The sequence below is a fragment of the Peromyscus californicus genome, unplaced genomic scaffold, assembly GCF_007827085.1.
Source record: "Peromyscus californicus insignis strain IS unplaced genomic scaffold, ASM782708v3 Scaffold_7__1_contigs__length_154581171, whole genome shotgun sequence".
Taxonomy (NCBI): Eukaryota; Metazoa; Chordata; class Mammalia; order Rodentia; family Cricetidae; genus Peromyscus; species Peromyscus californicus.
Window position 1 is genome coordinate 35115760 of NW_026294595.1, and position 72089 is coordinate 35187848.

Sequence of the window (72089 nt, forward strand, 5' to 3'; positions counted from 1 at the left end):
CCTCCTTTTTTCTGCCATCTTAAAAACTTGAACACACTATGGCCAAATATTGCCACATGTTATGATATTCAAAACTCCATAGTGCAGCAATGTGGAGTCCCCGTTTCTTGGTAGAAAGAGCCTTATGATAGCTCTATACAGTATGGACTCAGAGATACAGTTCTGAGAAAGCAAACAGTATTGACTGAGAACTTGGAAGTCAGATGCTGGTTTTATTCCTTCTCCAGATGACAGGCAGATGATGATTCTTCCTTCTTCCCTGGAGTTTCCTCACCCATGAAATAAATAACAGCTTTTCTCTAATAAATGGTTAAGATCCCTTCCAGCCCTCATAGCCATTGGCTTTATGAAAAGTTTATAAAATGAGGCAGAAGGTGGAGAGAAGGTTAAAAACTCCACTATTTTGAGGATTAGCTACATCTGAATAGAAAACAAAGGTCACAAGCAGCTCAATCCAGGCACTGTCCTCAGCATCCCGGGTAGACTGGACAGGTGGTGGCAGTTACTATGGAAGTTACTAGGCTTTCTGTTTCTAAAACTATTTGTTTGTGCTTGACGCTAAGAACAGTGAAATGTTTTCTCTCACTCAACATAAGGTGCAGCTTTTCATTTCACAGGGCTAGCCTAAGAATTACTCACAACTCCCAGGAGTCCACTATTCTGCACAGAGGTGGGGATACAGACCAAGTAAAGATGTCCTCTCTATATTTTCCATATCTAGAATTACTTAAATTTTGAAAATTATTAGGTCCTTTAAAGAGAGATTGTCTTTCTATAAATCCAGGGCCTTCTTATTTTTTCCATAACAAAATTTTATATTGCACATTTGGTAATAAGCTGCAATTGTATTTGTCAAGAGTCTCCCAGGGAGCAAATCTATACTGGTTGAAATACAAAACTAAGTTTCTCTGTTGAAACGGTATGAATCTTGAAGAGTTTATTCTTCTTCTAAGTTTTCAGTTGTGGAAAAATCTATGTAAAACAGAAGTTAACAGATGAATCAGGAAACAATGAGAAAATTGTTTGTACAGAGGCATTCTTAGTAAGTTCCTCGTAAGAGTTCTCCCACCTGAGGAAGACTGCATCTGGAGGGGGCCTAGAAACAGTCCTGTGCCGATTATTTTGCAGGAATTCAGTGACAGAATCCAAAAATTATTTTTTTTGGTTTCTCATCCTTTAATTCAGAGGACTAACACCACTGTGAATTGAAAGCAGCCTTGTTTGTTTTATTGGTTGACCTTCCTTGCTTTGCTCCAGGGAGAAGAATATTCTGATATCTGGAAGATGAGGCTGTCTGTCTTCAGTATACCTGGCAGAGGGCAGGCGAATGGGATGAACTGACTTCACGTGGCCTTCTGTGGTTGGTTATTATGTTGATTACCATTATTACTGGCCTCCTAGTCAAATACAAGAGGCTACAAACAAACAGTGCATACACATTCAACGTGTGTTGCTATTGTTTATATGTTGAGAAGGACTATCTGTTCACTATTCTGTGGTCACTTGGTATAAGTTTCATGTGTTTCATGCTGAGTTTAAAGGAGTTTTTTTTTCTTCCTGATAACTTGACTTTACCAATGTTTTTAGCTGCAAACATTATGTAAATAACACCCATATCTAGTCACTACAGTTTTAGACAATGACTTTTAAAGCATTCTCAGACCTGTGCCTGTGGCCACCCAGACCCTGAAATGGAAGAGAATTGTTCCTGACTGTCTACCATTCTCTGGCCTCCAAAAGTGCTCTTTCTGTCTTAGGAAGTATAATTCAATGTCAAAGGGGCTTATGTAATATTTAGAATGGTATTACATGAAATTAATCTTAACATGAAAAATCTTTTGATTACAGAGTGTGCCTTGTCAGTGATTGATTGACTAACTCATTTATTCATGCAATAATGCTGCCATTTACTTCCATTTATATTCTTGGGTTTTAACAGAAAGTTTCTATTTGTGCCGTGCTAATAGGTGGATTGCATGGTTATCAAAGCTTTTCTACCTATTTTACCAGACTCTCTGCAAACAACAGCTTATTTTTTTCTAAATGGTTCTCTCTCAAAATCACTTTCTTCACAAAGCCAAAATTTGAGGATAACAAAACAATGGTAGACCATCTATAGGGAATTCTACTCTTCCCCCATTCTCTACCTCAGCTCTTTTCTTATTGGCATGTAAAATGAAAGAGATAGTTTGATAGAAGGAGACATTATTTAAAAAAGAAAGGCCGGGCGGTGGTGGCGCACGCCTTTAATCCCAGCACTCGGGAGGCAGAGCCAGGCGGATCTCTGTGAGTTCGAGGCCAGCCTGGACTACCAAGTGAGTTCCAGGAAAGGCGCAAAGCTACACAGAGAAACCCTGTCTCGAAAAACCAAAAAAAAACAAAACAAAAAAAATTTAAAAAAAAAAATAAATAAAAAAATAAAAAAGAAAGAAAGAAAGAACTTCCTCCCTTTCTTAAGCCTTCTTCATGAAAATTTTGGAAGAGAAGGGGCACAAGTGACCTTGACCACACAGATTTGCTCATGACTATCCTTGCCCATCCTCTTACTTGTTGGGAAGGTGGGACAATGCATGGCTTTGTGGCTTTCTACACCGACTATTTCATGGAGAAGGATCCAATTGATCTTACAAACTCACATTTCTTCCCCCTTATACTTACTTAATTGTTTTTCGTTTTATTCTCTCTACATGTATGAAGTGAATTGAGGAAAATAATGACGATCTTTGTGGTTGTTTGAATGACAAATATCCCCCATAGCTCTAGACCTTTGAGTACTTGGTCCCTAATTGATGGCACTATTTGGGTCGGTTTAGGCAGTATGACCTTGCCAGAGAGAGTATGTCATTGAGGGCAGGTTTTGAGAGTTCGGAGACTCAGGCCATCTCCAGTTTGCTCTCTGCTTACTGATTGTGATTCAAGATATTGGCCCTCAGCTATTCTCCCATGCCTGCCTGCTACTGTTTCTCCACTGTGGTGATGGACTCTGATCCTTCTGGAACCCTAAGCCTCAAATAAATCCTTTTTTTCTATAAGCTGCCTTGATCATGATATTTTATCACAGTAATAGAAAAGTAACTAATATGCTCTTATAATCTGTTTTATTTCCTACATTAACAGGATTTCCAACCAATTTGAGGTAAGTTCATAAAATTTTGTATTGATTTTTTTGTTGATAATCAAATCCATAGTAGATCAATAGCTGACAAGTTCATTAATGAGACTGACATTTAACCTTAATTTATTGTCTACTATTACTCTGACTGCATGAATAAAATAAGGATGAAAATGGGTCACAGATCAATTGTATATAGTTAAGTAAAACCAAGAGTAATATGTAAGAGGCAAGTCTGGAATGAAACTGTCGAATTCATCCTACCGATAATCCAAGAACATTGTTTACTTCAATGCAGTGAGATTTAAAGAAATGATTGAGATCAATAAAGGCAGGAGGAAGCAAGAAAAGACTCAGAGAGGTGGCACCTTAGCTTCATTTTGATTAGCAAATGATATTGGCTGAGAGCCCTAGAAAGTAGATGATATTCCAAGGAAGAGAACTTGGGTGCAAGCTGAAAAAGCATAGCAAAAGCCAATATTGATAGACTATATCCAGCAATGTGAGCAAAGGAGAACCTTAAATGGAAAATTGGAAAGTAAGCCATTGCTCCCCATGAAGTTCACCATTTTGAACATGATGTTCAACAGAGGAACTGGCTCCTTCATTCATCTCCTTCATACTAATTTGACAAGAGTTATTAGGGCTCAATGCTGCCTTCTGACTCTTGGAACTTCACAGAATCCAAGCGGATGGCTACTTCTCTTCCTCCTCCTATTTTACCTTTGTTTTTTACCCTCCTCCTTCTTCTCTTTTTCCTCCTCCTCATCCTCTTTTCCTTCTTGTTTCCTTGTCTCATTTACTTTTCTTTCTGTTTTTGTTTATATGTTCACATCTGAATAGTGCTGGGGCAATCAACTCATAGGAAATGTCTGATAATGTTTCTACAGGGCTCTTCTTGCTAATGTGATTAAGGAACAGGTGGGCAATAAGGAAAGAGAAACAACGAGATGGACCTGGAAGGAGAGCTTTCCAGAGATGCATTCTGGGTATTTAGCATTTCTTTACATGTTGGTTTGTGCTCTCTTTGGTTTCACCTGAGTGGAACAAAACATGACTTCAAAAGACCCAATAGCACACAGTATCTAAGTTATTTTCAATATCCACTTACACTTTCCCTATCCCTTTTCTGTAGTTAGCATAATCACTCATCACTAATATGTGAAATTAAGTCACTTTAGGGATGAATGAGGGAACCAGGAATCCCAAAGAGAAATACTGTAAATGTTGAGCAGGTTTTTAATCTTGCTCGTCCTATGTGTGACCCACCAGTTCAATCCTTGATGCTTTATCAACAGATATTTTGTTGTTATTGGTTGAGATTTGGAAAAAAAAAAAGAATTTAAAGCTCCTACTACAAATACAACATTCAGATACTAAAATATGTGTCAGACACATGTGAAGTATAGGATAAGGACGTGCCCAGAAGCCAAGGATATGCAGATTACTGTAGGTTGTCTATTAATGTCATCACTTGTCAGCATGTCACCAAAACAGTGGCTGTCTGAGAACATCAATCTCTCTAATGAGTAAATTGGAGGCTCATGAGATTAGAAGAATGCATAGTGTTAATAGGAACAGTCATAGCCAACTTATAAAAAAATTATAATAACATGATGGAGTCCCTGTCTCCTGCTTCAAGAAAAATAGCAAAGGAGACCCACTGAAAGTATGGCTGAGGTTCAAGTCACGGTTTCCATTGGAAAGCACTCCATGTAAAGCTAAAACTTTAAAGAAGACACATTTATCTTTTCTAACACATTTTGTATCCACCAGGCCTGAAAAATGAGAGCAAAGACTGGGTGAAGCTTATCCGAAGAGCAGAAGCCATAGCATTTAGTTTTTTTTTTTCCTCTTTGGTAAGCTTTTGCTTAATTTTGGACATTTTTATCCTCATCACATGATGTGCTTGGGCTAAATTATTGCTCATCTGTATAAGCATTTATCACAGACTCTCAGGAGAAAGCCACCAAGTCTAAGAGCTCTGGGCCCATGTAGACAATTGGAGTACATGGCAGCTTAGGTATGTTATGGGTGTAAAAGCATGAAATTGTCTTCCTTTGTTCTAATGAGTCACATGGTAGAAGCCCACGAAGAGTCATCCTTTCTAACAGGCCTTTTACAAGTTTCCTGTCAGTCTTAAGTGAGCATTAGGCTCTCAGAAAGAAAATGGGTGAACATGAATTTAGTAAATAATTTCCAGCTCTAAATTCATTTGAGAGATACCAGTTATTCAAATTTTAAGATTTCTGCTTTCTCAATAAGCAACACTATATCCATTTTTTTTTTTTTTTTTTTTTTTTTTTTTTTTTTTTTTTTTTTTTTTTTTTTTTTTTTTGCTAACTAGCCATTTCTTAGAGGAAGTATTTGGGCCAATGATATGGACCATGGTACCAGTACAAGAAGATCATTCTGGTAAAACTAAAAATTCCTGGGAAAATACTAGTCTCATGTAATCCTATATACTGCAGTGAAAGCCTCTTTCCTTGGTGGATTTCGATATTAGGATTATTCTATATTGTGCAAATGTTAGAAATATATCAACAAAAATAACCCAGAGAAGAGAAGCGATAGAGAAAAAAAATACAGTTATTGTACCAGTGTTAATGATTGGGCCTTGACCTTAGAATTCGTGCATATGAATTCATAGAAGACGCAGATATTACACTTCATGTGCTCTTTAGGTTGTAATTTGAGTAGCTGGGGAAGGGGTTTGTTTTCCATCACCTTCATCCTGTGAGTGCTCAATAAATACCCACCAACAGTAATTTGGGATGCAGTATATTTCTGAGCCTTTACTTGTTCAGCCGCCTAGAATACTACTGTTCTCTAACAGTTTTGCATCCTTTGTTCAATCTTTTTTTCTGTTTCTTTTTTCTTCATCCTTTTATTTGATAGGCAATGTGAAATACTCTAGGCAGCCTAAGAGTTTCATTATAAGGAGTAGTAGATTTAGGTAGGATACACTACATAATAGTATGTATTAAGTTAGCTTTTCACAGTCATTTTGAAAGTCTATCTTTTGTTCAATCCATTTTCACCCAGTTTTATGTAGTGATTGTGTTTTAGGGTATATGAAGAAAGAAAAGTACAGAAGTGCTCTATGACATTACAACCAAGGCTTAAGTGTGTGGCAGGGTACCTGGAAGAACCGGGTCATCAAGTCTGCTTTACTGATCTTGTCCAACATTGTTCCTTCTTCCATGCTTCCCTTCTTTATTTTCATCCTTCCTTCCATCTCTCCTTTCTTCTCCTGTCCCCATTGCCTTCCTCCTTGCCTTCTCACTTCCTCGACCTCCCATGTCTATTTCATTTGAATTCATGCTTCCTTGAACTGTGAGAAATGGATATAAATGTAATATGCATTGATGGATACTGGGGTTGTTCCCACTCTTGGACTGTCAAGAGTAAAACTGCATCAACGTTAGCATAGGAAAGCAACAGGAAATGGAGGGGCACTCCGAGGCTAGGAGTGCTGCTAAACTGCCATGGCTCTCGGGTTTGAAGGATCATCAATAAGATGCCTATCTTCTCCCAAACCATTAAAAGTTATAATAGTAGGATACACTTAAAAAGACAGAGAGAAACCATGAACTTGTATAAATAAGTGCAATCTTAAAGCCACACCTCAGAATGGAGGAAAGAAAAGTGAGGGAGAATGAATTTCCCTTTCCCACTTTTCCAGTTTCTCACTGCTGCCTCCTATTGGTCGAACACAATATGACACAGTAAGGAACTTAACTGAAATATCTAGTGCACACCCACATTCCAAGGTACTCAGCATGACAGTGAAGAAAAGGTCCAGAATGACAATCAGACAAGGCACCCAAGGAATAAAAGGGGGAATTGTTTTAAACACTCTTTGTAGTAATATCGACAAGTAGAAAAACTTGTCAGTCTGGTCACATTTGACCTACTTTCTTAAAATTTCCTTTGATGGAGACAACAGCTAAGCAACAAAGCTCAACTCCACGTGCACTATGAACCAAGCATTGAAAAGTGATAGATGAATTATCTGTCGGGAGCCTCAGGGAGCATACTCCATACCTCTGAAAAGCTGAAGACTGACTGTGCACACTGTTGGGTTTCAGCAGAGCCAGCAAACAAAGGGAGTAACATATTCCAGGAAAAAATGCTTTCAAAGCTCAGAGGAAGATTTTTTTGTTACTACAAATGTGAGTGTGCTGTGAAATAGAGACGAACGTGCTGCTCCATGGTGATATGAAAAGGCCCTGCAAGTCTCTAACCTCATCAGCTGAAGGGTAGAGAGACAGTGAGTTCATGCCACCTGGGAGATGATGGCATCTTCAGTGACATTAGGAGACACTATAAAGGAACTGCCATTCCTGTTCCAAGCTAGAAGCATGCAACCCCTGTTGGTTCTCTCTTTTACACACACACACACACACACACACACACACACACACACACACACACCCATGGTTGTTAGTTTTGGGGGTGCCCATGTTGGCTGCCATATTGGGGTCACCTTCCCAGGCTTCATAGACTCATTAATAAAATAAATGAAGAACAGACTTAGAATGAAGCTCAAGAACAGATTTTATTAGAGTTTAAGAGAAAAATCCCAAGGCAGGCAAACTGCCCATCTCAGTAGCTGTAAACAGGAGGAGAGAAAAGTGTGTCATCATCATCATCATCATCATTTTATTTATTTATTTATTTATTTACTTATTTATTTATTTATTCTCTCATACATTACATCTGAACTTCAGTTTCCCCACCTCCACTCCTCCCAGGACTCCCTACCTCTCCCCCTACCCAGATCCACTCCTCCTCTGTTTCCCTTCAGAAAAAAAGCAGACCTCCCAGGGATATCAGCCAAACATGACCTAACAAGTTGCAATAAGACTATAAAGCCTCATATCCAGACTGGCTAAGGCAACCTAGTAGGAGGAAAAGGGTTCCAAGAGCAGGCGAAAGAGTCAGAGACAGCCCAACTCCCTCTGTCAGGAGTCCTACAAGAACACCAAGCTACACAAGCATAACATTTATGCAGAGGACCTAGCTCAGACTCAGGCTCCATGATTGCCACTTCAATCTCTGTGAGCGCCTATGAGCTCTGCTTCGTTGATTCTGGGGCCTAATGTTTGGCTGTAGGTGTGTCTGCTTCCATCAGTTGCTGGATGAAGCCTCTCTGATGAAGATTGCACTAGGGGCCGATCTATCAGTATAGCAGAATATCATTAGGAATCATTATTGACTTTTTTTTTCTTCTTCAGTTGTGTTTGGGTCTATCCTAGGTCTCTGGGCTATCCAGCCTCTGGTTCTTGGCCATCTAAACAGTGTCAGACATGGGCTTCCCCTTGTGGCATGGGCCTCAAGTTGAAGCGGTCATTGGTTGGCCACTCCCACAAGTTCTGTACCACCATTACCCCAGCACATCTTACAGGCTAGAAAAATTGTAGATGGAAGATTTTGTGGTTGGGTTGGTGTTCCAGTCCCACCACTGGGAGCCTTGCCTGGTTATAGAAGATGGCTGCTTCCGGCTCCATGTCCCTTTATTAGGAGTTTTGGCTAGGATCACTCTCATAGATACCAGGGAGTTTCCGCTGCTCTAGGTTTCCACACCACCTTCCAAATGCCCCACAGCTCCAGTCATTTCTTCCAGTACTCTCTCTCTCTCTCTCTCTCCATTTTCTAAAATAAATATTGAGATTTAGCAAATAGTTACACGCCAAAAGGGAGTTAGCTTCAGAGAAGAGTAAAAAATCTCCAAAGTATTAGAAAAAAACATGCTATGGTTTTGTGGCTCTGGCCAGTATTTGGAAAAAGAGAGAAAGAGAGAAACAGGAGGAGGAAGAGACTGAACATGGTCTATGACAGTCCCTTGTCAACTGTACAGAGGATGGGTTTCTGGGAAAATTCTTCTTCCCATCCATTTAGCATGACTTAAAGTGAAACAGCCTTCATCTCTGCAGGCAATTGACAGGACAAGCTGCTGGCTTAAAATTTAAATTTTGGATAACTCAGAATGTTAGGTCTCTACCAAAGGCCAGAGGTAAATCCTATCCTTTTGACCAGAAGGGAGTAACTTTCCCCAAACTGGTCTCAGTAGAACTTTGATTAAGGTTGCTGTAGCATAGTGATAGCTAATGTACCTGAGTGTAGCTGTAATCTTAAACTTTATATCATCTTTTACACTTGGACTCATTACTAGGTATATTTTCTTATAAAAATATCACCTGAAACAGGACTATTGCTTAACTGCATTTTCAACCAAAATCAGACTATTACTACAAAATCATAGAAATTCCTGAATATGGCAAAAAGAAGCATTATCAGGAAGAGGTAAATATCAGCAGCTTTGTGGGCTATAGGTTAAAGTAAGCATTGTTCTTCACTGAGAAGAACTCATAAGGGCGACTTTAGGAAAGATATTAAGCATTGCTCATATTTCAAGCAAAATTATGGTACATCTTAATTTATTTATCTCTGTACCATAAGGATTTATTCTGCATGGAAATTCCTGTTCAAGTCAGTTGACTAAGACTGAGAAATCTCAGCTATTGAAACCAAAGTTGATAATGCTATAGACTCTATACTATACTATACTATATACTAAACTATACTATACTATACTATACTATAAATTGTATGGTATAGAAAGTTCCTGCTCAACACAAAAAAGCCTTGCTTTGGAGGTGTCCCGTGTCTCCTAGGAAATGTCCTATTACCCAAACCTCATCCCTTCATTTAACAGAAAGATGAAAGATAAATGCAGGCTGCCCGTTGTACTTAAGGCCCTCACCAGTCCAGTAACTGAATGACTGGCATATTGCGGTGTTTGCTTTGGAGGAGAAATGCGGCAAAATACGGAATCATTATAATACAGTTCCAGTCTTACCTAACACATTTCTGAATATGTAGATGTATAACAAGTTTTGTAAGGCTTCCTATGGTTCCATAAAAATAAAAAGCACATTGTTTTCTTTTCACATATAGAGATAATCCTGTTAATCAATACCTTCCACAGGCATGTACACCACTGCTTCATTTTTATGCAAACCCTTTCTGCACCCAGGCTGGTGCACTATCTGCTTTGTATTCATCATCAAGAAATCCAATAACTTGGCTGTGTACCTACATGTGGTTAGGGTTTGACCCAATGTGTACTTGAATGCAGATTTCAAATATGTGCAGGTGTTGAGGCTATCAGAGCTACCAGCATCTGGAATCTCATTCACCCCTGCAAAGGCAACCAGCAATTTGGGGGGAATGGAAGAATTCAGTGTGTGATGCCTACATTCTTCAGTGGGGGGTGTGGAGGTTGGGGCAGGGATTTGCTTACTGATGCCCAGTGAAATGTATTCGGATACAGTTTATGAAAACTGACTTCCCTGGCTCGAAAAACCAAAAAAAAAAAAAAAAAAAAAGAAAACTGACTTAAACAATGAAAAGGTTGAATTAAATTTCAAAATCAAAGAACCACACAGCCTATGTTTGCTGGCCTGTTTTTCACAGTATTTGCCTACAGAAGTGGCTTTCTCAATTGAGCACAGAAGTCAGGAAACAGCCAGACTCTGGGGACAAAACAAGAAGTCATCCATAAAAAATGGCAAGGCAGCGGCTCTGCCTCCACTCGCCACACCCGCCCCCGCCCCTGGCTGCCCTGAGGACAGTGATGCCAGGCTGCAGAGACAGCTCTTAATCAAAGAGCCCCTTTTGGGTCCTCACATGTTGAGAAGATTAGGCCTATTTTTAGTTTTCAGAAAGCAGAACTGCTAACACAGAAGGTCACGGCCAGCCGCTCTACGGCAATGATGGTTTACATTCCCATAAGAGAGAAGCAGAAAAACAAGAAAGGCCAGGGTGGTTTGAAAACTGCCTGCTGCCTCATGGCCATGCAAATAGCAGAAAGCCTGGGAGAAAGGAGGGAAAAAGTATACAACTACTCAGATATTGCTGACCAATTTATGCTTCGGCCTCTGTGTCCTTGGTTCTATTTATTGATTGGTTGACATTGATTGATTGAGTGATTGATTGACGAGTAGGCATTTAGAAGGAAAAAAAGATACTTTGTATAAAGCAAGAGGAAGGGAAGCATAAGGAGAAGAAGGGGCCCTGGTGGCGAGGTGATGAGGCAAAGGTTGGAAAATGATGTCACGATCTCATTCTGAACACTAGGAAGGAGGGGCATAAGTAACAGACAAAGAGAAACGCATCTGACACGTACTTAATAAATGGGAGAGAAGGAATGGAGAGGAAAAGAAGGGGAGGAGGGGGGGAAGGAGGGAAAAGGAAGGGGCGAGAGAAGAAATGTAATTTGTTATTTCACAGGAAATGGGATGTAGGCTCGGTGGGACACCTGTATTTTGTGTTTGGAAGTGAGGTGGAAACCTGCACTGAGGCTGCATAGCACACGATCACCCTGAGGTCAAAGGGATATGCCAGCTCATTCCAGATAACTGAAGAGTTTTCTTATTCAGGCAAAGCTTTCTACGCTAAAACAAAGTCCCACCAAACGAACATTCGACCCAGAGTCATGAATGAGAGTGGAGCGGACTTAGAACGAATCCCAGAGAACGGAAGGGATTTGTTCTCAGTCAGTTCGCTTCATTCCGTGTTTGAATTCAAAAGCTGTGGGAATGTACTCCCGTAAGCCTGGAAATCTACTTGCAAGAGGTCGAGGTTAATTTGATTGCCAAGTAACTACCATAGAAATTTCAAGCCCATGAATACAGCCTAACAGTTAGGCATAAATTCTACCCAGAGAGAAGTCAGTTGTAGACCGAGGCACCGGGACCATGAATCTACAGGTAGGTTTGCTAAATTTTGCATTCTATCCACCGTGGTTTTACTCTGTAATAAAGTTTATTTCTGAAAACAGTTCTCACGGTCCTGAAGGTTCTCAACAACCTCATAGACACAAAATGTGAAGGATGCTTTCCTTGTTGTCTAAATTGAACCTAGAAGGGATGCCGATTGGGTGGAGTAAAAGTCCTTTCAAATTATTGTCCTTATTGCTCTGTGGAGCCTCGAAGACATTATACAAGCCTTTTCGGGGAACCGATTATGTCAACTATTTGCCCAAATGTTGGACTAAAGGGAATGTATGGAATAAAAAGTGATCCCTGTGAACAGCTTGGAACAAGGCAAAGCTAAACAGAGCCCAATCCTAGTTTAATTAACCCATACTGTTTGAATTAAACAAAAACCACTCTGAGCGTTATTTCCTGACTTATCCTAGGGGTGAGCTAAATGTTTACGTGTGTTGTAAAAGATCATATTTCCTTACTAGTTCTTTCTTTCACCTGAGAATTCTCATCAGCATTGAAATTGGAAACATATACGGTGGTTCCTTAAAATTTTCACTGACTTCAGCATGTTAAAAGGAATACCCCAAAGGCAGATTTGTTTTCCTTCAATGCTACGTCCCAACTCTTTCTTCCCCTCCTTCTACATAGGAAAAAAAATCTTATAACTATAAACTGGTCTCCTGCTTGGATTAATTTTCTTTACCAAAACAGTGACCATTGTCAAAAGCCTGCATCTCCATGGAAACTGTTTCCTTGGCCATAGACAAAGGTCTGCCTTTAACACAATGCCATGAGAGTATCTGAGTTTGTAGATCCATGTTTAAAATCACAGTTCAGGGGTATAATGTAGATTTCATATTATTTCTGCCCGTCTGCTGCAGCTGGTAGGCCTTCATTCCAAAATGATATTTTTTCAAATGAAGGAGCAGAAAACAGCTTTACATTTTTGTTATCCCTTCGAGCACAAAATAAAAAATGTGAGTGCTGCCACTACCTGATTCAATCAAGTGGCGTACATTTGATACCCACAGGCTAGCAGTGCCGCACAAGCCGACTGGTATTTTAATTAATAATGTGCTACACTTTCTCAACAGCTAGGCCTTTGGCAATCTGATTTGCTTTGTTCATTATTTGCTGTAAACAATTTTCAAACAACATGTGGGCAACTCTATTTCTGAATATCTCCTGCTAATTCATAACATTAGCAAAAATGTAGAGATTTTTTCCCTTCTTTATACAAAATGAGAACTTAATTAAACTTTAAGCATAGTCAATAGGAATTTGGGGATGTGAATATTTCTTAAGTATAGGGAATAGCAATAAATATAAAATACTATATATAAGTATGTATGTATATATATAATGAGTGTTTATATTTATAGACATTAATTTAGAAAGCTCACTATAGTGCATATACAGGATGTGGCATGGCTATCTCCTGGAAACTTGGTGGCATGCCATGGGAAAACAAGTGGTAGTTACTTGGTGTGGTACCAAATACTGAGTTGTTTCTTCCCCAAAAGTATGTGTTGATTCCTAACCCACAATGAGTCTGAATATGGAAGAATTAACCAAGATAAATGATATTATACAAGTGGAACTCTGCCCCAATAGGATCAGTGTCTCTCCAACAGTCACACAGAGAAAACTCACTTGCTGGCTATGTGCATTGAATTCACAGCAGGGAGGCAGCTGCCTACCAGCCAGGAAGACAGCCCTTATCAGAACCTGGCTACACTTGTACCCTCACCTTGATTCCTCACTCTCCAGAACTGTAAGAAATAAATTTTGCTATGGGGCCCTAAGCTGGAAAATACACAGAGAAGAAACAAAGTGTATTTATATGACATAGTATGTGTAACAAACCACTTTGGAAAACACTATATATACTTTATCCTTACAAAATAAGTAAGAATTGCCACTTCTGTTTTTATAATGAGGATGTTTATAAAGAGGACACAGATTACAAACAGCCACACACTACCTGATAATAAACCATACATGTGATAGACAAAGGTCTAAATCTCATCTTTTGATATAACGAATGTAAAATAAAATAGAAAATGAAAGAGACCAGCTTTGAGGCCTGTTCTCTAAATATGAATGGATTAAAGGGAAAATTCGAGTTTGAAATAACTTTCTCCTTATTCAGACTAAAGTAAATTTTAATGAGTACAAACTTTGCTTCAATTTCATTTAGTGCTGATCATACATAGGTGAAAAAAAGTGACATGACCACCACCTTTTAGGAGCTGATATTTTATAATATTAGTTCTACTAAGTCAATGTCAGTATGTATTGAGGACCTACAAGTTGCAACTGCTGGATATATAAGCAACTAGATACACAAAACAAACATGACCCACCAGCTGCCTATGAAGGAAAAATGCATGACTAAAATATTTTAATGGAATATGATCATAGGACTATGGTCTAAATATAATGGTGGCATAGTCCAGAGATTATAAACTCTTCTATATAAATGTGTACAAGGCAAAATGAAGAATAAGGCCATAGAAGATTCAGTTTCACACATTTCAGCTTCTCTTTGCTGGGGCAGAAGCATGGTGTATTATGGTGAGTGAATAACAACATGGCTGGACAGGGAAGTGGAGACTAAGTCATGAAGAGTTTGCAGAGTCATGCCGGGCAATGGTGGCGCACGCCTTTAATCCCAGCACTCGAGGAGAGGCAGAGCCAGGTGGATCTCTGTGAGTTCAAGGCCAGCCTGGGCTACAGAGTGGGTTCCAGGAAAGGCACAAAGCTACACAGAGAAACCCTTGTCTCGAAAAACAAACAACAACAACAAAAACCCAAAAAACCAAACCAAACAAACAAACAAAAAAAGAGTTTGCAGAGTCACATGAAAGAAATTCATTTTGTCCTGTAAGGAACTTGAATTAACTAAGGAACTGGACACAAATGTGAAATCTACAGGAATGTAGGAGGCACAGTAGACACTGGGAGTTAACGATAATTAGAATAGAGAAGGTGACATAAATAAAGAACCAAATGAAGGCGGTTAAGACGAAAGCCTTCACTGATGTGACCATTCGGAAAGTGCATGCAGATTGACCCTCTGTTTTAAGAACAAGACTTCAAAGTCAGGGAATAAGTGGCCTTCCCAATGGCACACAGAGCTGGGGCTACAGCTTGGATCTCTCCAGACTACTTCCCGCAAGACCAAAATGCCTCACTTTCATCTTTATCCTATTTCACATAATGACAGAATTATAAAGCACCCTGAGTTCCCATAGAATCTCTCTCTGTGTCTTTTTATAGATTCCCACTCAAGCCTGATGACTTGCTGATCATTTAATCAAGTCAAAACAAGTTAGGTGGAGAATCAAAGGATGCCCACGCAGCTGAAAGCTGCTTCTGATTTCCTGGCACTGTGGGTCTTAAAACAACCCTTCAGCTACTGAGCTCAGCTTTGTACAGCTGCCTTGTATGCAGCCAATCGCATGATGTCACATCCTTCTAGCCGTCGCAGTCCAGAAGATCAAGGCCTTGAGGAGGAATGCTTCCTAAGGGCATCAGGAGCATCAGAAGTCTGTTTTCTTATGTGGCAGTTGGTGGAACTCAAACACTTTGGAATCAAGGAGTTAACTAGCAATCTTAGAAAACAACAGTTTGAATAGTTGACGCTGTTGCAGGAGTTGAGTCTTTGTTACTACATACGGAGTTCCTAACAAGGGTCTTAGCAATTTAGCTTTAGACCATCTTCATTTTCATGTGGTCCTCACAGAGATCAGCAGTATGTCAGATACTCCCATATTAGTGACATGAGAGATGAAAACATTGACTTGCCTTGAGCAGAGCGGATCACAGGAATCACACTACACACTAGAGATTCAATTGCTCAGTTTCTCTGCTGGAGTTAAAGGCACCCGTTTACTCCAATTTACAATGAATAAACTAGTATTTACAAATTCTTTTTTTTTTTCAAGACAGGGTTTCTCTGAGTAGTCCTGGCTATCCTGGAACTCACTCCGTAGACCACACTGGCCTCAAACTGGAAGATCTGCCTGCCTCTGCCTCCTGAGTGCTAGGATTAAAGGCATGTGCCACCACTTTTTGACATCCAAATTCTTGATAAACACCAACATTTGACATATAGGAATTAAAAGTTGGTATTCCACCCAAACTGCTGGAATATCATACTCAAAAAATATGGTATTCTCATTTTTTCATGATGCTTTATATCATAGTAGTGTCCATAGTAACAAATGATCTTTGTTTTTCCTTCTGTGACTGAATTATGTTGAGCATTTCAGAACTTTTCACTCTACAAAAAAGAATGACAATATGCAAACGTTTTGTTATGATTTGAAACATATTTGACCACAAGCTAGTTTTCTTTATCTTTCCGTAATAATTTAAACATTCTTCATATTGTTTATTGAATATAAACAATATAATACAAGGAATATAATTTGTTTAATAAAAATCACTAGATTAATCATTTACAAAAAACCTCTAACAAATATATTCAAAGCCTGGAAAACTCCAGTGAATTCTGTGTAGTATTTGAACAAAATATTGTCTCCTTGCAAGTGATTGTTCAGGGTATTCCATATTATATTATGTAGAACCAAATGTAGAAACTGTCAATTTAGGACTTATTCTGCTCCCAAACTTGTTTTTCTTAGAGCATCAATCACAGGATTCATTTTAAGCGTTCCATGCCCAAGAGCTTATCAATATTTATTTTATTGGCAAGAGTGATGAACCAGTAGATCAGTCAGGAGCACCACTGTGGTATATAATAGGGCAAACCTGCTACTAAGCAAAGCTTACTCATTAGAATCTGGACCTCCTCTTCTTTTTGTTCCTGCCTTGTCTCCCTGTCTCCAGGACACATCCCCCTTGTTATGGAGTCCTTCCCGCTTGCATCTTAATCTGAAATTGTCTCAGCAACATTTTATGCTGTTTACTTAGAAATTGTCTCAGCAACATTTTATGTTGTTTACTTAGAAAGCTCTTAAAATTAAAAAATTTTCACTATTTTAAATTTCTGAGCTCCTTTTTTCAGAACGTAGGATAGAAAAAAATATGTAATTCTCCTCCCATGAAAGCCCACAAAATAATAATAATTAAAAAAATAGCCACATGGAAATGGTAGAACCAATCAGCTCTGACCATTCTGAAGATGAACAGACACCTGCCACCCCAGCAGCCAACTCTGGCCTTGTAAAGGCTGGGAATTGACATCCATAGTGGGTTAGGAGCACAGGAATTTCATTCATATAGCAAACTCTTCATATCATGTAAAAATAGTTTTACCTCAAGAATGCCACAGCCACCCAACTAAATAAGAATAAAACAAATAAAATAGTTGTTTGTTATTGTTTATTGTGAAATCAAAGAATAAACAGATATTCATGATGTTTATTTGCTTTGAAGTCTGGGGGGATAAGATGAATTCAACAAGTCACTAAACTGATGGCATTATAACAAATACTAATTTTATTTCTCAACCTCTCAGAAAAATTTCTTAACTTCCTTCAAAACATGAGAGTAAAGAGTAATTGTAGAGGATTTTCATTGCTCTAAATAAAAGAATTTAACCTTCTAAAATGGTATAAGCACAGCATTGCATCTGTTCTCGTAGATTATTTTTAGCACTGTTTCTTTGATTCTTGGGCTTTTCTGGTGGATCTTGCTAGGATGCCGGGGAGACAGACTGAAGACCTAGAGTGAGGCTTGACAGTGTTGTGACATCTGGCTTATGGAGAAATGGGGACAACCCTGTCAGGATCTTTGCTCTCTGATTAATGAGAAAGCATTCATTACAGGCTTAGGAGCAGACAGCACCTCCACATACTGAAAACTTAATTTATTAGTCTGAGGGGCAGGGGTTAAGAAACATCAGAGAGAGCAGGGAGTGAAGAAGAGAAAAGAACGCAAAATCTCAGCTGGGACAACATGGAGATGAGGAGTTGCAAGTCCAACCCGCTTAACAATGCTAATCATGACTGCTGGAAGTCAGCACATCTTAGAAATGGGTATGGAATCCTTCACACAATGAAAGGAATACATATTAATGTTTCAGCATGGCGTGTTATTTTCAATGTACCCCTGCCAGCATCACTTGACCACTGAATATTTTAATTCTCTTAAAAATCAAATAAAAACAGAATTATAAAATAAAAAAAATCTAAAGAAAAGATGTTTGCCATATTTACCACCTCTCACCTGCAGTGATGCTTGTAAATGACGCCTTCATCATTGCGTTATGGAAACATACTTGATTAGGATCTCTTTCTTTCAGGCATGGCTACGGTTGGGTCTGGATATAAACCAGACTCCTCTGGGAAGCAGAGGTTCAACAGAAGGTATCAGTAGAGCAGATTTCTGATCCTGTCACTTCTTTCCATGGTTGTAACAACATTAGAAGCAGGCTGGGACCTTTGCCACAGCCCCTTCCAAAAGTGTATACATTTTGTCAGATAGCTCATGGTGCTATCATTCAAAAATCTCTTATTTTGAAAGAAATGCATGTGTTTCTTCTGGGATTTGCCATGTACGTTATCACCCACCATGGGGTTTGCTATCACTGGAACAAACATCGACACCCATGCCATGTTAAAGAATGAGAACCACACCAGAAAGTGATTCCTTGTTTACAAAATGACGTCTTTTCTGTTACCTTCCCTTCTTTGTACTGGGGCCTGGTTTCTGAGCTACACTCAGCACTGTTGGCTGTAAGTGCTGGACCCTCTGTGGCTTTCTATGAGGTCCTCTGTGCTCCTCCTGTTCCTGCCAGAGGGAGCTCAGCTGTGTTTGTTTGGATGCCAAGCTCAAGAAGGTGAGAACATGAGACCAGTCTGGTTCCTTGAATCATCACTTTCAGCAAAGCTGTCTAAAAACACCGAAACTTGCACTAGAAAACCTACTTGGCATCATGGGATCAAAGTATAAATTCCCAATGTATTGGTGCCATTAGGCACTGGTCATTATGTTATTAGAGTAGCTAATGACCCCTTAATTATTATGATGGTTATTGTCCTGTAAAGCCATTTTTTTTTTTTTTTTTTTTTGGTTTTTTGAGACAAGGTTTCTCTGTGTAGCTTTGCGCCTTTCCTGGATCTTGCTCTGTAGACCAGGCTGACCTCGAACTCACAAAGATCCGCCTGCCTCTGCCTCCCAAGTGCTGGGATTAAAGGCGTGCGCCACCACCGCCCGGCTAAAGCCATATTTTAAGTCAATTGTTCAGAAACCTCAACCTACTCGAAAGGCCAATGTGAATTTTTACTAAAATAAATATGTCACCCGTGTACCTTCAAATTATCGTAACTAACTTTGAGGGCTATGATTGATTATTGCTCATTATTATATTTCCAGGACCTTCTCAGCTTTATTTTCATAATTCTAAGTATCAGATGACTTTTTTTTTTTTACTTTTGACAGTAACTATTGGTAAATAGAAATAGAGGGAAGCCAATTGAAACCATGAATATAATTTTTTTGAGCTTTGTTGTTTTGCTCTGAAGTCAGCTTGGATGCTTCCACATATGTGCAAGGAGCCTAGTGATGTTAGATGTTAACTCAGTACCAGATAAGCATAAGGGAGATACTTGTTTTCCAAAAGAATAAGAGGGGGTGGGGAGTGAATACCTGTCATATGCACACATGGAGACGACGTATTGAAACTCCTGAACTTGCACAATTAATACATGATAATAAATTATTTTAAATTAAAAGAGAAATGAAAACAAAAAAATTTATTTTGAAGTTAAGTAGTTCCCGAGTAGCATGAAGATCTTCAAAATATGAGAAGGTCATTTTAAGTTTTAGCTAGTTTATGAGAAGGACAAACCAGAGTGTGTTGTCACTGCTGCCGATACATACATGGAGAAAGCACTTGTAGAGAGGTCATTCTAAATTACTGAGCCTCATAATATAATGCACTAACCTATATTATTAATTTTTCCATCTCCTTTCTTCATTAAGTGTTTTTGTTTAAAAAGTTAGAGAAATGCAGTGGAAACTGTTTAACCTTCCCAAAAGAATATCAGGAAATGACATATGTTATAATACATTTGCATTCTTAAACAAATAGAAGTCAGATAAACAATTTAAAAATGATTATTTATGCCCTAGGAAGCCGTGTTACCCTGGAGTGCCATCGAAAGGTCAACTTTTGCCTCAAACCCTGCTGCGTACACCCTGACCTGGAAGTACCATTGATAATGACCCCTCAGCCGCAGGACTTGAAGACTTAATCATCTGACATACAAGCAGCCCGGGGCATTCATAGCTGGCATTTTCCTCTGTGAGATGTACACAAACAATATGCATTTTAAACAATTCAGAGCACCAGTGCCTAAAATAGACTTGGCACGGCACATGTCCTCGGGCGCTGCTTCTCACCACCTCAGCTCTCACTCCAAGGCACACGCCAGGAATGCGAGGCTGGCTGCGGCAGCTGGAACCAGAAGCTGCGCTGATTACAGACTTTTCTCCCACCCTGCAAGGCAAGCTCATCCTCTGGATATCAGAAACTTAACTGCAGGACGATTATCACTCCCATTGGGAGGAAATTTGGCTTTGTTCAGTGGAAGCGAACTCTGCTAAGACCTCACTCTTCCATTTTCGAAGTGAAATCGGAGTTGAAGATGCATGCATAAGATACATTTTAACATCATAATTGATATCATCTGCAAGTGCTGGAGATCAAAGGCGGGCTTCGCACATGCTAGGCAACCGCTTTGTACCTTGAGCCATATCCTAAACACCTGCGTAAAATACCTTGTTTGTTATGCTCCTTTGAGGGGTGTCAGTGCACTTTGACGGCTACTCTATCTGTGGTTGAGATCACACAAGACCTCTGGAGAAACTTAACAATGATAGAAGCAAGGCCCAGAAAGATCTAGAATATGCTTTTTTCCTTTCCTCCCCCGTTCCTCCCCTCTTCCTCCTTCCCTTCCTTTCTTTCTGAGACAGGGATTGTTACATAGTGTAGTCTGGCTTGGAACACACTGTGTAAATTAGGCTGGTCTGGAACTTGCAGTGCTCCTCCTGCCTCTGCCTCCTGGATGCTGAGATTTTAGGTAGGAACTACTACACCCAAACACATGCTGTATTTTCAGTGTCAACATGGAAAATAGGGAGAATTGAATGAATAGTCTTTGGAGGAAAAAATCCTAAGAGCCAATAAAAACAAGCCCTAGCTTATCAGTTGAAAGTCGAACTTATTTTTTCTTTCTCAAGCAGGGTTTCTCTGAGTAGCCCTCACTGTCCTGGAACTCACTCTGTAGACAAGACTGGCTTCGAACTCAGAGATCCACTTGCCTCTGCCTCTCAAGTGCTGGGAGTAAAGGCAAGTGCTGGGAGTAAAGGCGTGCACCACTACTGCCAGGCTACTGAATTTTATTTAGGCATTTATCTTGTGTGTTTGTGTGTGCATTCACATATGCCAGAGCATGCAGGTTGAAGTTAGAGGGGAAATTACATTAGTCTGTTCTCTCCTTCCACTGTATGAGTCTGAGGGATCAAACAAAAGGTTCTCAGCATTGGTGGCAAGTGCCTTCACCCACCAGCCATCTCTCCAGCCTCCAAAGCCTATATTTTAAAATAGAGGACACATTTAGCTATAATGTAAAAGGAAACTAAAGTGATCAGACCTCCCAGTGTGCTACACCTCAATTTTGAACAGAATGAATGAGGGAAACTAATTCTTCACATATGATCAGCTGAGTCACATATGACCTATGATGTCACTCTGCCAACTATGAAGTGAAGAGCAGTTTAGTTTTGTATAACCACTGCAGCCCCAAAACTCAGGCTTTGCGATCGAGTTCAAACACAAGGCTATATATACAGATCAACGTCAGCTATACGGCCACTTGGCAGAGTCATTATCGATAGGCAATAATTCAACCATTTATTCATTCAACATGTCTTAACTGGACTATGTGCTATGTTTGATACGCAGATAGTTGGAGGGGGAAGGAGTTGGCCAGCTGTGTATATAGGTGAGTAAAGAAAGCGGTGCTGCATGCCATATGGAAACACTCACCCGGATGTTACGAGTCACATGTGTAAGGACTCTTTTCTAGCAATCTATTAATTTTTCATAATTTATTTCATCCAATGAATGGTTTAATCTTAATCAAAAAGAGAGAAAGAGAAAATAAAGCAAGGCAGAGAAAGCTCAGTCATGAAATGTGAGGTCTCTTTCCTTTTTTTTTTTTTTCCTATTCCTTGACACCAAGAAAATGAAACCTTTTTCCTGCCATGTATTGTGTTTTAATAAACTGTACATTACTTTCACTCAACGGCCCCAGCCTCTGGCTATCCACTTTTCTGTCTATTAGTTTTAAATACACATTGCTTGCAATAACTCTGTAGCTGGGGCTGTGCCTCCAGTTAAGAAATGGTTAGGACTGCCTTACATTTGCAGTCCCATTGAAAACATTTATTCAATCAAAGGGAAAAAATAAATGTGGTCCCTCAGCTTTGTCAAGTATAAACTGTTATTGATCCCCTAAATGAAATTTGTTCATGCTGATCGATCAAACACATTATCTTTTTTTCCAGTCTATTACCAGCAATTGGAAACTCTCAGGCGTCAATAGTTGTTTGACCACATGCAGCTGTAAATTTAGGCGATCCCTTTCACACTGAAATGATCTCCCCTCCATCCATCTCTCTCAAAAGTAGTGTTGACATTGAGATGATTTCTCTTTGAACTGATACTTTAGAAATAATTGAGTAACGTGTTAGAAATATTTGGCATCTTTACCAATGAGCCATGTAACAGTGGGAAAGTCAACCTACAATGAAACACTGTTGTAGTGACCACAGATCTTTAAGGCCCCTCCCCTCTCCTGGTCTCCTTGCACGAGGGTCACCTCAGTGTCTTCAGACATTGCTAATACACCACGTCATTGATTACTCAGCTTTACTCCTTCACTAGCTTTCTTAGCTTTGGGTAGCACCTTTTTTTTTTCTTTAACCCATTCAAGTTGCTTGCACTTATGTAGCAAAGTAATCTACTGGGGACATAACAGCTTAATCAACAATATTTTTATTTCTATTTTTTCCAAAGATGGACTTTAAGGATACTTACAGTTCTACAGAGTTTTCAAAAAACGAGGGCACCTATAAAGACACCACATTCTAGTCAGTCAGTCAATATGGCTGTATCCCTTATTTATTCTGTTCCTTGAGTTTCATGGGTTTTTTTTTGCCTTCTATTTCTAACCAGCTCTCTATAACGATCTATCGCATCATATAATCTATTGTACTGAAATCAGCTTACATTTCCTTGTACATACATTAAAACGGATCAATAAATTGATTACCTGATGTTCTATTTGCCCCAATACCAGCATCAGGTTAGGACCCGCAGTCTAGCCTCATGGATCTGAAAAAATGAGACAAGAAATCTACACAGCAAACAGGTTCTCTGGGTTTAATTGCAGATTATTCTAGACAAACTTCAAAGTAGATCTAAGCATTAAGTAAAATTTGCCAAGTCTGATGAAAAGGCATAGAGCAGCGTTTGTCTGAGACAAGACAACTGTTTCCCTCTTATTTGAGCACCCAGGAAGAATTCTATTTTGTACTGTTTCTCCATAATGAAATATTTATGACAAAACATCAATGATTGGTACATGCATTGGGTTAAGTTCAAATACTAAGATTTAAGCATTTCTTTCTAGCTCACAATTTACTATCCACCAAAGCAAGTCTTCTACCTCTCTGCTCTTCTGCTCCTACATTTGAGAGCTCATGTTATGTCTTCAAGAGGAATTTAGTATTTGGTTGACTATATTTTTAAAGTAACTTTCACTATTAATAACCGTCATTAGGGACTCACTTTCTACTGCTGTCAATATCTCATATATTTGCCTTCTGTCTTTGTGATAGGTAATAATTTTCCAAGTAAGCTTAGGGAGCAGTGACTCTATTAAAACTAATAAGAGAGGGAATCACAGGTTTTTAAAGATTACTCTGGAAATCATTACTGACAAGTCCATCTGAATTCCTAAGCAGAAATAAACAGTGAGAAGTAAACGTGCCTTGTCACAAAACAAGGTGGCTCTCTCTTTTGTACTTCCCTAGAATAAAAAGGACATTTTGGTAGATGCTATTCTGCTGTTGTTACCTTTCATTTCTCATAGGAAAGCAGTAAAATGTCCTTTCAAGCAAGAGAACTATCAAATGCATAACGTGCAAAAGCAGATATCAATGCTATTTGTTATTAATAACTGTAAGTCTTAATAATACAGATATAAAGCAGATGAACAGTGAGTGATAAATCGCAGGGTTAAAGGTCAATTTGTAATAAGGGATTGCTGACTGATAAGGGCCAGAAGAGGGCGCATGTGAACAAAGTTGGAAGTTCATGTTGAGATTAGAAATAACAAGTGTTAAAGAGCCATGTTCTTCTCTCATTAACCTAATTAGACTGTTTTTTTTCCCTGCTCTGTATTCCATTATACATGGTCTCAAATGGCACACCCAACATGATTGCTAGAGAAAGATCTTTAAGACAAAAAGAAAGTCTCTTTCCTGTCTCATCTGTTAAAACCCAAGACATTGTTCCTTCTACTCTCCAATGAATTCATGGCAAAACAAACTTCTCGCTATTTCATTGAGATCAATTTCCAACTCAGAAATGTTTTAGAATTAATTCACACAACATAATGAATTCCTATAATTTAATGATTCCTGCTAATTAGGATAGAAGCAATTGATGAGATATATGGTTTCATTCTAGAGATGATGTCATGCACACAATATACTGGGAATAGAGAACTTTAAGATTAATATTGACAAATAGTACTGAGGCTTCCTATAATGTTAAAAAGTACACACTACCGAAAGTCAAACATAATTCTCATTTTCTCTTCATAGGAGAATCAATATGATTGAAAGAAAGTCCGAATAGTTGGGGTTGATTTTAATACTGCGTTGCTGGATGTGAGGGAAAAAAAGACTCCTGGATTCTCTGTTTATTCAATCTTCCTCTCCCTGTATGCTTAATATGACCATTTGATTTTGACTTATGGTTATGTGGATAGAAATCCTTAAAAACAACAAAAGACAAATAGTCATAAATCAATAATCTGAGAAAGCTTGGAGCTCACTCCATTATAAGGAAAAATTGGGGATTTGTCATATTCACTGAAAACTTAGTTCAAATGATACAGTATTTTAATTTGAATTATAACTGCACTGACTTTGGTAACAATTTACTATCTAACTGTATGTAAGAAACATGTTTGAGCCCTGTTAAGTCTAAATGGTTTTGGTAGAGATGCAAAATAGCATTAAGAGAGGCCATGTGAATAACCTGTGCTGTCTTTTCATATGGCTCAGAGAGCACAACTGGACTGTATTTTTGTACCAATAATATACTGTTTACAAATTAACTTAAGACTTGTACAAATCAGTATTGGAATGGGAATCATTTGAAAGGAGTTTCTTTCCAAGTCATTATTTGAGTATCTATCATGAATTCATCATGCTTTAAAATTTTAACAATAATCCACACCAGTGCTTATTAAATCACTGCCCTGTGTTCCCATTCCATTTCACTGCAGTCATACTGGGCATAACTAAGACAGACATCTCCTTGGTGGTAAAGCCAACAGTGAATCCGAAGTGCTAACTTCAAAGCCATCTCCTCATAACTGCTTTGAATTTCAAATAAAACAAGAATAACAGAAAAGGAATCTTAGATGCCCAGCAATTTCCCTGATTTTCGAAGAAGGAATAAGAAAAGCATCCTTTATAAGTGAAAAGGAAACAGTGGATCTTATTGGGTTAGTTTGAGAAGACAGTTTACTACAAGAACTGTGTATATCTGCTCAACATCATAGGTCATTCAATCCTCTTTCACGTGTAAACTCTTTAACTTAAACAGAAGATTCAGTGGTATAAAGTAAATGACAGGATCATCCTTTTGGCCAAAGGGACAATAGGTACTAATAGCTACCTGTTGTCAGAGATCACCATCAGTCCTCTGGGTCAGACTGGGCAGTATCTCTGAGATTCTGACATGGCATCCTGGTCATTTAATTATGAATCCATAACCTCTAAAGCAGAAGCCTGGGCACTGGACTGATGTCTTTGCTGCCATTTGGTAGACACTGTCATGTTTTGGAGGTTTATCTTCAAAGTTAGATATGTTAGTAATGTTGTTAATTAGTGGCTCAAAAAATGACCAAATTCTGCCTTACTGTATGTTGTATATTCTTCACAAGGAAAAATAACTATCAAATCACAGCAAAGTGACTGTGGTTTGGTGAGACCTTAATAAACTAAGGCAAAGTAGGACTCTGACAGGCAGGCAAAAGTGAGTTGTTTTCTTCCTTATGCCTAAGACAAGAGTTGCCAGAGACAAGCATCCCCAATAAGCATGCATCGTGACATACACTGAGAGGGTGGTCACCAAAGAGGTGATACAAAGAAGCACTTAACTTTCTGAAGCAGTGACTTTATGAACTTAGTGTCCATTTTCTTAAACTGTGGGTCACAACCCCACATGCGGTCATTTAACCAAATATGAGGGTGTGCAGCACTTGTTAACAGCAGAAGATGTTTGAGCATGCAGTGACCAAACACTAATTCAAAATTAAATGTGCAATTAACCCAAAGTACTTCTGGGAGCTCTTGCTCATTTTGTGTTGTGTGGCTTCACTGAAAACTTGGTTCTGAGTATATAACATTATATAATTTTCACTCTGCATGCCATCGCATCATGCAACACCAACAAATGCTGTCTGAAATCTTTGGCTCAGCATTGACACAATTGTCATATTATGAATTGCAGGGATTTTACCATACACACAAAACTCTCTGCTCTTATGAAAATATAATGGTTTAATTACAGAAAACTAAGACTTTGAACAGTTTTTGCCATTAGTCTTTAGCATGTAAATATCAAATTAGTGTACCCTTGGATTGCATTGTTAGAATGTTGGATTTCTACAATCATATTGGAGTTGCTGGCTTACATTTCATGAAAAATTGCTAAATGATTGTTGATTTGGGATTAAGACACAATGTCCAACCACTTATGAAATGGCCCTAAACATATTTATGCTATTTTGTACCATGAGTTTATATGAAACAGCACTGATAATTATAAAATAAAAATACTCATCAGCTCTGGAGAACATTGACAATGTTCTGCATCCTGAATTATCAAACATCCAGCCAAGTCAATTCATGCAAAACCAAATGAGCACATGCATCTCATTAGTGTGTGAATTTGCTCTCATTAATAAATAGTAAAGTTATAGACACAATAAAGAGTTCTTTAAGGTACTTTCTCTATGACTTATTATTAGTGTTCACTTAGATTTTATATACCTACATCCTCAAGATCATCAAAACTTTCTCTGGTGGAAAGGGGTCATGAGTGGAAAAACTGTAAAATGCTCTGAATTAGCAGACGTGGCTCAGTTAATATTCTGAACTCCTGCAATAAACTGAGTAATAATTTATCCCAATGAGAAATGTTTGCAGAGGGCTGGTTGAGAAATCATGGTAGGAACAATAGGACAAAGCCCTGCCCTGTCCCAGGAGATGAGTGGCTATGCCAGGCCTGGTAGGCTATAAACATACTCTGTATTGTTTAGAGGTTGCTGTAAGAATGGCAGTGTGCATCCTGAGCTTGTTATGGCCCTGCTGGAGCCGACAGTGCAAAACAGTTCTCCATGCAGAACACGAACAGCGTGGACACATCTCTATTCATTCACTCAAGTCAACCTTCAGCTATAATTATTTTATCTCTACATATTATTAATCTTAGAAGAAAGTGTATTTTATTTAAATGTTCTGTATGTTAAATTGGAGGAAATCATTTTTGTGATATTTTCCAGAAACTATCATTTCTAAGAATCTTCATTGCTTCTGGAATCCATAAATTTTCACCTTGTGTCAGTCACTTTCAGCCCAAAAGGTTTTGTGTAACAGAGAGAGAGAGAGAGAGAGAGAGAGAGAGAGAGAGAGAGCAGAACTGCTGGCCATGAACTCTCTGAATTTCCTTCTTTTCTTTTCTTTATTTTTTATTGAAAATAATTGTTCTCATACAACATATTCTGATCACAGTTTCCCCTCCATCATCTCCTCTCAGATCTTCCCCAACTCCCTACCCTTCCAATTCCATGCCTTCTTTCTCTCTCTTTAGAAAACTGACACATTTAAAACAGAATCAGGCCAGGCAGTGGTGGCTCATGCCTTTAATCCCAGCACTCGGGAGGCAGAGCCAGGTGGATCTCTATGAGTCGAGGCCAGCCTGGGCTACAGAGTGAGTTCCAGGAAAGGCGCAAAGCTACACAGAGAAACCCTGTCTCAAAAAACCAAAAAAACAAAACAAAACAAAAAACCAGAATCAAGCAAACAAAAAGGAAAAGCTCCATAAACACATAGACATGTGGAACTGCCTTCTTCTATTGCTTTATTATGTTATTTAAGTCTTTTTTTTCTATTTTCTCTATTCTGATGTTCAATCATCCTGTGGTTGTGCTGTGTATTATTGAGTTTTCATATGGCTCTTTTCAGATTTTATCATTCTCAGCTGTGATTTCTCCTGTGTCTTGTGAGAACATAGTCTGCCATCTCTTGGGACACTCCATTTTGAAATCCTCTGATAGCAGAACATCTGCTGTGTTCATTCGTTGTTTAATTTGTTCTAGAGTAAGTTTGAATTATTTGAATTCTGGCAACTTGAAATCCTGCCTTTGGCAATATAACTTCTACTTTCTGTTTTGAGTGGCTTCCGGTAACTCAGCAGTGTTCTGCGTAAGAGAGCCGAAGATGACTTAGTTGATAATGTCCCCATCAAGTTGCACTGCCTTCAGGGAGAGATGGTTGAAGTAGAGTGGAACTATACATCTACTCTCCTCAAGAGATCCAGTCTCAGCTGATTTGGGAGTCCGGGAGCTGTCGGCTGGATTCATGAGTTTCTGTGGCCATCTTCTTCTGCACGGATGCTGACCAAAGTTAGCATCTCTTCTTACTAATGTCATTTCTGACTGATGTCAAATATTAAACCACCCTTGCATTTCTGATATATAACTAATTCTGTGTGGTGTATTGGCAAGTACACTCACACATATTGTTGGATTGAATTTGTTAAGATTCTGATAAGAATACTTGCACATTTACTGATGAGGCTCACTGGCCTGTTATGTTCTTTCCTTGGAATTTGAGTTTTTACATGAAACAAATGCTGGCCTCATAGATTTTGAGTTGAGAAAATTATGCCCCTTCCTCTAATTTTCCAGAAGAGATTCTATAATACTTTTTTTTAAAAAAAGCCCGTTTGCTAGAATATATTAATCATGGCACCTGTATTTAGTATTTTCTGCATGGAATGTCACTAACTATATACATTTTCTTTAGTTGATAAAGAGGTAGGCCTAGCAATTTTTAATTTTTTTCCATATTTGATCAATTTTATTGATATTATCAAAGACACCTTTGTGTTTCATTGATTTTTATCTATTGCTTTTCAGTTTCTGTTTATTTATTTCTATCTGGCTTTATTAGTTCTGGTTGGTATGAGTTTGATTCCATCTTCTTGATCTAATACCAACAGTTGAGCACGAACGTACTGAATCAAAACTTTATTTTTTCTCCGGGCGGTGGTGACACACGCCTTTAATCCCAGCACTCAGGAGGCAGAGGCAGGCGGATCTCTGTGAGTTCGAAGCCAGCCTGGTCTACAAAGTGAATTCCAGGAAAGGCGCAAAACTATAGAGAAACCCTGTCTCGTAAAACCAAAAAAAAAGAAAGAAAACCTTTATTTTTTCTAATATATGTGATTAATACTACAAAGTTAGTGTCATGCTCCTCTTAAGCGCCCTCCCACACATTTTAGTGTATTCTACCTTTTAAAACAGTTTTTAAGGATGTATTTTTATTTTTAACTATGAGTGTGGATGTAGGTTTGTGTATGTGGTACCCTCACTGGCCAGAAGAGAGCATCAGATCACCTAAGCTAGAGTTACACACATAACTGTGAGTTTCTCTACATAAGTGCTGGGAATTGAACACCGTCCTCCGTAAGAGCATCAAGTGTTCATAACTACTAAGCCATCTCTCCTGCCCCAATATTTAAATATATTGAGATTTGCGCTATATTTAGAATTTGGTATATTTTTATTAGTGTTCTATATTCACTTGAAAAAACTAGGTAACTCAACAGTGTAAATTAAAAAGTTTCACAATTATTACTTGTGGAAAAACATGAATTATGACATGGATTGGTAGTCTAATGCCTTTTTATATCCATCTTCTGTCTACCTATTTTATAAATTATTGAAATTAAGGCATTGGCCTATCTAACTGTAAATGAGGGTTTATCTGTTTCTTGTAGTTTTATCCTGTATTCCTGCACATATTTTGAGGTTCTGCTATTGTATGCCAAATATTCATATTTTATGATGAATTTGTTGATTTATCATCAAGAATGAAATTAAGAAAAGCCGTGGTAGCACTAATTTCTCTGAATTCTATTTGTCAGGTATTAATATCCATATCAATGTCATATTACTGAAGTAGTATTATCATAGCATATGTCTTTTTATCCTTTCAATTTTGGTGTAATTTTGTCCTTATATGTCACTGTATTTCTTGAAGATGACATATTTAGTGATGTCTTTGAGTAAATATGTATGTCAGAATTTGTGGAATTACACCTTTAAAATGTACAATTTGGAAGCCCAATTTTACCTAAGTGAAGCTGTTTAGAAATGTAAAATAAGTAAAAATAGATTTTATAATGTGGAGTACAAACAGGGTTTTTCACCTGTTAATAAAAATGTGGGAAGTGTGAAGGGGGGGATCTTGCTCCACACTGACATGAGCCAAATGGGGTCCACTTTTCTCTCACCTCCCATTCCTTACCTGCATTCACATCTGGTTCTTCAGTCCTTTGTGATGCAAAGACAGCCCCCAGGAGTGAAAGGTGATGGATACTTAGTTGGGTCATGTTGCCTTCTTCCTATTCTGCAAGTCCTAGGCTGCAGCGAGGAGTATGGATGCCTGCTTTCCTTCAAATTCTAGTCAGAAGCATGCTTGGTACAGCTGGCTCATAAGCACTATGGTCAGAGAATCACCAGTGTAGAAAGTCATTTCTGAAATTTCTGTAAAGTGCAGTTGTACTCAGGCAAGGACTGAAAATATTTTAACTTTTCTAAGAACATTCTATAAACACAACAGATCCCACATCATCCAGGTATTGCAATTGCAACTTTACTTCTTTGCTCACACTGATTTAGGTGATTTTTGAAAGTTGTAACTACATCGACAGAGAGCCTCCCACACTCTGACAAGTGGAAAAATCCACATTCACTCCAGACAAAATGTGGGTGGTGTCATCTCTTTTCTCTCTCTGGATTTTATACTGTGAGAAACTATGAAACACTAATGCAAACAGCCCCAAGTCACTGAATTGCTTGTGTTACAAACCACCATGCAGTTTGTTAGAATGTTATAAGATGTTATTTTACTTTGTTATATCTCCTGGGTAATGCGAGGGCTAAAACCTCTAGGCTCTCCAACCAATTATTCCTCCTCTCTCAGACAGTATCAGTCCACCTCTTTCTAAAATTCTTGTCTTTGTAAGTCACCCAATGCTAATCAGAAGCCGTTGCTATTTAATTGAGTTACAGTGACTCTAGTTTCTGCTCTCACCATAAATTCTCATCATTTGATTGATGTGTCTGTGGGCAGAGCAAGAATGACAAACCAAGTAAGACACAGGCACTTCTAGTGGACCATTTCATGTTCTGGTTGATGTGAAAAACAAGACTACAAAATTAGAAGTTGGAAGGAGTGTTGTTTTAACTATTTACCCTGTAGCAATGCTACACTTTTAACATCTCCTCATACATCCATCCGGAATTGTTGAATGATTGTCATTTGGGGGGATAGGATCAAAATCCATTGCATACATATATGAAAGGTTCTAAGGATAAATTAACTGTTAAAAGAAACTGATGTGAGGAAATTAAGATTGTGTTGGAAAATTATGATCGAGGAGTAGAGCAAAGTTTGGAACCCAGGATGTGTGGCTCAGAATCCTCCTTTCAACCATGAAGCGATACTAGTCTCAAAATGTGACCAATATTTATTGGAAGCACATGTAAGGTGTAGTGACACACACCTTAATCCCAGGTGTTCAGGAGGCAGAGGCAGAAGGAGCACTGTGAGTTGAAAGTCAGCCTCGTCTATAGAGCAAGTTTCAGAACAGTTGACTCTATATAGGAAGAGCTTGTCTCTGAAGTAAGAAAATCCAAATATGGGGAAGAGAGAGAGAAAGAAAGAGGGAGAGGGGAAGAAGAGAAGGAGGAATTATTGTAAGCCCTTTACACATATCTGTCAGTTTAACCTCACACAGCATCACATTGGCCTGTGTTTAGGCACTCTATTTCTCCCATGTGCCTAGTGATAAGTTGAGGCTCAGGAAGGTTAATTTGTTCAAAGCTTGCAGCAATGGGCAAAGTAGGGACTTGAATAATGACTATCTAAAGTCAAAGCTGGTGCTTCTCCCCAGATATTAAGGAAAATGCCTTTGGCCAAATCCCAGTCCCCGCCTCCCCCCGACCCCCCACTAAAGTGTCATAGCCAAAGCCTGTTGAAAAGCAGTCAAGAGTGTCATTAAGGAGTAGGGCAAGCAAGCAAGACTCACCCTGATCCCATGCTTCTCTTTCATTCTTCCCCTTCCTCTTGGAAGTGCCCATTCTTCTTTCTATTGTAATATCTCTTTGTGGAGAGAAATACAATGGAATTCATACCAATTGATCCACCTGTCACTACAAAATGAGGAAGTGAGTAGATAAGGAGGCGGGGAAGTATTATCGGGTTTTATAACTCCATATTTAGAGAGCCTGGGTTTAAACAGGATAAAACTGCCATACTGGTCAAATCCGTAGCCACATATCTAAGACTTCCATGGACCAATACGTAACAAGTACTTCCACTTTACTTAGCATAGCTTACTGTGGAAGTCAGCTCAGACGTGGAGAATGTTGTCTGTGGGACATAAAGACAAGATAATTCTGCTCAAGAAGATCTTTCTATAATAGATCAGTGGAACATCTGGTCAGTAGGAGTATAGAGCAGCAAGAGAGGAAACTCAAAGACAGCGAAACTTTAGAGATTTTTTTTTTATTATAACAGCTAACATTCTGACTCCAATTAAAACAGAAATTCTTACCAGAAATAGGGATCTTCTATAACAACAAATATAAAATATTTGGCATTCACTTTGAAGTCATATGTGGGAGTCAAAAGATTGACACAGTAGGTTGAGTAACTGGAAATCACTATTATCATATGGAAAATAATAAAACTGACTTGCAAGGTAGGCTATGTGCCTCCCAAGATCATAGTTTCTTCTTCTTAATAAAAATTAGCAGAATACATCTTAATGTTACTGGTTACCACTATGTGTTACATGAGTAAGCACAAGGTATGACAAGAAAGTTCAAAGAATACCAACTTGAGCTTTAAGTGATGATGGAAGAGAGTAGTCATGAGCCCTGAACTACTAAATGTCATGTTTATTTCTGACCCTCTGACTGATAACGCACAAAAGTTGTAGCAAAGCTCTGAGTTTCAAAGCCCTGGAGAGGCCTCTGAGTTAAGTGTTTGAGTCTTGTAAGGACTGGCCACCAGCTTTCCCCAGCTGTCAGAAATCAGAGAGGAAGAGGAAGGGAAAAGACTCTGAAAGGGGATGAGAGAGAAGACAGATATGAACAGCTAATGCAATACACAAGTAAGGAAAGTAAGGGGTTTCAGTGTGATCTAAGGCATGTAGAACTGAAAGAAAATAGTCAAAAATTTCAGTCAATGTCAGGGAACTTGCGTTAATAAAAATGAAATGAAATGAAAAACAACTTAAGCAGCAATAAAAAACTATTGGGTTTTGTCTTTTAAGTGTTAAGGAAACCACAAAACTCAAAGAATAAGACAGACTAATATATCACCTAGCACACCAAGACTGCACAGCATACACCATCTGTTTTTCCTTTATTTTTATTAAGTTTGATTTATAATTTGGTAATTTCATTCATGAACACAATGTATTTAAATCATTTCCATTCCTCACTCCTCCCTGTCATCATTGCCTTTTTCTCCTTCTCCTTCTCCTTCTTCCTCTTCCTCTTCCTCCTCCTCCTCCTCTTCTTCTTCTGCTTCTCTTCTCCTCTCTCCTCCTTTTCATCTTCTTCCTTTTCTCCTTCTCCTTTTATTATTCCTTCATCTCTTCTATAGCCTACTGAGTCCAAATTGTGCTGTCTCTACGTGCATTGGTGTAAGACGCCATCTACTGGATCATAGCCAATATACCTTGGACTACATGTTAACTCTCTTTCTCTCAGTGGCTATCTATCAACTTTCAATAGCTCCTCAGTTATAGATGGGGTCTTATAAACCTCTTTTCTCTCCCGTGTTAGAGTGTTAAAATAGTATTTGATCTTATGTGCAGATCTTATGTGCAGATCTTATGCTGGCAATCACAGCTACTGTGGATTCATGAATATAACATCTCTGTCACCTACAGAAGACAAGGTTTCACAGTAATCCCAATCTCTGGCTCTTTCAATCTTTTTATTATTATTATTATTATTATTATTATCATTATTATTACTATTATTATTGCTGTTATTGAAACCATTTTTTTCATACAATGTATTTTGATTACAGTTTTCTCTCCCCTAACTCCTTCTAGATCTTCCCCACCTCTTCTTCTACTATGTTCCGTGAGCCTTAGGGCAGTAGCTGGAGTTTTCCTGCCTGGCCCACAGTCAGGACAAATCTCTGTCACCCGCCAGTCCCACAGCCGCTCAGACCCGACCAAGTAAACACAGAGACTTATATTGGTTACAAACTGTATGACCGTGACAGGCTTCTTGCTAACTGTTCTTACAGCTTAAATTAATCCATTTCCATTAATCTATACCTTGCCACATGGCTCGTGGCTTACCGGCATCTTCACATGCTGTTTCTCATCGTGGCGGCTGGCAGTGTCTCTCTCTGACTCAGCCTTCCACTTCCCAGCTTTATTCTCCTCCTTGTCCCACCTACACTTCCTGCCTAGCCAATGGCCAATCAGTGGCCAATTATTGACTAATCAGCAACACATTTGCCATACAGAACATCCCACAGCACTCCCCCCCTTTTTTTTTTCAAAAAGGAAGGTTTTAACCTTAACAAAGTAAAATTACATATAATTTGGGAATTTGGGTGTAGCTTCTCTTACTACTTCCTGCTGGAGGGGGGCGCTGTATCTTATGGGGAAACAAAGAAAATTTTAGGATTATGGAATAGTCCATGAGGCTGTATCGTCTGAGCCAGATGCCTTCAAACCGTTCTGGATGTTGGATCATCTGGGCCATGGTGTCATCAGAGACCTTTCAGGGGGTCTAAGGGAAGAACAGATATATAAAAGCCATTATTCACGGTATCAGAAGGGAAAGCTCTGCCTACACTTGGAAAGACAGATCCAGAAATGCTCTGTGGTATCCATCGCTGCCTTTCAGAGAATCACAACCTCTGTTCGGGTGACTAAGCCATATCCTGGGACTTGTCTGTGCCCAGTCTGAGAAAGGTGTTTAAAAATGCTGGTCCCTGGTTTTGGAAGATCTAGCAGTTAACTGGCTACTGAAGAGAGTTGGGTGTATATAGATTCCTGCTTTATGTGAGTGCTACTGAAAATGGAATACATGCTTCAGTGACTTTCCTACACAGTTATGGCTCCCTATTTAAACTCCTTTGTAAGTTGGTGTGATCTGGCTGACTTGGCCTTCAGCAACTTGGAGATTTTCAGTGAGCAAAAGATAATTCTTTTCATTAAGTTACAGTTTTAGTTATAAAGGATTGAACTTTCTAAAACTTCCTGAGGTGATCAACTATTCTGACTGCCAAATAGGGCAAAAGGAGTACTATATACATATACTGTCTTTGGCTGAGCACTACACTTTGACCAGTTGTGAGTCTCTGTATTAACCACTATTCACGGCATAAAGAAGCTTTTCTGATGATGGTGAGAGTTATGCTATTCTATTGTATAAAGTATTTAGAAAACAGCTGAAAGGTTACAGAGATAGCTCAGTGGTTAAGAAGGCTTGCCGTGCTTACAGATGACTGGAATTCAGTTCTCAACACCCGTGTCTGGCAGCTCACAAACACCTGTAACTCCAGGGGATCCAATGCCCTCTTCTCACCTCCAAGGGCAAGCATACTCACATGTGCATATTCACATAGAGACACACACATAATGCTTTCAAAAATAAAAAAATAAATCCCTCCCCTGCTGTGGGATGTTCTGTATGGCAAATGTGTTGCTAATTAGTCAATAAATAAAACACTGATTGGCCATTGGCTAGGCAGGAAGTGTAGGCGGGACAAGGAGGAGAATAAAGCTGGGAAGTGGAAGGCTGAGTCAGAGAGACACTGCCAGCCGCCACGATGAGAAACAGCATGTGAAGATGCCGGTAAGCCACGAGCCACATGGCAAGGTATAGATTAATGGAAATGGATTAATTTAAGCTGTAAGAACAGTTAGCAAGAAGCCTGCCACGGCCATACAGCTTGTAACCAATATAAGTCTCTGTGTTTACTTGGTCGGGTTTGAGCAGCTGTGGGACTGGCAGGTGATAGATAAATAAAGGTAGTATAAAAAATAAGCCACGTAAAAATGGATATTACACAGAGAATCTGCATTGTGTTGTCTTTGGGACTTCTAACTGCAGAAAAACATTTGATTGTAAAAGCTGTTGAGTTATGCCAAAATGTATATTTTAAAGGTACCTTGACTTCAAAATTTGAATATAAGGATATGTTGCTTTGGAAAGGAGACTCTGCTTTTATTCCCACAGAAAGCCAGAGGCTATGGATTTGTTCCAGATTAAGATACATCAGGTTTGACCAGCCAAGACCCCCTGAAAGGTCTCCGATGACACCATGGCCCAGATGATCCAACATCCAGAACGATTTGAAGGCAACTGGCTCAGACAATACACCCTCATGGACTATTCCATAATTCTAAAATTTTCTTTGTATCCCCATAAGATACAGCACCCCCCTCCAGCAGGAAGTAGTAAGAGAAACTACGCCCAAATTCCCAAATTATATGTAATTTTACTTTGTTAAGGTTAAAACCTTCCTTTTTGAAAAAAAAAAAAATGGGGGAAGTGCTGTGGGATGTTCTGTATGGCAAATGTGTTGCTAATTAGTCAATAAATAAAACACTGATTGGCCATTGGCTAGGCAGGAAGTGTAGGCGGGACAAGGAGGAGAATAAAGCTGGGAAGTGGAAGGCTGAGTCAGAGAGACACTGCCAGCCGCCACGATGAGAAACAGCATGTGAAGATGCCGGTAAGCCACGAGCCACGTGGCAAGGTATAGATTAATGGAAATGGATTAATTTAAGCTGTAAGAACAGTTAGCAAGAAGCCTGCCACGGCCATACAGCTTGTAACCAATATAAGTCTCTGTGTTTACTTGGTCGGGTTTGAGCAGCTGTGGGACTGGCAGGTGATAGAGATTTGTCCTGACTGTGGGCCAGGCAGGAAAACTCTAGCTAGACTCCCCAAAAGAAGGCAGTTGATACTATCCAACAGCATGTTTGTCTGGGATCATCCAGTATGTGAAACTCCAAGGGCATCAAGGATCAAGCAAAATAATTCATAAGGACACAGAACATTCCAGAGGGCATATCTGGAACTTTTTGAGGAGTTCTTCCTGACAGGGTAAAAATATCTACATGGACTTACTTACTAGCAAAATAAGAATGGCAGTCCACATGCCCTGAGCTTCTCCTTGCTGACATTCCTCAATGTGGACTTCCACTGCAGTCCCCTGCCACCTATCTCTCTGCTCATTGCCAGGTGACGGGTTTGGGAGGTACCACAAGTAACTCATTTCCATATCCTACGCTATAGAGCAGAAAAACTAAACACTAGACCTGAGAGAGAGCCAGATCTTCCCTACAGGATTTAAATGTGGTTCATGTACTCCATGGCCTTCTGGGTTGTTGCCTTAGGGAGGATGAATATATTCCAAGAATGAGAGCCGAACAGGCAGGGATGGGTCACTTTTCACCAAAGACTTTTATTATTTCTCCCATGCATGTAGCTAGACCAGAATTGTCCTCTACAGGTAACAGCCATGAGTCTTTCTCTCATGAATGGATGTTGAGTATGTTTTTCTTGCTGTCTTGGAGGTAAGTGAAAAGAGCAAATGTCTTGTTCATCTCTTGTTTCTCCTCAATAGCCTACATCAATTAGCAATTAAGAAGATGCCTCACAGATATGATTACAGGAAATTTGATGGAAACAATTCCTCAATTTAGGTTCCCTCTTTCCATGTGACTCTTAAAAATTAAAAATTTTATTCTTAAAGTGGCGGTCCTTATTTCTCTCCATCAAACCCAAATCCAGTATACACTAATTTAAATAAATTAACCAAAAGTGTTTAGATCAAACAAATTCTATGTAAAAATTTACACAGAGTGTCAAATCAGTGTTATCAAATATTTGTAGCTTTAACAGTGGAGGGTTCTTCCTAAGTCCTCAATGAAATACTGTAGCTACAGACCACCAAACTCAAGAGGACACTATTCACATAGATTTCATCTATGTGAGTACCCCTGTCTTTCTCCCATCATTTAACTGTCTATCTGGGCAAGTCAGAAAGTAACCTGCCTTTATATTTTTTCATAGTACGATAATGCATCTCCAGAGAGGCGAAGAACAATCCAGGAGTAGTAGTTAAGACCACAGACAATGAGACTAAGCAAATCTATGTACAAATCATTGCAATATTTTTCACAAACTTAGGTAGCCATGCTCAAGTCAAATAACCTTTCTCAGCCCAGTTCTCTGATCCAATGTGGCTAACACTACCTGACCTGATTTTAAGGAGGATTAAATAAAATGAAATCCAGCTGAGCCCTAAACTCATAATATAAATTTAGTGCTTACTTATTCACGTTTCCATTTTAGAATTGTGATTGCTCAATAGCTTTGCTTACTGCCTAGCAAGTTACAGGAAAGCTATTCCTCAGCTTTACTTCTAACCTCCATTCTAGAAAGCCATACTGGCCATGTCCATTTAGTCAGTAGCTTTCAAACATTTTCTTCAATAGCAGCAGCAAAATCTTTAGGTTCTTAATTAAAATCCTTGTGTAAATCCCAGCAGACAGGTCAGTTAGTCTAGAAAGGCCTTTGAGCTGGGAGACCTGGTTCTCTTAGATTTACGTAGCCTGAACATAGGAATATTACTTAAATGCCTTTACTCACATTGCTACCCTGAAAGATTTAATTAACAAAAAGTGTTGCCTGACTTTGTTTTCAGGGTTGTGCCTCTCAGATGAGCCCATGTTACTACTTTGAAGTAGTAACACATTATACGAATATACACTAGCTTCCTATCACAACACAAGCTTCTGCAATTTGGCTCACCTATTTGATTTTCTCCCAACAGATTTACCTTCCTAATTACAGGCACTTCCTTGCTAACAAGCGTGTTGGATTCCAAAATTTAATTTGCTAATCAGTGCTTAGGAGCTCAGCACACATTTTCCCTTAGAAATGATGTTATAAATGGAATGGTTCACTTCTGAAGCAGTCTTCAAATGACTCCAGAGCCTACAATATAGTTCAAACATTATACATTTGCCATAAAAACAGTTGGAAATATTGCAATATAAGTAATTCAAAAGGCAACATAAGAAAACAAGATAACGTTATTTTTGTGACCAATAAGTCTACTTAAAAAAGAAGTAGATATGAACATTTGTGGAGAGCCTAAAGAGAAATTTCTCAGTCACAAGGGTTTCAGAAATGGCCATTACTTGCTTTTTATTATGTTTGATGAACTTCAAAATCTAAATTGTTCTAGTTGGGGATAATATATGCATTTAACAATTACTGCTAGGGTCAACTCATGGGGGTACAGTCATGAGAAAGGGAACAAAGGATGGCTTGAAGGACTGTGGAAAATGAAGAAATGCAGGAGAAATATCAAAAAGTTAAAAAGAATGTCTGCAAATTGCCTAGTTTTAAAATGTACTTTGTCTTAGTTTGAGTTTCTATTGATGTGGAGACCCACCATGGCCACACAAATTTTTATAAAGGAAAATATGTAATTGAGGTTGGCTTATAATTCAGAAGTTTAGTCTATTATCATCATGGCAGGAATCATGGCAGCACACAGGCAGGGATGGTGCTGGAGAGGTAGCTGAGAGTTCCAAATCCAAATGTACCAGGAAGAGAGAATAACACTGGACCTGGCATGAGCATCTGAAACCTCAAAAACCACCCCCAGTGACACACTTCCTCCAACAAGACCACATCTATTCTAGTAAGGCCATACCTCCCAGTAATGCCCCTTCCTATGAGCCTATGGGGGGCATTTTTACTCAAACCACCACATACCTCAATTTTTGAAATTTAGTGTGACTATGAAAAACTTGGAAAAGAAAAGGAAAAGCTGAAATGATGTAAACTCAACTTGGGGCTGGGCAAGAAGGAAAGAATTTACATGAGTTCACCCAGTTAAAGTTTAAGAAATACATCTTCCACAGAGAGAGAAAGTTCATTAGCTGGTCAGTCATAGGGAAGAGGGTAGCCCATCCAGCATGAAGGAGGGAGGGTTAGTGGAGTCTCTGCATGGTAGGTAAAGACAGGAAGTAGAATCAGTTATATATCTGGCCTTTGGTATGAGCTACACATTCATAACTGAATATAGCAACTCTAGAAGACAATATTTAAATAGCACTAACAATTATAAAGAGTTAATAATTAGCAAATAATTAGAGAAATCAACCAAAGATGAACATATTTAATAGTAGTGTACATAGTGGACTGAGAGATTATTTCATACTTGTACTAGAAGTGGAAGCTGTTTTCTACTCAAATAGCAAATATTTCTTGCAACTCCTGTTACTTGCAAAGACCCAGAGGACCTTGCCTGGAAGGCTGCTTACTAAAGGAAGGGCGGACCTGCTGCCAGACAAAGCCTAACTCTTTAAAGGTCACATGCCAATGGAGACATTGTTCCCCTGCCTTGGCTGGTAAGTGCCCAATGTTTCCCATCTCTCATTTCTCATGGATTTCTGAGTCTTCGCCCATCCCTTCATCCATCTTTTCACCATCTACAACTTGTCTCTTACTCTCCTTCCTTTAAATGCTGCCATTTCTGGGAGTTCTAAATTTGGTTTTATCATTTTACAAATGCTCCATAAACAATTTCAGCCACACTCATGGTTCCAAGCACCACCTATAGACTACATTCTACACACTCACACCCAAATCTTTCTCTTGCCCAGACTTCTCCGTGGATTCCAGACTTCTACATTCAACAGCAAGGCAAGCCAGAATGTCTAGATGAAACTTATTTTTTTCTTTTCATTTTCAAAATCATAATTCTAATCATTTTAAAACTTGAAGTGCATTTTAAAAACAGTCAGTTTATAGATAGTCTTTATATCCTTTTGATATTCATCCAAGAAATTAAAGTATTAAATTAAAATAATGTATTATTTACTTAAATACTTATATACTTTCTCTAGTCTTAGTGTTGTGAGGTATAATAAAGAATTTATAATCCCTTTGTTTTATAATCTTTTTGACTAAAAAACTTTTAACAAATTTAAAAAGTCAAAATCAACAAAGACTCAGAATAAATTGTGGATGCATTTTTCTTGTCCATGAAGTTTACCTATAAATGTCTTCCACAGAGGAAGAATTGATCAGACACACTCCTAGTATTTTGCTTCAAAATGTTATCTTCCGTACAGCTAGAGGTTCAATATAGACTTCAGTTGCTTTACAGTCTTATTCCAGAATCTTTGCCTGTTGTTACATTTTGCTATTATCTATCTATCTATCTATCTATCTATCTATCTATCTATTTATTTATTTATTTATTTATTATTTTTTAGTTTTCTTCTCAGATATTGCTGAACTTAGAGGGATTTACATGTGGAAATGTCTGTACTGAAAACTTGCCCAATAATCATTTTTATCTATAATAATGACAGCTTGACTTTTCAATGCTGAGTATACTAAAACAATGAATTAAGTAAGGCTCCATTCAAAGCGAGAGTTGTAGTATTACAGAGGACACCAGCAGAGGTGAGTGTCAGTTGAGCCAACCTCCAAAGTTCTACATTTCTTTTGATTTCTCGATATTATCCACCCATTACCTATAAGATCATTCTGCTAAAGAAGATCCAAGTGCATGAATAGCTAAGTTGACTTTCTGTTACTAATAACGTAAGCTTTAGACTTCTTAAATTTGAATATATGTGCAAGATACAATTTTTTAGAGTCCCTTAACTGATTTGGGTGTAACTTGGACTCATCATATGCTGGCCTTGGTAAGTTATGTGAAAAGGTATTCTATTCCTGAGTGGATGAGATAGAAGAAACATGGATCATGAAAGCCGAGAGTCTGACTCCTACAACTGGTTTTGTTACCCTGTGCCTGCAGGAACTTTGCCAGAGCATCTGACCTCCCCAAGCTGTAATATGTGTTTTATAAAGTCCTTTATATAACAAGACTAATGCATATTTAAGAGTTTCTAGTACACTGTTTGAATCTTAATAGATGTGCTGAAACTTTCAAAGTCATTATTCTGTCATGGCAGGCAAAGCAGATACGCAATAATTTCTAGAATTTTGACCTGAATTTTTTCCCCAAAGCATCCCCACTGCTACCACAAATGGCTGACTATTTCTCTAACCACTTTATTTTTTTCTCTTGCTCACAACCAACTACCTACTTTCAGAAGTGTTGTTACCTTACAAAAAGAGCTTTCCTGGAATTGCCTAGTTAATTCTATTTCTCCCTATATCCTAACTTCAAGATCACAAATTCTGGAAGGCCAACTATATTCACTTAGAGTAACTTAGACATGTCTCCTCTGGGCTTCCATCTCCTGTCATGATCCACTTTTCAATTTTCAGTCTGAGATGAAAGTACGGACTCGATATTATATTGTTGATTTTTGCTTCTCCATGAAGCATACCTCAGTCTGGAGCAAACAGTAAGTGTGCAATAAGTACATCTTTGATTAACTGATGAATAAGTAAACTAAATTGTGCCACACCTAAAATATGGTCAATATTAAGCAGGATCTCCTTTTTAATGTATGTTTTAGAGAGACTGGTGAGTTATCTTCTAGCATATTATTCAAAATTAGTTTATTGCTGGTAGAAGGAAAGAATTTTTCATTTTTTGGAGTGATGCTTCTGAGATAGTGGGAGGTGGATGAACTGGAGAAAGACTAGAAGGCAAAATGGAATGTTTCACTATTCTGCTGGGGATGTGTCCTTACAAGCAACACCTGAAACACTGGACAAATGATTATTTTCCTCTTACCATTGCTGCTGGGTGTATAAGAGTATATGGTCATGCTCTAAACAGAATTGGCTTGTTGGAGCTAGGTACACATGATCTGGACATGCAAAAATGCACTGAAGAATATAGAAAAATCAATCTTGTAGCCAAGGTACTTGCAATAGAACTGTATTTTGCCTGTGCTAATACATACTTGAAACTTTCACACCTCTGATAACTTCCCCTTGGATACAGCTGATTCAATCCAAAGAACCAGTTTCCATGTACTACTGAGACAGGCTACTTGTCTCCTATAGACCTGGACTCATTCAAAATCACATTCTTTAACAGTGGTCTCCAATCATATGACCATGCCAAGGAAGGCTTTTACTGTTTTTACTGAACTGACCTGAAGTGTAGCAATTACCCTCAGGTCCTAGGAGAAAGCAGAACAACCTTCAGGAGCGGTTTGCAGGTGTTCAGCACTTAGTAACGTGGATCCCGTGGGATGTAACTCCACAGAAATAAACAGAGCCAGGCCAGAGTTCCTCAAATTTCTCCAGAAGGTTGAGTGTGAATTGCCTAGAGGTCCCTAATAGTTTCTTTACCTTCTTTGCTATGCACTTGGCAAGAAAATGCCCCTTTGTATTTTTTTTAAGGAAAAATAAAGCAAAACCAATAGCTTCTCACTCATTTAGTCCCAAACTTTTTCAGTCAATAATTTGTCTATTTAAAGGATCTTTCTTTTCCTTTAATCACAGACTTGACCCAAAGAAAAGGACCATAATATTGAGTTTCTCTATGTGAATGTTCACTGCCAGATAATTAAATTATTGCAGAAAATTATTTTAAACATTAAGATGCACAAAGTTCAGTTTTTCTCTGTTTCTGCTACTATCACCAAGCTATTGATAAGATGTCTAAATTTATTGCAGAATAATTCTGCAGGAAAAGAGATAAAAGGTTCCTGAATAAAATATGAGGCGAGAGCTGTAAATTGTAGCAATGCATATCATTTCATTCAAATGTAGGAAGCAATTACCATCTGCTGTACTCATCAGTTCCCTCCTTTATGACTTAATTATATGTTTAATGCTATCAGATCAAGGAAAGGGCACAATAGATGAATGAGTGAGAGAAATAGAAAAGATTCCGCAACAAGACAAAAGGCAGCTGAAAAGTTACCTAAGAAGAGAATTGATTTCATTTGTTGGGAGGGAAGTTAATTTAAATAGTATATTCTATCATCTCCAGTGGTGCACTGAGATAATATAAATCATGTGTTTGTGAATTTGCTTCATACAATTTTAACAAAAGCATTCAAGTTTCTGAAAACCGAAGGTCTGCCGGTTTTGATTTATTTATGAAATGGGTAACATTTACAAAGGGAGAGCAGTGACTGACAACTACAGCATTTAAATCATTATTAACAGTCCTTGCTATCTTAGTCGTCAGAGGTGGAGGAAAGGTTGACAAGCTCTCTGGGTTCCTTGCTATCTGATGGGAAACATCCACAAAGAATCTGGCCCTGGCTCTTTCAGTCTTGATGTCCCCAGTGAAGCCACTTCTATGTTTTGACACAATTTGGCAAGGGGGCATGATCAAGCAAGGTGAGCCATCTTTCAAGAAAGAAACTCACACAGGGTTAAGTATATGTGGTTGCATTCCCCAAGGCACATTTCCACTTCTAAGAAGTCTATTGAGCACTTGGGCAAAAGGGAAGCATTGACCTCTTTGTTAGGTATTATTATATAGGGTTGAATGAAGGCCAAGATAGACTTCTTAAAGTTGGCCCTGAGCTCTTGGCCTGTTGGTGTTACATGAAGCATCAGAATTTAACCCAGGAAGTTGTTTGCCATATAACATTGAAATTTTACCATATCTCATGTGAATCTGATTCTTTTATTTCTTCAAAGTTTCATATTTATTTGACATAATTTCAGTCCTTTCATCTTTAAGGAAAATTTGCTTCAATACAATTCTTTCTCCAGTCTTTTATCTTAATGTTGTAGTTGCTCCTACATGCCCCAAATAAAAATGGGCTTGGTCTACAGTCAAAATTACTCTACTTAAGCTTCTCAAAAAGATATTTGTAGCTGGTTATTAAGACCAGGGATAGAGCCAGGCAGATCTCTGTGAGTTTGAGGCCAGCCTGGTCTACAGAGCGAGATCCAGGACAGGCACCAAAAACTACACAGAGAAACCCTGTCTCAAACAAAACAAAACAAAACAAAAGACCAGGGATTCCCCTAAACTCTACACAACAACATGATTTATCTAATCACATTTTCACATATATGTAGGAAAAATCCTATCATAGTCTTGAAAAACACATTTTATGTAATGTCTGAATTTTCCTTTTATAAATAATGTATAATCAGAAACAGTGTGTGTGGCTTCAGTGCTTCTGAACAATACCTGTTTCATTTTGTCATTTAATGTCAGCAAGCTCTATTATTGATGATATAGGAATCATATGGTATAAATAATCACCAGCCTTTCCACAACATTTTCTTTCTAGCTTTGTTGTCCTGAAGTGAAGCAGACTGAAAACTTTTTTAACTTTCATGGCAGGAAGACTGGAGATTCAGCCAAACAAGTGAGTTGTACATGGTGAGACAGTTCCATTTTTTTTCTTCTTGTTATCTAACATATTGTCTTAGACTCAAATTGAAATGTCTCATCTTACTAACATAAAAAGTTTACAACTGTGTTGCTTAAAAGTAAGCAGGTGGGATTTTACTGCTTTCTTTTACTTGTTTCTTTTTCTTTTATATTTTTGTTCTCACATACAGACTCACACAGACACCTTAACAAAACTTGGGTTCTTGAAGGCCTAACATACTACAGAAGTATTTATTTAAAGCAGCCATGGACCACTTTGTGGTCCAGGTTCTGGACTATATCTTGCAGTTATTTGGACAGGCAAAGGTGATACAATCAGTGTGTGTTCTATGTAATTTCCACGAGACTTGGTTTCTGTATTTGTCCAACTTCAGTTGATTTGGATAGGTGTTCATAAAATATTTTTGTGCTAATCTATCTAATAACCAGTGTTCAAGGGTCTGAAACATGGCTTTCCAGATTGAGAAGTTGGTACCAATGTCAGTTGTACATCAAAGAGGCCCAGGCAGACCAAGCCAAACTATGCCCTAAGACAAGCTCCCAAGGAAACAATAAAGTATTTCTGCTGCCATCCTTGCTAAAGTCTTTTATCTTCCTCTCTCTCTCTCTCTCTCTCTCTCTCTCTCTCTCTCTCTCTCTCTCTCTCACACACACACACACACACACACACACAAACACACACACACGCCTTCATGTATATTTACATATAATAGTTTATATATAATATGGCATATATACTTATACACATACATATCTATGTAAGAAAATACATGCAGTAAGAATGTAAATACATATATGTAGTAAGAAGATAAGGAATTTTATCTAATAATATACATTTTGATTGATAAGTCATAATCTTACACATGTGAGAGGTACAATGTGATGCTTTTATATATAGTTACAAAGTAGGATTATTAAAATCAAGCTTAGTAATATAGCTGCCATTTCTCTTCCCTAGTGCTTTAATAGAACTACCTATTAGCATATTACAAAAATATTGATTTAAAATCTTCAAGTTATCTTCCTACAGTTCCACAAGACCTTGTGAGATTTTTGTTTGTTTTGAATATTATTTATTTATTTATTTATTTGAAAGACAATAAAGGTTTTCTAATGGAAGTACCTTACTTTCAAGATTTTGCCCAGGAAAGAAAAACTCCCTGACCTGGTGAAGTTAATGTTTTTCTTCCTCAATAATGATAAAGCACTTTACAGAACTAAATGGCCTAAGTGAAGAAGTAGCATTTGATCATCCCCAGAATTTGGAAAGTAAAACCTGTGTCCAAACACAAGGCATCCCTTTCTCAGCCCACACACACAGTGGGGCCAAGTGCAATTAAGACAGAAGCCAAGCCAGGCTGAGCTTCCTGAAAGCTTGAGCTTCCTCTTAAAAGCCTGGAATATTTCTCACAAAGCCTCTCATTTCCAAATAACACACAGCACCATAGCTTACTCCAGACTGTTCTTGAAGAGCTATGTAACCTATCTTCAAAGTGTCTTGCATTTTCATCTGCTCCCAAACAGTAAAGAACCTTTCCACAGTGCAACATTCCTTGTGGAGAATAAGAAAAGATGATTTTTTTTTTTTTTTAAAAATCAGAGTTAGGGCTATCCTTAAGGGAATTAACAAGAAAATTTCCTAGGAGTATCTTAGAACTCTAAACTCTCACATTTTAGACACTTATAAGTCAACTATCAAAACATTTGAAATGAAAGGAAAACAAAAAAGACTGAGTATAGCAAAGGATGAAAATGGCAAGCTTAGTCATTAATCATGAGATTTCACCTTTCTGCTGCTAGACTGCATGAATCACAAAACAGATGGAAATACCTTCAAGTCAGTGACACAAGAAGCATCACATAAACAGACCTGGTGGCATTAATCATGCCTCTTTGGACGTTTTTCATTTCAAAAGGAATGAAATAGCAGGTCAAAGAAACTCAAACTCGGAGCAAAGGATGAAAAGTGATCTGATTTCATGGGATCTAATTCACTCCCACAAAAACCAAGCATTGAATGTGGCAAATACACCTGACACTATGTCTAAATGTCCCTTACTCTGAGAACCAAGAGTCAGTTTAGAAGATAAACTCCACAGTGGATAAGTACACCAGCATTTCATAGCTCTTGTGAATGATGTGTCCTCTGTGAAGCTTTTCAAGTAGCACTGGGCTTCAGGACTCCATTTGTCACACAGGGAAACAAAATGTCATGTATGGTCCTGGCTCTGGTAGTGACTTGTAATTCTGACTATGTGACTTGTAGTGCTCTCTGTATCTCTGTTCCCCCATCTGCAATATGAAAGAAAGTTGAGCAGATAGTCATGATTGTCCCAGATCTATACCATCCCTTTTCAAGAAAATTTCCCTGTCAATTCTCCTCTATAGTCAGAAGTTTCTCTAGTCCTGCCCGGCTCTGCAGTCAGGATGAATCTCTCCCACCTGTGTCTGGCAGCTGCTTGGTCCCAAGTAAACACACAGAGGCCATATTAATTACCAACTATATGGCCTATGGGTCAGGCTTCTTGCTAGGTAGCTATTATAACTTAACTCAGCCCATTTCTATTAGTCTATATGTTGCCATGTGACCGTGGCTTTACCGGTCTGCTGGCATGTTGCTTCTTGGGCAGCAGGCTGGGGTGTCCTCCACCTCTGACTTTCTTCTTCCTGTTTCTCTCTTGGATTTCCTGCCTAGTTATAACCTGACTTGCCATAAGCCAGAGCAGTTTCTTTATTAACCAGTCACAGCAACACATATTCACAGTGTAAAGAAAGACATCCCACAGCACTCCTCAATATGGATGACAATGTTTACTAACTCACAGTGACATAATTTTACCCCTGAACTGGCCTGTTCTATCAAAAAAGACCAAACAAATCAATTTTAGTCATCTTCTGTCTTCTACGCGTTCCCCTATGAGTATACACCACGTTACACTTTTAAATACCCATCATTATGCCAGTGAAACAGGTGAGAGACTGTTATTCAAGAAAGGTGGCAAAACTGTCCTGAATGTCTACAAAATTCTCCATGTCACAGAGAAAGTCCTAGCTTTCACAGTACGATTTCTTTTTAGCACTTTACAGGGTCAGTTTGCTCAGATATTAAGAAAGTGGTACTCTGGAGTGGTGGTGACACTGTAACTCAGTTGTATGGTAGTTCCTGAGTTCAATCCCAGACCCTGCAAAAATAAAAGAATAAATAAAGGATGATTATTCTATATTTAAGTGGCAACTGCTATCCATGGCTACTTAGCATAGCTAACTAGAAGAACTTTCATTTGCCTGAATCCTGGAGGAAAGATGGAAATGAGTCCAGAACTCCCTTTCTACAGGCTCACTAAAGAAGTACAAATTCCTATAATAAGTTGTCTTTGCTAGCCCAGGGCGGAGGCTCACACTCCTAATTCTAGAATTTGGTTAGGCAGAGGCAGGCAGATCTTTGTGAATTTAAGTCTAGCCAGAGCTACACAGTAAGAACCTGTCTCAAAAACATTCTCTGGCTTTGCTGAAGTGAAGCAGAAACAGACTGTGTTTAGAGTATCATTAGACACCTCTAGGTACCCCTCATAACATCCATATTTGACTATCCTCCTACAAGCTTCTAATAAAGAAAGATTAGAAACTGTTCAGTGTGTGGTAGGTTGCAGATATGAAGAGAGACAGTACAGATGCCAAAGACAGCAGCACACGGTGACCTATAGGAAAAGACTGGATAATTTCAATATGCTGCCTGCTAGTCAACGTCACGCCTTTACTCAATAAACTCCATTTACTATCATAAATCAAAGAGATTTTTTCCTTTCCTTTTAGGCAATATTTATTCTCTCTGTCTGTCTCTGTCTCTGTCTCTCTGTCTCTGTCTCTGTGTGTGTGTGTGTGTGTGTGTGTGTGTGTGTGTGTGTGTGTGTGTGTGCAGGTGCATACACCTATGTGCAAGCATGCTAAGACCAGAGGATGACTCTGAATGTCATCTCTATTGCCCTCTGCCTTTCTTTTTGAGAAGGGGTCTTTTGTTGAACTTGAAGCTCATTGTTTCAAGCAGGTTGGCTATGCAGTCGTCTTCTAGAATCCTCCTGTCTCAGCTCCATAATGCTGGGGCTCCAGACACACATGGCCATGTGTAGCATGAATCTTAAAGGTACTTATTAATAAAATCAAACCCAGGGCCAGTTATTAGGCCTCATCCAGAATGGGTCTCAGCTGAACTGTGCTGTTCAAAGGCTAAAAGCTTAACCAGCCAAAATGCTTCTAGTTTGTGGTCCTCACACCTTATAAACCTTTCTGCTTTCTACCATCACTCCCTGGGATTAAAGGCTCACTTTCTGGGATTAAAGGCGTGAGTCACCATGCTTGGCTGTGTCCTTGAACACATGGATTTCTGCCTCTGGAATGCTAGGGTTAAAGGCGTGTGCTGCCACTGCCTAACCTCTATGTTTAATATTGTGCCTGTTCTGTTCTGTGACCCCAGATTAGTTTATTGGCGCACACAATATTTTGGGGAACACAATACCACCACAGCCATGCCCTGATTTTATGTGGGTCCTGGGGATTTGCGTTAAAGTGGTTTGTTCCCACAGCAAGTTCTCTTACCCACGGATGACATCTCCAGCCTCCTGTTAGCTAAATATTGCTCTTCACTCTCTTGTGAGGTGAGAATAAAGCTAATGGTTTCAGATTAGTAAGAAAGCTCAGGAGAGAAAGAGCTTGTTGTGCAAGCTTGGTGATCTGAGTTCAACTCCCACAACCCACATCAAGGTGCAAAAAGGAGAACCAATGCTGCACAGTTGTTCTCTGACACACACACACACACACACACACACACACACACACACACACACACACACACACATACACACTGTGCTTGCAGGTAAATAATAATAATAATAACAATAATAATAATAATAATATAAAGAGTGTTTTCAAGAAAATCTAGAACAGCTCACGCAAACATCTTACTGTAGATTAGCATCACCTCTTCTCTGCTATGTAAACAATGAAGCTTTTTCCATAAGCCTAACCATCATGTTTGAAAAAACTGGTAAACAAGGGAAGAGATCATGGTTGACATCCCTGTAAATGATGACGGAGAGCGTGCCTTGCTGTAATAAGCCCACGGACACGTGGCAAGCAGGAAAGTCAGCATGGCGTCTGCTTCACATAGACACTGAGTAACATGCAAACTGGTTTTTGTTGTTGTTTTCATACAGAAATCTCTCTTCTTAGTGGGTCTGAACCTACTGGGTTACCATAACATTGCTGCTGTGCCCATGGTAAACTTATCATGGGGTCAAAGAAAAACATGTTCCCACTGCACTTAGCGCCAAAGTGGAATGCCACAAAATGAGGATTCTGGTATCAGAGTACCAACTTCCAGCAAAGAAAGAGACTTCACTGTTGAACAAATGCCTTAGTTCCCTTAGGGTATCTCCAGAAAATGTGCACAGCAACCACAGATAATGAGATATGCAACATATGCCTAGATGTAATGATGTGTATATGTGATGTTACAACTATCAAACCTGATTCTAAAATGTGTTTATGAACTATGAATATTCCAAGAAATATAGAAAAGTAAGGATGGCATAGAGCAGGCTGTTTAGATATTGTGTTAGATGGGAGCATGAATTGGTATGATTTTCCTTAATCAGAGACTTTTATTGTTAATTGCCTAATTCTTTTGTGTGACTGTGCTTAGCTCTTGACTCATTCATGTAGTTCAACAAATATATCCAAAGAATTCACTACACTAGGCTTGGAATTCATTTATGAAGCAGACATCATTCTTATACTTGTGGTCCTATGGTAAAATAAAATTCATAGATATCAAACAAACAAATGGACCAATAAGTTGTGGAATATTAGTTTGAGATGTGTTACATTTGTTTATGCTGTGGAACATTTGTTTAATGATGCAAAGGTGTGTTGTATTCTTTTACATTGCATTTGTTTAATTCTTCGAAGCTGTGTTACTTTGCCTGTCTAAAACACCTGATGGTCTAATAAAGAGCTGAAGAGCTAATAGCAAGCCAAGGGAAAGGATACGTGGGGCTGGCGGGCAGAGAGAATAAAGTAGTTGAACTCTGGGAAGAGGACATCTAGGAGTGAGAAAAGGAGGAGGACATCAGGGGCCAGCCACCCAGCTATACAGACAGCAATGGAGAGAGAGAAAGGAAGGAAGGAAGGAAGGAAGGAAGGAAGGAAGGAAGGAAGGAAGGAAGGAAGGAAGGAAGAAAGGAAGGAAGGAAGGAAGGAAGGAAGAAACACAGAAATAGAAAAAACTAAAAGCCCAGAGGCAAAATATAGATGGGATAATTTAAGAAAAGCTGACTAGAAATAAGCCACGCTAAGGCCAGGCATTCATAAGTAAGAATCAGCCTCCGTGTGATTTATTTGGGAGCTGAGTGGCCCCCAAAGAGCAAAGAGCAAAGAGCCAAAAGAGTAAAAACAACCAATAACACCAATATATGTTTAACATCACAGATGCCATGAACAAAACCAGAGAACTGGGAAAGAGAACAGAATGGGTATTGAGATGTGATTGTGTTTACTTAGTTCAGGAAAGCCTTTCTGAGGCATTGATATTTAAAAAAAGATTTAAATGAACATGAAAAGCCAAGGTCAAAGACACAATGGTGAGAAAATGACTACTTGAAAACTACTTAGGACACTAGTGCTACATGCCCTGTTTCACCATATTGTTTCTTAACTAGAGTATATGTGGCTTCTACTCTGATGTCCTGTTTTGTCACAGAGGAGAAGAGAGTTATCTGGAAGAAAGAATTAATGACAGGCCAGAAGTAGACCTTTTTCAACCCCCTATTAAAAACTTTATTGAAAAATCAAGGAGAGAAGAAAAGGACAATCCATGAACAAGTAGTTGGCATAGGGTGGAAGGAAACAGTAAAAATCTGTCACAACAAGATGAAAGCAAAGGTATTATTTTGTTCTTAAATATAACTCAAGATATATTGGTGTAAACGTGTTTAAGATAAAGATATAATTGGTAGGATTTAAAACAGAAGCTCTCTCTTTTAAATCCTTTCAAAAGACAAAAGCAAACAAAATATGGTCCAAATAACAAGAGAGAAAACATAGAAAATGGCAAAGAAGCTCAGAAAATAGAATCTATAAAACAAGATGACAGAAGTAAGACCAAACATATCACTTATGACAATGTATGTAAATGTGTTGAACTCCCCAATTAAAAGGCAAAGACTTAGGTTGGAGTAAAAAACAACATTCAACAATATGCTGTTTACAAGAGACAAACTTAAAACAGTATAATTTGGAAAGGTTATAAATAAAGGATCAGTAAAGACATCTCTGTAAAACACAAACAAAAAAGACAACAGAAGTGACAATATTCATGTCAGCCAAGGTAGAATTAAAGCTAAAAACCATTAGCAATACAAAGAGAATTCCAATCCCCTTCTAAATGAAGTCATACTCACTTTTAAATGTGTTACGTAGAAAAGCTCAAAATATTGAAGGCAATAACCTAAGCAAGTACATTTAATCAAATTATAGTATTAAACATCAATTCATCTAATCAATCATTACCAAATAAAATGAATAGAGAATTTGATACACATTAAAATTCTCAATCTCCAGACAGAAGATACACAAGGAATCATTTAAAAGTGTCAATACTCAAGGGCATGGAGAAACTAAACATAATTTTCTAATGCTGAATGTTTTTCAGAACACACTTTCAAAATACAACTCAAACTTGTAAAATGTGAAATGCAATGACATAGAATTTAAATTTTGTTTTAAAAGCATGCAAACAATATAAGAAGCTTGGCATTCCAAATAATACAGCAAGGAAGAAACACAAACTACTATTATGACCTGAAAAATATCAAAAACAATAAACTAATGTATTGAGTATTTAATGTGATGGTAACTTTGTTAAGTGCCTCCTGTGTACTGAGTTATTTAATTCCCAGGAAAAACAGGAAGTTAGAAGAAGGAGTTGGAAGAAAATGGAAAGTAAATGAAATCCAGTTAGAGGAAACAATTTGAACCATGAAGCACAAACTAGAAATGAAAGAAACAGTACAGGGAAAGCAAGATGCTCACAATATCTCCCAAACTGTGGTTGAGTGACATAGGAGATAATGTGATCATTTTCATCCCAACCACAACATTTGTTTGGATTCTTAGGACAAAGTGAGTTATTATAGGTTTGTGAGCAAGAAAATGATATCACCATAACTACATCCATTCTGGAAACAGTTATTGGAAAGATGGATAAGTCTAGTGCATTTCTCAGACCTCATCAGAGAAGATTCTTTCTGCAGTAGATGGTAATTAACACAGAGGCACACAATGGGTGAGGGCGCAGATAACAGGAGACTTCAGAGTGCTCAGCACTAAATGGGCATACACATCACACTATTCTTCCCACGTATCAATGAGAAAGAAAAGGTGGAAAGAGTGTAAGCAGGAGATGTTGGATGATGACAGGTGAACAAATGTTTTCTGGATACAACAGAGCAACTACAAATATGAACTCAAGACAGTTGTGACAGCATATGCAAGACTCACGTAGGCTCAAGCCAGACCAAACCCCACCATGAAGGAGGGTAGTTGCATGAAGCCCCACCCCTAGCTGAGGAGCTGTTGGTAACTGACAGCAGCTGGGTGAAGAGTTAGTTTTCTTTGAGGGTGTGACTCCTGGTAGGTTAAACATGTTCTGGTAGATGACTAAACACCCAAGAGTATATGGGCAGCATAAATTGGACTATATGTGCTTTTAAAAATGAAATGACACAAAGTTAGGTGGGTCTGGAATAGAGGATGGATCTGGAGGAGCTGGGGGTGGAGAGTGATTATGATCAGAACACAAAGCATGAAATTTTCAGTAAAAAAAAAAAATCCTTAAAAATGAAATAAATGAAAGATGTCCATAAAAGAAGTCAACATGAAGTCATGGGGAAGGGGATGGCACAGGAAGAGGTAGACAAAGAGAGAAATGCAAGGGATAGATAAGACCTCCATGAAGAGGAACAGTGGTCAGAGCTGGAAAAAACTCTGAAATTATGTATTCCTGTCAGCCCATTCATTGGCTGAATTGGAGCCAAAAGCCATTAAATGAATTGTTCAGTGGTTCTAGAAAGTGTTAACAAGTGAGACTAAAACCAAGACAAAGTTTTCTAAGTTTCCAGCTCATTCGTTTCCTCATTAACTTGGCATATTCAGTGAGAGAGAGAGAGAGGAAGGACTTGAAAATACATGGGATTATCAAACTAGTGGCGACATCCAAGACAGAGGACTTAGGAGGTATATTGTATCTAGTCCTGGTCCTAGAAAGACATAAAGCTGAACAGAACTATCAGTCAATCTTTTCCTGTTCAGAAACTATGATCAATTGTTGTAGGAAAATGTGAGGTAGATTTGGTCGACTCCAACTTCAATATTGTGTTTATGTGTTAGTGTTCTGACTAATGAATTCAGAAATGTAGCTTTTATAAATAGACACTAATATTAAATTTTCCTAAGACTTTAAGTTATTTTGGCACCATTTTGTAGCATGGAGGTAAGGGCTATGTGTAAAATATGTGCACGTGCATGCATGCACACATGTGCACCAAAACATACACACAGATACTTATGTTTTGATTGTTGTATATATAGATTATTGTACTGCTGTGAACTTCATAGCCATTCACATAAGCTTCATGGGTGGCTTTTGCCATTTTCTTCCTGCATGCTACAATCATTTGGAAAGCATACTTTCTGAAACTGGATGTGCTTTGTCAATATGCATCCGTGGCATCACTCTTAAAAAGATTTTCAGTGCTAGGCATTAAATTCAGGACCTCACATGTCAGGCAAGCACTCTACACCTGGGCATTTCTCAGCCCCTTATTTATTATAAAGGATTGGTATACAAAACACAAACCCTAAATGTAAATGATTAACAGATCCTGCAGGGAGATCTTAGTTTGTAAAGAAGGAAAAGTCAATGGCAAATTCAACATTGCATCCCCATAGCAAACAAAAGAGAGGCACACACAATTGTGTCAAGGAAATATGTGGGATGTAAAACATTCATAGCCTCAGCTTTAGCTTTTCCCTAGATCACTTATCTACTTGTTTTTTCCCTTGTAATAAACATAGATTCTTTTCTCATACAATATAATTTGAATACAGTTTCCTCTCCCTCTACTTCTCCCGGTTCCTCCCCAACTTCTCTCTGATCAGGACTACTACCTTTCTGTCTCATTAGAAAAGAATAGGCTCCTAGGAGGTAACAACAAAACATGGCTATATAAAACATAGTAAGATAAAATGAAAACCATGATATTGAAGTAGGATCAGCCAAACCAACAGAAAAAAAAGAGCCCCAAGAGAAGGCACAAGAATCAGACACCTACTCATTTACACATTCAGGGGTCCTGCTTACCTACATTTCAACTTTTTTTTGTTTTTATTTTTCAAGACAGGGTTTCTCTGTGTAGCTTTGCGCCTTTCCTGGATCTTGCTCTGTAGACCAGGCTGGCCTCGAACTCACAGAGATCCGCCTGGCTCTGCCTCCCGAGTGCTGGGATTAAAGGCATGCACCACCACCGCCCGGCTCATTTCAACTTTTTTAATATGTTTGAGACAAACAAGTCCCTTCCTGTGGTTCCATTTATCTTCATGTTAGAAAGTTGTTAACACTTTCTAGTATATATTTTTGTGCAACTTCAGAGAACCCCTATTCTCACTAAATTCTGAGTATACTTCAGGTCATAAAATGTTGGTTGCAAGCCGGGCGGTGGTGGCGCACGCCTTTAATCCCAGCACTCGGGAGGCAGAGCCAGGCGGATCTCTGTGAGTTCGAGGCCAGCCTGGACTACCAAGTGAGTTCCAGGAAAGGCGCAAAGCTACACAGAGAAACCCTGTCTCGAAAAACCAAAAAAAAAAAAAAAAAAAAAAAAAAAAATGTTGGTTGCTTTTCAAACCCCTTTCCCACTTTTTTTAACACAGAACATCTACCTTCCCCTGTGTAGGACTTCTTCTCCCTCTAGAACGCCCCTGTGAATACCCATGGGAGGGGTGTTCCTCCAGTGTGCCTACTGTAAGGAGACCACTACAGATAAATATGCTCAGAATGAGAGACTTTTACCAACATATTTCTGACAACAGTCTTCCATGATGCTCCCTGGGTCAGAGTCCATGTGTTCTGCTTGGATCACTAACTGTCAATGTTGACTTGTAAACAGATTTCTGTTCCTCTGCCTTAAATCACTGAGGCTTCCATGGTTTGCTGACTTGACAGCACTCCTGCACTTGGTGGCTACATAGAGTTCCCTTGGCTTACTTGTTGCACTTTTGCAGCCATTGTATTCAGATATGGGCCCTGCTCTCCCTGTCTCTCACCCCAAACACTTAGTACAGCCTTTAGGGCCCACACTCAATGTACCTGCTCTCTGGCCTTACAGAAATCCCTGGTTCTTTGTAGCAAAGATTTTTACAGTAACTTCACTTATTGATAATTAAATACATGCATTGACACAGAAAGAAACATCTGTCTAGAGATGGTGCCCAAAAACCACATAAAGATGAAAAATATATAGTGAGTCTGGATCCTGTATGTTATGCTGTTGTCTTTGAATTTTTTGGCTGGTAGAACATATTGTATTGTGGACTGCTACATTAAACCAACCTATATATTTTGAAAATGTCTTGACATCAAAATTTAAGTCAAAAGGTGTATTGCTTTGGGAGAGCTTATGCTTTTATTTCCACAGGAAATAAGAGGCTCTAGATTCATTCTGGATTAAAGAAAATTAGGTTTGATTGAGGAAGACCCCCTGAAATCCTGACTACAGACATAAAGAAATAAACCTAGAACAGTTACAAGACATTTTATGTATGTTTTACCTGCTCAAACACATAACAAAAAACATCTTTGACTGACTGATGTGTAATACACTGTATATACTTGTATTAAAGTAGGTATGTATGTTACCTTTAAAAGTTTTTGTATTTTCAGAGCAAGGGGACTAGACACCAATGAAAACAGATGGCCCAGTTGATCCAGCATCCAGAACAGCTTCAAGGAAGCTAACTGAGATGAGACAGCCTCAGAGAATGCTCCAGTCAAGACTTAACAATTATCCTGATTTTCTCAAGGTTTATCCAAAGATTACCAGTGCCTCTAAACAACAGGAAGTAGTCTAGAGTATATTTACATTCCCAAAAGATGGATTATGGATATCTATTATCATTTAAGGGGAGTTAGTTACAAATTATTATTAGTTGGTCATAGTTAAAACAAAAAAGTTTAACAAAGAAGTTAAATTCAAAGATCTCTTTCTAAAAGAAAAAAAGGGGGATATGATATAGAAATGATAAGGTAAAAGGATAGATTATTAAATCTACTTTAATCCAAAAAACAACTACTAATCTCAAAATATTTTAGATTGGTATGGATTTTGGTTCATTGATACAAATTTAATGTTATTTTTACTATACCATATGTATGTTTCAACTCTTATTTGGGGTATTGTGCTTATGCAACTCATTTTAAAATGTAATAGATAATTAAAAATACAGATTAATAGTTTCTATAATCAAGCTTATAGTCATATTAGGTACATTTTCAAGACTAAACAGATATAGATAGATAGATAGATAGATAGATAGATAGATAGATAGATAGATAGACTTCAAAGACATACAGAATATGGCATTTAATACATTTAATAACCTAAGACTTCTTGTGACACTGAGACACATCTGTTCCTGGTAACACCAATCTACTTCAGAGAAGATAATGGACATTGAAGAAACTCCATTTGCTTTCTTTATGGCAAAAGCTAGCCATTTGGGCAAAGAAACTGCCCTTGTTTCAACTGCTGACAGTATACTGTCCAAACTGGTCTAGTAGGACACACATACACACACAGTGACTGCCAGACTTGGCCAAGACTAGGGAGAACAGTCCTTCAAAACTCTCTGCTTTTCAGAAAAGTATGTCAAATATGCTAGGCCTGTAGGCCAAAGTTAGATGTCCCAACATCTAAGAACTTAGAGTTGCTGTCCAGACAACCAATTATCCCTATCATTAGGTAATATTTCACCCTTCTTCTTGATGGAGTTGAAGACTAGATAGTCATAGTTAAAGTTTTTCTTAGTTATGATAAAAGGTAAGTTAGGTATAAAACTTTAGAGTCACAAAGACAAAATAGATAATAGAATATTTTCTCTAATTTTGCCAAATACAGATAGACTTGATATTGTAACTGTAATTCTTACTTGATAACTGTTTTTGCTGTGTATAAGCTTACTATGTTAAAGTTAAAAGCTTCCTTTTTAATTAGACAAAAAGGGGAAATGAGAATATTCCTTTACACTATCTGAATATATGTTGCTGTGATTGGTTTAGTAAAGAAACTGACTGGCCAAGAGCTGAAGAGGATAAAATTAGATGGGAGAGCCAAGCTGAGAGTGATGGGAAGAAGGGTGAAGAGAGGAGTCGTGAGCAGACACAGAGAGAAGCAAGGTGGGCATACTGTACTAAGAAAAGGTACCAAGCCATAAAGCAAATAGTAGATAAGAAATATAGGTTAATATAAAACGTAAGAGTTAGCTAGTAATAAGCCTGAGATATTGGCTGAGCATTTACAATTAATATTAAGTTTCTGGGTAATTACTTGGGAGTGGCCGTGGTGCAGGAAAACTCCACCTACACTTTTGATTGCAATGAGAAACAAATGTAAGCTTAGAGTTATGTAAGTCCTGACCTACAAAGATAGGTTTCATATTTCTGAGAGATTTCTGAACATTTGCTTCAATACCAATAGTGGATAGAATTTACCTTGTTAGCTTTGTCTGCTAAGCTGATGTAAAAGAAGCATCACAACCATAAAACTATTAAACGAACAATGGAATGGTAATGATTTAAAAATACTGTGTGTACAAGGAAGGCATCAAGAGCATTATTTATTAATTTCAATAAGTATATTATAAGGCAGTCATTTTTAATGATGTTTGACATGTTAAGGGGTTTAAGTATTTACAGCTTAACTATTACTTCTATCTCTAGCTGATGGTAAAATAGCAATATACAAAGGAAAGCCTTTGGAGCTGCATAAAGTAGCTGATAATCACAAGCCATTCAGGAAAAACACTGTCCTTGGATGTCCTGACATCTAATTTGAAAACCATTAGAGAGCACATATGTTATGGGCCTTCCTAAATAAAATAGAGGAAGCTACATGCTAGATCTAATTTTGGGGGTTGGGGACATTATTTCTTGAATATATAAATCTCTAATATAGCATTTTAACATCATACTCATACAAGTGACTTTTTAATTTTATTAATTCTTTGGTATATCTATTTTCTATTGCCACAAAAACACATCATAGCCACCAGTAATCTAATGCATTAAGAGTTCTGTTAAATTTGGCATGGGACTCTTTAGGTAGCCTCAGGTATTTCTTTCCTAGAGTGGGGACTCCAGGGAAGAGTCCATTTCTCACTCACTTGGGCTGAGGGCAGAATTCAGCTCAGGTCATGAAAGGGTGGAGATGCACATTTCCTTGCTTCCTATAAACTGAGATTCCCAAGTCACCTTCTTTCATCTTCAAATTCAATGACAAGTGTATAGATTCTCAAGTCATATCTCTCTGGCTCCTGCTTTGACTCTAAGGACTCAGATTAGATTGAAGTCACCTAAATAATCTTACATCTCAAAAACCTTCACAAGACCTTTGTTTCCATAAAAATTGACATATTGATAGGTTCTGAGGATTAAGGAATCTCTGAGAGACTTGATTATTTCTACTATGCTTGACTACCAAGGATGCTGGGTACCATGCAGATCTCTACATTACACTGTTTCTCTTCATGTGTCTGTGAAACTACTTTGCATAGCACCTTGACTTAGAGGAATGAATTTATGGTTATATATACTCTTACATAAAGGCCAGGATTGTGTGGTGTCCTTCTCTGGCTTACTCTACAGTTCAGTGTTTACAGGTTTACTTTGGCTCCTTGGGCACGGAGAAGACATTTTTATTCATCAATGTGTTCAAGATTGTGATCTTTAAGGGGAACTGTGCAAACAACCATGAAGTCCTAATATCACCCTGGAAATGCAAAATGTTGATCTTTACTTTCAGACTTCAAATTGCTTATCAGGCCCTATAAAAGACAAAGTAAAGAACATAAAGACACGCATACAGCATTGTTATCTACAGACGAGAAACCAGGAGAAAAGAAAATCACAACACAATTTTGTCAGCAAACATTACTCAGAAATTCATTTGTGGACTCATTTTTGAGCGCTTACTTTCTTCTTTCCACTGCTTGGTCCTATTCCCCTACACAAACCATTAATTTAGAAATATAAATAAGGCTTTGGGAGCTGTTCTTAAATCATCAGAGAAAAAGAGGAAATAATAAAGAAAATCAAAACTAAATCTGCTTAGATAATGACAACAGGCAAGCCATGAATTAAGCATGGTAGAACAGCAAATAAAACATGGCTTCCGATATAAGCCACATTCCAGGGTATGCATTCTCAGTCATATTTTGTAGTGAACTTATGTGATTCTATTCTTACCAGGTTGTCTCTGAGCAGGAAATGCCCCAGAAAATGAATATTTGTCTGTGCCTGCATTGTGGTAACACTTCCCAGACTGATTTTTGTACAAAACACTGATTGCCCCATGCAATGTAAATGGAGAACTCTCTAAGAAATGTGGGAGTAGGGAAATAGAGAGTCCCACAATTTTGGAGCTACATCCCTTTTTTATTTTGGTAAATAAAGCCCACAGGCAAGGAATGATTGACTAAAGTAGAGGATAATCTATTGCCTGAAGCATGGATGTGGTGAAAGTAAGGTAGTGTTAGATCAAGTAAATACATTAAAAATACTAGAAGAAAGAAGTGGATTCAAGGACACCAGATAGTTAAAATATGATATACATTTCGATTTGTGAAAAACAGTATAATAATCAATATCATATCCATAGTAGTTATTCCTATGACTAGGATGTTTCAGTATTATACTTGTAGATATGTCAGAGCTTATTATACTCCATGTTGTTGTCTGGAAAGCTGCAGGATGATAAAGAAAACGGGTTTTCCAAGTAGACTTTGACGGAACTCAGGTCAAACCCTGCCTGAACTGAATAGGCTTCTGAGATGGAAGAAGCTCCACCAAGAAAGAATGTTTAGATTAGCTAGCAGAATCAGCCAGAATACAAAGGGCTAGATGGACAGTAGGACTGTCACATTGTGTGTCCAATGTTCCTTCTCTGAATTGATTTCTCCTGACTGCATTAGAGCATGATGGAGTCTATTTCTGAGCTTCAAAAATACTCCTTTAGTGGCGTTTCTTTAGGAAGGCTTTGAAAATATCCCCAGAGAAGCCTGGATTCCCACCTACTAAGGCAAACAAAGGACCCATGAAGACTGAGAGGCAGGGGTTTCCTTTTCTTTCCTCCTTTACTTACCTGCTTTATGCTCACCATTGTGGAGCAGAAAAAAGACCCACACAGCAAGCTTCCCTCACTCCCTCACTCCCTCCCTTTCTTCCTTCTCCCTTTTCCTTAGAACCTCCTTTCACATGGGGAATATTTGCTTTAGTCAAGAATTTATGGAAAAGACAACTCTCACTAATCCCCCACTTGAACCAAGAACTGTTAAGATTTTCTATAAAATTAAGATTCTGCCACAGTTTTGGCTGCCTCTTGACAAAAGCTACTTCTAATTAAGCCTATGAATGAAACGGGTTTTGAAAACAATGGGGGTCATATTTTCTTTGGCATCATCTACACAATTGAATTTGAGCATCTCTAAGCAGAGCCCACACCTTTGCTTTCACTGTGGTCCTTACTAATTTGTACAATCGTGTGTCAATCTGAATTGCTTCGACCACTGAATTTATTTGCTTGTTCTCTGAAGATATGAACTCTAGTTAAAATCTCAAGTGACTTTTCTTCTACTTTATATTTAAATTCCTTTAAAATTAATTCAACAGCTATTTGGTACACACACATACGTATGTATGTTCATACATACGTATGCGTATGTGTGTGTGTATGTGTGTGTGTGTGTCTCATCATGCTAGACAGACTGTAGAATATGCAATGCAGATAAAACTTAAAACCTTACATGAAAAACTGATGATAGCCATAATATGTCACATTTCACTTACTGTGATGGTTAATCTTGGTTGTCAACTTGACAACATCTGGTATCAACTAAAACAAAGCTATTGGGCACACCTGTGTGGAATTTTCTTAAATGAGTCATTTGAGGTGAGAAGACCCATCCTAAATCCAGGCCACACCTCCTGGTGGTGGCCCACATAAAAGAACATAGACAGAGGAAGATATTGCTCTTTGTCTGCTTGCCCTATTCTCACTGGCAAGTTCATTTATCCTTTTGCTGAGACATTCCTTCACTAGTCTTAAAGCCTACTCCTTCAGAATTCCAATGCAGACTGAAGACCAGCAGCTCTCTAGGAACTCCCTGGGACTCTCGCACCAGATTGGGACTGCTGAGATATCCAGCTTCATGGACCAAACAACTAAGGGATTCTTGGCCTTTCAGTGCGGGACAGCCATTGTTGGACCACCTAGTCCACAGCTTGTAAGCCACTCTAATAAATTCTATATGTATGTATGTATCTATCTATGCATGTATGCACACATATTATATGTTTTGTTCCTTTAGAGAACCTTGACTAATACACTTACTGAACTGGTCATATAAGCATTTATACTCAACATCAAAACATAATTCATTTAGAGAAGTGACTTGTGTTTGAGTTTCTATTTTGATAGTTTTTTCTTGCATTACCTTAGTCAGCGATAGCTTTAATCTTTACAAATGTGTTGAGATCATGGTATAAATATATACTTAGAGGTCATATTATTGAGAAGGAACAGTGAAACTAGAGAAAAAACAGGTGCCCAATATGAAGGAGCCTGTTGACCATGCCAAGCCCTAGAACTCAATGTAAAAGGCAGTCATGACACCCTAGCAGATGCAGGTGGTCTGAAAGTTTATGAATCCATGAGGAACAGTAGTGACTGTAAAAACAAAGGGGTGATCAGAGGTAAGAAGTTTTATGGGTGGCTTGTTTTAGAAAAAGAAGAAAGCGTTAGAGTAAAGAAAAAGAAAAAAACTCCACAAGGATAGAGTCGAATCAAATAACTGAAAATGTTAGGTGCACTAAATGTTGCCATGACATTGAGCAAGGAAACAGAATGGGGTGTTATATTGTTAGTGAGAACACAGGACATAAAGGAAGGGGAAAATTGAGGGGAAATTTTAAAATGCAGAAAATATCTTAAAACCCCAATATGTAAAAGGGAGATTGAATACTTTAATTTGTGTTATTCTGAGCTATGAATATAGAGATGATAATGTCATGTGGCAATGTAGAAATGTTGAACACAATTGCCAGGGCAGCAAGTTCTTGAGAATGAAAAAACTGAATTGGAGGGTTTTATGTGTCAGGGGGGATTTTGATCTGTTCTTTCTTTCTTCCTTCCTTCCTTCCTTCCTTTCTTTCTTTCTTTCTTTCTTTCTTTCTTTCTTTCTTTCTTTCTTTCTTTCTTTCTTTCTCTCTCTCTTTCTTTCTTTTATCCTTCATTTCTTCCTTCCTCCCTCCTTCTCCCTCCCTCCTTCCCTCCATCTCTCTCTCTCTCTCTCTCTCTCTCTCTCTCTCTCTCTCTCTCTCTCTCTCTTCTCTCTCTCTCTTCTTTCTTTCATGCCTTATCAACATGGATGAGTCCTCTAGGATCACAGAAGCTTAGGAATGAATGAATGGAAGGGAGACCAAGACACACCCAAATTTTCCAAAGAGTTAAAGAGACAACTGCATGACAGAATAACAAATGAACCATGTGTGATATATCCACATGGCATTAGCACAAAAGACTAGATACATCCCTCCATTCATATATATACATACATACATACATATGAGCATAATTGGCATTATCCTACACAAAGGATGAGGTGCCTCTCAAAAGCCATAGGTTGCCAAATAAAAAAACCCAGTGCCAGGTATTGGAAATCTTTGTGAACTCAACAGCAATGAAATTTCATCGAATTGTTTTTAGTGAGATTGACATAATTTGATTTACATCTTAGACATAACCTTTCACTTTGTATAAAGTTTGTGATGGTTGATAAAAGGATTTTAGGAGATGATAAGAGTGACTCAGATAAGCATCTGGTTTTTGTTATTAGAGAAAGAGGAGGGTTTATATGAGCAAGAATTGTTGAGACCAAGGTTGGATAAAGCACAGGGACAAATAGCCAAACGAATGGAAACACATGAACTATGAACCAATGGCTGAGGGGTCCCCAACTGGATCAGGCCCTCTGAATGGGTGAGACAGTTGATTGGCTTGATCTGTTTGGGAGGCATCCAGGCAGTGGGACCGGTTCCTGTGCTCATTGCATGAGTTGGCTGTTTGAAACCTGGGGCCTATGCAGGATTGTTTGGCTCGGCCTGGGAGGAGGGGACTGGACCTACCTGGACTGAGTCTACCAGGTTGATCTCAGTCTGCGGGGAAGGCTTTGCCCTGGAGGAGATGGGAATGGAGGGTGGGCTGGGGGGAAGGTGAGGGGGGTGGGAGGGGGGGAGAACAAGGGAATCCGTGGCTGATATGTAGAACTGAACTGTATTGCAAAATTTAAAAAAAAAAGAAAGAAAGAAAAGGAAAAATGTGAAGTTGTTTGGGAAGTTAAATTTACAGCACTTGGCAATTAGTTGTAGAAGGGGAAGGAGGGAAATAAAATAGAAAATAATGAAAAATAAGAGGATTCAGTAACGGAATGGATGTTGCCATTCATTGAGCCAGGGAATAGTTCAGAAGGAGCAGGTTTATAATTATCACTGAATATTATAAAAGTTATTAAACATGGTGGATTACAATTGCCTATTTCAATTAAGCACTTGGACACATATGTCTAAATTTTGATAGGGTTGGGGGTGGGTTGGCCCATGACTTTAATCCCAGCACTTGAGATGCTGCAGGACAGAGCCCAAAACTAGATAATTGGCTACTCTTGTGGACTCTTCAGTCACATAATGTATTTCCCCATGAGTAGATATACAAAGGAATATCACTCCTTCCTTGATCAAGAAAGGGTGTTTGTGTCCCTTATTAAGTAAAACAAAGGTAGATGAGTGTTTATTTCCGCAGTGTGATTGATCCTCTTTCCTGGTAGACTGCCAGTGGCTAGGAAGGAGAGATCTAACTTCTGTAAGCCTGTTACTGCTAACCAATTGCATTTAGCAAACCACAATACACACAATAAATAACTATTAATTATGCTGATCTCTGAAATATGGAAAACTAAGGACACTACTTATTTTACAACCATAAAAACTGATTTTCATCACTATTAAAAATGTGAACTACCCTCTTCCTCTTTTCTGAAGCATATAAAAACCTGAATAAAGATGCTGACATATAACTCACCTTTTCATTGTCAGACAAATGGTCATCTTTTTCTGGAACATTGCTGTATCATGTGAAACTATGTTTCTGGCTTTCCTGAGAATGTTTTCTCAAAGGTTCAACTCATAGAAGCACTAGAGAAAACCAGAGGACCGAACAGGTCAGGGTGATATTTTCATTTCTCCTCCCCCCCCCCTTCCTCCTTGTCTCTCACTTCTACCCTCTACCATTCTTTTACAGCTGGCATCCCCACTTGTGGTGATATATTATGTACCTTAATAAATTTGCCTGAGGATTAGAGGACAGAGTCAGCCACTAGATTAGACATAGAGGCCAGGCAGTGGTGGCACACCCCTATAATCCCAGTACTGGGAAGCACACACGCCTTTAATCCCAGGAAGTGGCGGCAGGATGGAGAAAGGTATATAAGATGTGAGGAAACAGGAACTAAAGCAGTTCAGCTGAGACCCTTTCCCGTGAAGACTCAGAGGATTTCAGTCAGAGGATTTATGGAGTTGGTGAGGTAGTAGGTGGTGGCCGTGGCTTGCTCTGCTTCTCTGATCTTTCAGTTTTCACCCTGATATCTGGCTCTGGGTTTTCTATTAATAAGACCTCTAAGGTTCAAATAATACCCAATGGCTGACATTTTTCCTCTGTGATGGTGGCACTATGGCCTTAGGTCCTGGTAAACAGCTGTTCACTCATCTTGTCTTCTAACAGGCAGCACCATGGTGGGCTGATTTCCACTGAGTGGGCTCAGATCCTGACCTTATTTACTCTGTCTTCTACTTTGTCTTCTTGCCCTGGAGGCAAAGCAGAAGGCGTATGAAGCAAACTCCAGCTTAGCTCCTCATTTCCTCAACTTATAAAAGTAATTTCCTGTGTGAAATATTCTCTGTTTAAAATACAGGGTAGTTTCTGTTGTTCTCATTGTATTTTTACTGAAAAAAAAATGCTATTTAGCACTCTAAGAGTCATGGTGGATAGGAGCAGGAGCAGATTAGACTGAGAAAAGAAGCCCCCAGTGTTCTGCATGATCAAACCATAATAACCTGGAGCAGTGTTTCACTCAACCCTCAGGACAGTTTAAATGACCCTTTCACAGGGGTCCTCTAAGACCTTCAGAAAACATAGATATTTACATTACAATTCATAACAGTAGCAAAATTACAGTTATAAAGTAGCAGCAAAAATATTTTATGGTTGGGGGTCACTACAACATGAGGAACTGTATTAAAGGGTCTCAACATTAGGAAGGTTGAGAACCACTGACCTAGAATCTTTGCTTTAGATGATTTTAAGTATGATATTTTGAAACAGAGCAACAGTGACTGTGAAGATCCTGGAAACATCACTTCATGATACAGAATAAAAGAACCAGGGGGTGATAGCTGTCAGAACTGCCTTGACTTTGGGAAAAGAAACAGACTCTGTTTATAATGAAGTATAGTGAGTATTCAGGAAAGCCTCACTATCAATGAACACAAAAGAAAAACCTTTCGATGAATGAGAATGAATAGACTACCTCATGAAATTTTGAATTACTAGTCAAAAGCTGCAAGTTCACTTTCAATGGAGTTGTATAATAGTGTGGCGTTGGACTGGAAAGGAGTATAAAATCTTTCCCAAATTGACAAGTCTATGGTCTCTGCAACCAGGCCAGCTGTTTTAACAGAATGAGAACACAGTTTCCCAGAATCAAGAAGATCTAAATTTTCCTCAATTTAAAGATACTTATTTAAGTTAATATAGCTCAAGACTATCCAGTCATTTCTAAAACAACTCACAACTGGCAATTTGCATTTGCAAGAAGACTAAGATATGGCTCATTTTACATCATGCTTGTCTTTAAAAAAGGCTCTGTTAACTTGTGGTATATTATCAGAGTAAAAATTATCAAGAAGGCTGCTATTTCAATAGGACTGGTACTTGCCCATCTGGGTAGATCCCTATCACAATGGTTCTCTGATAAACATATTTGTTATATATAAAAAAACAAATCTTATTTTACCTCTGCAGATTTTTTCAGTTCACCTTCTTCTTGATTTTATCCCAAGTATTTTGAAAACTTTTCAGTTTTGATATTATTCCAATTGCTGAGAATGCAAGCATAAAATGAAGAAATGCACACGGAAGGAACAATATTAACAATGTAACACATTTGTAAGGCAATCAGAGAAAACATGCATGCATACTGAAGATATGCAATGTTACATGTCTAACATTTTACCTGAAAGAGGAATAAATCTTTCATAGGTATGTGTTCTAACTAAGTATATATTTTAAGGATGTAACTACAATTCAGAAGGTATCTAATTGCTGTTTTTTATTATTTAAGGTCTTAAAAGATTTCTTATATACCAATTACAAAGAAGATATCTATATACATCTATTTTTCTTCATATCTTAATTATAAATGGCTTCTTTGGGCTAAAATAGTTTCCCTGCTGCAAAATAGTGTTACATGATAAAACTAGTCCCAAATTCAATGGCTTAAGGTGGTAAGATTTCCATGAGCTTCTAAGTTTCCAAGTCAGAAGATAGGGTTAAGACCTGATGAGCTAGTCTTACAAAAGCTAATTTATATATCTAATGATCAGCTAGCTATCATCAAGGTAGAGACTATAGACATGTGACCTTTTCATTAAGTGGACCAGCCTAAGTAAGCCTTGTTTCCCAGCAAAAGCTAAAGAGAAAGAAAAAACAGACACCACCATTAAGTACTTTTCTAAAACTCTACTTGGCCCAAGTTTCCTACCCATAGATCACAGCAAGTCCATGGGAAATTGCTCAAGAGCCTGGTGGCTCAGAATGTGAACAGTGTGGTAACTAGTCCACATTAGCCCCTACCTACCTGCATGCCCATGGCCACAGATAGACCATACCCTTTAAAGCATCCATATTTATCACTTATAGTGAACACTATTTTATTTGTTCGTTGATGAGTCTTTCCCCCTGCAGCTTCAAAAGTAAGCAGACATGTAAATCTCCGAAAAACTTCTGTTCTTGAAGTGCTGACTGTTTATGTCCAAGTTAAAATATCAGAGTTTAAACATAGTAAATTGCACACAGGTCATGACTGACTCTCTGGCAAGCATACTTCAGTAACATAGCCATACAAATTATAAATACTGGACTAAGAGTATTAGTTATCATAATCGTCTTTTTTAAAGTTCCTACTTCTTGGCAAATAAGAGTGTTCACCATCATGTGACCATATCTGAAAACAGTAGTTTGACTTTCCAGAGGACTCTTAGAAGTTATAAGCCCTACCATTTCTCTCTCTCTCTCTCTCTCTCTCTCTCTCTCTCTCTCTCTCTCTCTCTCTCTCTCTCTCTCTCTCTCACACACACACACACACACACACACACAATTTCTATAACTATTTTGACTCTAAGAAAACAGGCTACAAATGTCCTAGTAAGACAGAATCCAAGAGTTTAATGGGGCGGGGGAAGGGTTACTGAAAGTAAGTAAACATTGTTAGATCTCTTTCTCTTGAAGAGCTCTTTGCAGAAGATGTTACAATAGTAGCTATTAACCAAAAGACTGTTTTTCTCTGAAATTTCCTTTTTGTTTTATTTTCTAGATTCCAAGATAGGCAAGCATTGGCACAGCAATCACGTGTCCCATTGTGAACAAATACCCAAACAAAAGGAGCACACTTTAAACAGCAAAGATTGCACACAAGTTCAGTCTTCCAGAAAATGCTCTCAAGCACTGTGGATTTTTCCACTTGCAGAAGCCTTGCTGCGATTTTCCCTTCCACATCTGCTATTCATTTGAAGTTCTTCCCCCAAAATGCAGGGAACAAAGGTGCCAAGCTGTTGCTTGTTAAGAATTCTCGAAGTATCTTCTCCCTTTGCATCTGAGTAGAAGCTATTTTACAAATCCAAAGAGGATTTCATTTTGAAAGAAGCTGTGTTCAGATTCTGAGCTGGACTCCCCAGGGGACATCCGTCCTCTGTATGGTGGTCAGCATGCTGTTTATTTTGCTCTCTCAAAGCATCACTTCAGCCTGCGCTTACAGAGATTGTTGTGAACACTCAGCAACTACTCTAAGCTCTAGTTCTCCTCCTCTTATTCTTCCTAACTACAGCTATTACATAAATGTCGCAGAAAGGCCCAACTACTGGAACATTCCATCATAGACAGCTTTCTGTCAAGTCCTCCATCTCTCTTCGGAAATATGAACTTTTGAGTTTCTGAAAAGGAGGCCCACCTGGATTTCTAGAATAAACCATGGCAGAGCCTTGGCACATCAGAGGTGGAGGGTGGAGGGGTTTTTATTCTACTGGCACAGATGCTTTCAGCTTGAAAACAACCTCCTGCTTCTTAATCCCTCTCCTCAGGTTCCTGCCAAGCTCTCTGGAAATCTTGAGTTTTGGACATCCTCCAACGCCACATCTCATCCATATGCCTGCCACAGAGGAAGACATTCCGCAGGCTCTTTCCTTCACTCCATGAATGATTCATGTGTTAAGATCTCAAACATTAGCTTACTGAAGGAGGGACCTAATGACTTGAACACTTGATCTGACGTCAAAGAAATGTGCTGTTTTAGGGGTGTGTGTCTACCACTGATGGTTTAGCCAGAAAACAGCATTCATCTCACCCCACAATACCCCTTCTTTTTTTTTTAATCATGGTACTAAGATAAAATTCAAAGTCTTGTATCCTTGAGCTGTACCCCAGACCACTGCAATCCCATTCAGAGAATCTTCTCTGAGACTAACATTTACTAACAATACTTTAACTCAATTTTAAGAAGGAGAATTGATCTTTTGCCAGCAATGGTGTTAAGGTTACACCAGGAAAAGTAAATGGGATGTTAATTCCATTATTTTCCTCCAAATGATATAAGCCCTATTAAAAATTCCTTTTACTGCCCACAGTAAGATTATAACCCAGAATGTCCAAAGAAAAGTTTGGTAACTAAAATAAGTGGGAATAGTTTAGTCACAGAGGGCAGTTGACCTTCCACATCCACATGTTCAACCAGCTGCAGGTTGAAAAAATTTCAGGAATATACAGACTTTTACCTTTGCCGTTATTCCCTGATCAAAACAATACTATGACTGTTTGCATAATCTTTGTGCCATAAGGAAGCTGGAGATGATTTAAAGGATGTGGGAGGGTGTGGGTAGTTTCAGATAACGGACTTGGGAAGGAACCAGCAGGTTTGGGTGCATGAGAGAGTCCCAGCAACAGACCACACTCAGACTGAAGAATAGAGTCATGTTTACTGCAAAAGGACACAGCTCCTACTTAACTACTCAATACTGTTTTGTTTTGGTGTGTGTGTGTGTGTGTGTGTGTGTGTGTGTGTGTGTGTGTGTGTGTGTGTGTGTGTTGGATATGCAGGTACCTGTTTGTGTGTGTTCATGACTATGTGTATGATCATGTTCATGTGTGCACATGCATGTGGAGGCTAAAGACTGATATCAAATTCATTTCTCTACCATTCTCCACTTTATCTCTACCTACCTACCTACCTACCTATCTATCATCTATCTATCTATCTATCTATCTATCTATCTATCTATCTATCTATCTATCTATCTTTAACAGAGTCTCTAGCCCAACCTGGAGTCATTGATTCAGTGAGGCTGGCTGGCCAGGGAGTTGCCTGTCTCCACCTTTCCAGTATTGGGGATTCACATGCAATCTTTCGTGCTTAGCTTTTAGATGGGTGCAGGCTCCAAACCACAGCTCTTGTGCTTCTGTAACGAGCACTGTACGCACTAGACATTCTCCCCAGCCCTCCCTCTCCACTGCTGAGGTGTAGCTCAACAGAAATTCAGTAGATGCTATAAT